Source organism: Urocitellus parryii, chromosome 4, assembly GCF_045843805.1.
Source record: "Urocitellus parryii isolate mUroPar1 chromosome 4, mUroPar1.hap1, whole genome shotgun sequence".
NCBI classification, from domain to species: domain Eukaryota; kingdom Metazoa; phylum Chordata; class Mammalia; order Rodentia; family Sciuridae; genus Urocitellus; species Urocitellus parryii.
This window is the reverse complement of record NC_135534.1, coordinates 100,826,773-100,898,861: the sequence shown is the minus strand read 5'-3', so window position 1 is coordinate 100,898,861 and position 72,089 is coordinate 100,826,773. Positions and strand designations below refer to the sequence as shown.

General features: G+C 42.3%; 2 protein-coding genes across 3 annotated transcripts in view; both read right to left on the bottom strand.

Annotated features, from left to right (window-relative positions):
• Positions 1–11,251, bottom strand: part of Htr3a (5-hydroxytryptamine receptor 3A) — a 13,860-nt gene extending 2,609 nt beyond the window's left edge. For both annotated transcript variants that reach the window (XM_026392559.2, XM_026392560.2), the window contains exons 1-6: positions 11,185–11,251; positions 8,896–9,062; positions 7,731–7,775; positions 5,109–5,218; positions 3,470–3,639; positions 1–139 (exon numbers count right to left, since the gene is read on the bottom strand). The exon at positions 1–139 is cut by the window's left edge and continues 22 nt beyond it. In XM_026392559.2, the coding sequence (XP_026248344.2) occupies positions 1–139; positions 3,470–3,639; positions 5,109–5,218; positions 7,731–7,775; positions 8,896–9,062; positions 11,185–11,251 (698 nt within the window). The remainder of the gene's footprint in view (positions 140–3,469; positions 3,640–5,108; positions 5,219–7,730; positions 7,776–8,895; positions 9,063–11,184) is intronic.
• A 26,436-nt stretch (positions 11,252–37,687) lies between these two features.
• Htr3b (5-hydroxytryptamine receptor 3B) lies at positions 37,688–71,159 on the bottom strand. Its single transcript, XM_026392601.2, has 9 exons — positions 71,114–71,159; positions 66,856–67,016; positions 49,933–49,977; positions 49,509–49,618; positions 48,700–48,869; positions 48,049–48,206; positions 38,830–39,040; positions 38,513–38,695; positions 37,688–37,923 (listed from the first exon to the last, which is right to left on the bottom strand). Exons 1-9 carry the CDS (start codon positions 71,151–71,153, stop codon positions 37,688–37,690), a joined length of 1,314 nt encoding a protein of 437 aa, XP_026248386.2. The 5' UTR covers positions 71,154–71,159.
• Positions 71,160–72,089: the final 930 nt, after the last annotated feature.

The window sequence follows — 72,089 nt, the reverse complement described above, 5'->3', positions numbered from 1 at the left end:
CAGTCACTGCTTTCCATAGTGAACTTCCGGAACTGAGGCAACACCCCCAGCAACTCCCACTCGCCCTGATTCATGAAGATGCTCTTGTCAGACTTCACTTTTTCTGGCAAGCGCCACAGGGAGATGTTGATGTCATTGACTGAGAGAGAAGAAATGAGGCTAGTTATGGAATCTAGTGCTTGGAGCCTGCCAGACCCTTAGAAAGTGGGGCACGGGGCAGGCAGTAATCAGGGAACGCTGATATCAGGTGAGTGGGACCTCATGCCTTGCTCTAACCTCCAGCCTCAGTTTTCTAAGCTGTAAAATGTGCCTTTCTCAGGCCTGCAGTGTGGGCAGAGAAAGCCTTGAGTGAAAACACAGCACAGCACAAAGAGCCATATAAGCCATTCATCAGAAAGCCCAGACAGAATGGCAGTCATCAAGAATAGAAACAACAATAAATGCTGGAGAGGATGTGGGGAAAAGAAACACATTTATACTGTTGTGGGATTATAAATTAGCACCACTATGTAAATCCATATGGATGTTCTTGAAAAGACAAGGCATGGCATAAAGAAAAATAAAATTAAGTCTTTTGTAAGGAAATGAATGGAATTAGAGACCACCCCATTGAGCAAAATAAGTCAAACTCAGAAAGTCAAAGGTCATATGTTTTAAAGGAAAAGAAAGGTGGAGGCAGATCCTATGAAAATCAAAGAGAGATCAGTACAGGAAAGGGACCAGGGGTGGGAAGTGAGGAGAGAGGGGAGAAGTGCTGGGAGTGATATTGGCCAAATTGTATCACTATATTTTGTGCATTAATGGACAAAAAAAAATGTGGTATGTATATACACAATGGAGTTTAATTCAGCCATAAAGAAAAACGAAATTGTCATTTGCAAGAAAATTAATGGAACTTGAAAACATTGTTAAGCGAAATAAGTCAAACTCAAAAGTTTGACTTATTTTTTTCTCTCATATGTAGAAGCTAGAGAGAAGAAAGGAAAAGAAAGGTGGGGTAGATCTTAAGAAAATCAGAGGGAAATCAGTAGACTAGAGCAAAGAAACCAGGGAAGGGAGGTCTGGAGGGAAAGAGGAAATACTGAGGAATGATATTGGCCAAAACAACAATTTAAAAAATGTGGAAAAGAAAAAAGAAAAAGAAAGTTCACATATAGGCCAGGCGTGGTGGTGCATGCCTGTTAACCCAGCAACTCAGGAGGCAGAGGCAGGAGATGGCAAGTTCAAGGCCAGCCTCAGCAATATAGCAAAATAAAATTTTAAAAAAGAACTGGGAGTGTAGTTCAGTGGTAGAGCACTTGCCAAGCGCAAGGCCCTGAGTTCAATCTCTAGCACCACAATACATGCATACATAAAATTATCCATTTATGAAATGAAATATAATACAGATTTATCATCTTTGCCTTCAGAGCAACCTGTCTTTAAAGTTGAACTAGAAAAATGAGAAAACTCCTCACTTCAGGCACAGCAGTTCTACTTCTCTATATCTATACTAAAGAAAAGATATGCATATGTGCATTAGAAAGGACCAGAGTATCCACTGCAGCAAAATACAGAAAAGATCTAAATGTCCATCAATAAGAAAATGCTTAATAAATTATGATAGATCCAAATCATTCTGTGGCAGTTAAAATTCATGAGGATCATCTTGAACTTGCCATCTTGCAATAACATGTAAAAACATCCAGAAGCTATCACTGAGTAAAAAGAATCAAGTACGAGTATATGATAGTATATGCAATATTTCCGTAGATATGTATGTGTGAGTATAAACACATAGAGAAGAACCTGAAAGAATATACTTTATGAAGTTTATACTGATAAAAAATAGTTAACCTCTTAAAATATTTTTTTAGTTGCAGGTGGACACAATACCTTTATTTTATTTATTTGTGTGTGCTGCTGAGGATCGAACCCGGTGCCTCATATATGTGAGGAGAGTTCTCTACCACTGAGCCACAACCCCAGCCCAACAGTTAACTCTTATTGCATGGAATTTGGGGGGAAGAGTTTGAGATGGAGGGTAGAGGGCAAAGGAGATTTTGGCTTTCTCTGTAGTTTTGGGGTTTTTTTTTTTGAAGGATGTTATTTCACTGCCATAATTTAATATAATGAATAAATCGAAATAGAAACGAAGGCTGCCTTTCTGCAGTCAGTTGGATAAGGTTCATTCCCTAGCCCTCTTGGAGTCACCTGACACTCATACATTTAATAATTTGCCAGATGTCTTCCTGTGTGCCAGGCCCTTGTGCTAGAAATCTAAAGGTGGGGCACAAATCATGTCCCTGCCTTCTCTACATTTGTATCTATTTCAGAAGTGGACACCAAATAAGTACTGACAGGGTCATACAGAGGGTGAGAAAAACAGGGTGTTTTACACTTGCAGGACAGTGATGGGCTCCTCTGGGGGTGTGGGGGGGGAGGGTTTCCCAGGTTGCTAATACTTATGTGGTGATCAGAAAGTTGAGCAGAGGGGGCTGGGGATGTGGCTCAAATGTTAGCGCGCTTGCCTAGCATGAGGAGGCACTGGGTTCGATTCTTGGCTCCACATAAAAATAAAATAAAGGTATTGTGTCCACCTAAAACTAAAAATTAAATACTTTAAAAAAAAAAAAGTTGAGCAGAGAGGTTGGCCAGCCTGGGTATGGATTTAGGGCAGGAGGGGGAGCAGTGGGGGAAGTAGCCTAGGAGGGGAAAGAGCATGGGTGAAATGGAAGAACAGGGGCTGTGGGCCCAAAGAGGAAGGCAGCTGGGCTGGAGCAGAGCTCCGAGAGCATGCACCAGATGAAGCTGGAGAGGTGGACTGTGGGCAGGACTAGGTCAAGGATTTGGAATGTGTTCCAGGACTGCTGGGAAGCCATCAGGGTTTTAAGTGACACAATCAGATTTGCATTTTAATAAGAGTTCACTGGCTGCTGTGAGGAGCATGAATTGGAAGGGGACAAGAACAAATGGTGAAATCTGGGCAGGAGATGAGGGTGGCTTGGCTGGGGGTGAAGAGAAGTGAGTGGGTCTGAGAGACCTTAGTGCCAGATCCTATTTGTGATATTTGGAAAAGAACTGTCCCTTAATAAGCATGTGAAGTTGGTTCATGCTGTCTCATGAAATCCTTACTACTACTGGGGGACGGGACGCAGTGAGGCAGATATTGACCCCATTTGGAGGATGAGGAAATAGAGTCTCAATGACATTAAGAAGATTAGCAGTTGAGACTCAGGATGTAGCTCAGTGGTAAAGCTTAGTACGTGTAAGGCACTGGATTCAATCCCCAGGACACACACCAAAAAACTAAAAAAGGAAGGAAGGAAGGAAGGAAGGAAGGAAGGAAGGAAGGAAGGAAGGAAGGAAGGAAGGGAAAAGAAAAGAGATAAGTAAAATGGGTGATAAGGGAGAATGCTTCCTAAGTGCTCCTTGCCCATGTGTCCTTGCTCCCACCTCTGTCCCCACCTCCCAAGGCCCACATACTCACTGGTGTGAAGCCAGCTGGTGAAGGTCAGCGAGCAGTTCTGCACATCAAAGGGGAAATTATAGATGTCGAGGCTGCAGGCGGTCACCACCTGGAGGGGCTTGTAGTTCTGGACCTCACCCTGATGCTGAACATACACGTATGGGATATTTGGAGACTTCCCCACGTCCACACTGGTCAGGGAAGAGAGATCAGTGTGGAGGCTCAAGAGGCAGATCCAGCCCTGGGAGTGTGAAGATCTCTGAGCCCAGGAGGGAAAGAAACTCAGGGAGAGTACAGGCAGCAGGACAATCCAGAGGGTCTTGTCTGGCTGCAGCTTTCCAATGTTCTTATCTATCTTAGGCTTCCTAACCCACCATTGTCAGGTTACTTTCCAAGTAGGAAAGGGCACCTCTCCTTTACTCCTCTGGCAACTTAGCCACAAAAGGCAGGGAAGCGACCCAGGAACCTCAAAGCCTCAGGCTGTAGAGAGGTTGTCCAGTTGCCCCCATGCACACACACACACACACACACACAAGTGCATGCACATGTACACCCAGGCTGGGTAGAGCTTGGCTCCCAGAACCTCTAGGACTGAGATTACAGGCAAGAACGGAAGCTTATGTTCTATTTGACTCTGATTTCTCTTTATTTCCCATTTTTAGAAGTCCTTGAAAATGAATATACTCTCCAGCAGAAAAAGAACTAGAGAAATCATGGATAAGAATTCGGGGAACCCAGAAAAATCCAACAAGATTTCATCTCACTCTTTCGGCTGATACTGGACCCTAAGGCTCTCCCAAGTGACCATAGTAGCAGGAAGTGGGCTGAGCCCAGGGTCTGAGCCTTCAATCTTCTGTGGGGAAGGCTAAGAGATAAGAAGTTAAGAGGAAGCCTATTTCACTATTAAAAATGAAGATTCAACAGGAAGCAGATTTCCCAGAAAGCCTCCAGCCTGAGCTGTGCAGGGCATTGAGTGGTGGGTTCGTGGTCAAGCACCTCCCTTGAGAAAATATCAGTGCCCTGTGGAGCTGGGCAATGCAGTGGGTACTGGGGTGGACCTCCTTGCCACCTTCCCCTTTCTGTCCATCCCTCCCCCACACATTTTCCCTGCTGTGCAATTCAGAAGTTCAGTTGGTGAACCCTAAATGAACCTGCAGAAGGGGGAGAAGTTCTGTTGGCTGAAGCCAAGTGAGATTGTTTGGCTGCTAGAAATAAAGACGGATGGGACCCACTTCAAGCTGAAGGCACAGACGTGGCCTGGGAGGTCTGAGCATGACCCTTAGCTCCAAATCCCCTCTGTGGCCAGGCACGGTGGCAGCCATCAGTGCTCCATTCCTTTCAGAAACATAACTGTCCTCTTTAAAAATGCAGCTGTCCCCATTAGGCTATTATAACTCAGTGTGAATTCATTCACTGGCTTCTTTCCCTGAGATGAGGGCCCTTGGACTAATGAAGTACAGAGTTTCAACATCAGACACAAAAAAAGATAAATTTTTAAAAGAAAAGGATAGAAAGAAAAGAGAACTTGAGCTCTGGCTAACTTTATGTACAGTGGGTGAGTCTGGCTGGAAGATCTCGAAGGCCATGGCAGCCATCTTGTCCCTCAGCCACCTGGCTTCTCCAGCCACCCCACAGCCCGGACTTGGGTGACAGTACTCACAACTCGTTGATGAGAATGTCTGGGACCCAGACGCTGTCGGTGGGGACGGACAACTTGGTGATGTTGTCAAAGTCCTCAGGGTTCCACTGGAGAAACTCATCAGTCCAGAACTAGGGGAGGAGGGACGATGGTCACCAGAGCCCCCTCCATCTCCAGGGAGGGTTGCTGAAAACCAGGCTGACTTCACTCCTCAGGCCCAGACAATAGATGGGCATCGGCTCAGGAAAATCTGGGTGTCAGTGGCACCCAAAGCACTCAGCAGTAATGGAGAGCCCCTCACCCCTGTCCTCACACTCTCCCTACCTGCATAACAACACGGACTGAGGCAACCCCTCCCTGGGAAGGCCTGCAACCATTTCCAATGTTAAAGGACTCCTAACCACCAACTTCAAACTTCAGGATCTTTTTATGTTTGTTTTTTCAACTTCAGGATCTTGAACAAATAACTTCTTGGGTCTTGGTTTACATCCCAGTGGCACGGGAGGCTGAGGCAGGAGGACCTCAAGTTCAAAGTCAGGCTCAGCAACAGCAAGGGACTAAACAACTCAGTGAGATCCTGTCTCTAAATAAATATAAAAAAGGATTAGGGATGTGGCTCAAAGGTTGAGTGCCCCTGAGTTCAATCCCTGGTATAAAAAAAAAAAAAAAAAAAAAAAAAAAAAAGAGGAATGGGAATAAACACATCCACCTCAAAGCAGAGGTAGATATTGTTAGGCTTGTTTGTTTGTTGTTTGGTGAGGGGTACCAGGGATTGAACTCAGGAGCACTAGGACACTGAGCCACATCTCCAGCCCTATTTTGTATTTTATTTAGAGATAGAGTCTCGCTGAGTGCCTCACTTTTTCTGCGGCTGGCTTTGAACTTGGAATCCTCCTACCTCAGCCTCCCAAGCCACTGGGATTACAGGCGTGCACCACCGCGCCCAGCTATTGTTAAGTTTTGGTCAATGTGTGCTCCACTCTTCCTATGCCAGAATGGCCAGTCCAGTCTGATCATAGCACTCTTTTGCCCCATTGCTCTTATGGTAAAGTTAAATCTCAAGGACCATTTGAATTCCACAATCCTTCCACATGGAATTAAACACTGTTGAAACTTCCACATCTCTGCATCCCATATACCTTCTCCCATGCTCCCTGTCTTCTTTGCAAAGGTACCTTGTACTCATTCTTCCAGACTTACCAAGGTATCTATGCCCCCTTCTCTAGGAGCCCTGTTGTGTTAGGTGTATCCCTCTGTGCTCTCACATCCTGGCCATGATGAGCAGCTGTTGTATTGCATGCCAGGGGTCTGTCCACTTGTCTGTGGCAGACTTGGCTTCCACTAGTCTGTGAGCTCATCGTGCACAGGGCCTGAGTCTAGACTGCATTTCCAACTCCAGTCCCTTGGCATTGTTGCTGGTACATAGCAGACTGACCTTCCCTCACTGCAGACTGCAACCAACTGGAGCAGACAAGTGACCCTAGAGGTAAAGAGGTGGGACCGAGGCTGATGTTCCAGGGAAAGGAGGTCCAGGATGCCTAGCCACGTTCAGGGTCCTTCCTTTGAGGAAAAGTGTTCTGTATCAAGGAATCCTTCTATGAGGCAGTAATGGAGCAGTATCTCAGAGATCAACTTTCTAACTTCTTCCTCAACCCTACTCCCTGCCCCATGAGCTGCTGATGCTGCTGGTGGAACATGTCCATGAGAGTGGGCAAGGATTTCACAGAGACCCATGTATACCGGCTGTGTCTGCAGAGCCTCTCTGCTTGACCTCTGAATAGTCCTCATCCTCCTGCCCTTCTCTTCAGCCATTTTAGTTTCGCCTTCTGCTCTGACTTCTTCCCCACATCCCCAGCGTCCACCAGAGCAAGCCCTGCCTATAGGCAGCCACCTCTCCTGTTTCCAGGTCAGAGCTAGGGCTTAGGCAAGACCTCAGAGATATCCACCTACCAGTGCTGGGTCCATGCCCATCAGAAACTGGATAAGAGGGGACCGCCAAGACTGTGAGGGCTAAATGGATAAACTGTTTCAGTCACCCAATTAACTAAATTGAAGGCAGAACTTTCTAGTAATTAGAGCTGCTTGAAAGTGAAGTGGCTGCCTCATGAGTTCCCAGGTGCTGGAGGTCCTTCAACAGGGGTTGGACAAGCACTTGTCTGGGATGCTGTGAAGAACTTCAGAAACCAGAGGGCTTTGAGGGATTTCCTCTCCATTTCATTTTTCGTGTGTGTGGTTGGGGAGGGGTAGTTGGGGTTTGAACCAAGGGGTGCTCAACCACTGAACCATATCCCCTGCCTTTTTTTTAAATTTTGAGACAGGATCCTGTTAAGTTGCTGAAGGCATTGTTAAGTGGCTAATGCTGGCTTTGAACTTGCAATCCTCCTGCCTCAGCCTCCCAAGTCACTGGGATTGGTGTGCACCACAGTGCCCGGCCTCCACTAATCATTAAGCTTCCTTCTACTCCCTGTCCTGAGAGAGGAAGACTAAAAACTCCTGAATCTCATGCTGAGCATGCCTTTGAACCTCTCCCCACACCTTTCCTCACCAAGACCACTGAGATTCCTGACTCCTTCGAACAGAGAAGGCCTTCCTAGAAGTCCTTGTCCTAGCAAGTGGGAGTGGGCAAGGGGCGGCTCTGCTCACCTGCCGGTACCAGATGTAGGTGGTCAGTACCTGGTTCTTCTCATCCTGGGAAAGGAAAGGGAGCTTAGACTGGTGGCCCTGCATGCACCACCCCAAAATAGAGCTGCTTCCTTGTTCTCCTATTCCCCTGGGAAGGAGAGTGAGCAAAAGGGGCCCAAGGACAAGCTGGAGCTGCTTGGCCAGCCAGGACAAGTTGGCGTTTTATTAGGGCACGCTACAAGGAAATATGACTTCCTTTCAACTTCAAAGATGTGTATGTGTATGTGTGTGTGTATGTGTGTGTGTGTATTCACACACACTTATAGTATATATGTCATATATATGCTATATGTTATACAAAGGGTACAAATACACTACATAATAATAGACTACATAATAGGTATAAATATACTTTCTGTTATCTTCTATTATATTACATGTAACATAATAGATGATAATAATAGAAGGTATACAAAGTATATATGCACAAAACCACATGAAGTGAAAAGTCTATCACTCTCCTTCCCTTCGTCTAATCCCAGTTTTCCTTCCTGAAGCACATGGTAAGCAGTTTTCTGTGCTTCTTTCCAGAGATGTTCTGAGGGCCATGATTGCATCCTGCGTCAAGAGGCACAGGGTGACTGTAGTAGACTGTGTAGTCGGGTTCTGCCTCCCCCACCCTAACACAGACACCACATTTCTACAGTTGCCTTCTCGTTTATAACTCTGCACAATGTCTGACCTCTGCTGGGCAGGACATCCCACCCTGCTATAGTAATTGATGAAGAAACTCATTACTTAATTGATTTGTTGATCTATTTGTTGATCTATCTCATACAATAGATCTATTTTCAACATTTAGTGACACCTGCCATGTACCAGGACCTGTGTAAGGCACTAAGGGCATAGAGATGAATAAGAAAGTCTTCACCCCCAGATGGCTGACATAGGGAGGTGATGACCAGGTTACTGCATGGACACCCATAGGCAGGAAGTGACCACTGGCTGTAGATGGCCCAGGCTCATGGTTTGGGCAGCTGTGCAGATTCTGCTGCAGTCCATCCTCAGCTGTGGTGCCAGACCTCAGGTTCTAGGGTTCTATCCTGCCCAGCAGGTGACTTGGCCTCATCTTCAAGGATCCATTTCTGCATTGCAGAGAGGGCTTGAAGTCTGGGGCCACACTCACCACGTTGAGGATGGCGTAGACGATGACATCAATGGAGATGGTGGTGGGCCTCCTCCAGTCCCGCACTGGCCGCACGCCCTTCCTGTAGTTGGCCAGGAGGTGGTCGGACAGCCTCAGCAGGGCAGGCCTGGTGGAGTTCTGGGCCTGGGAGATCCCCCTCTGCCTGGCTGGAAAGGAGAACAGTTCAAAGTGGAAACCAGAGCCCTGAAACGTTCCCTGGTTCTCTTGCTCTGGTTTGTAAGCTCTTGGAAGGAGTGTGTCCCCACCTCATGATATTCCCAGATCTCCACAACAGACTGAAATTCCCATCTTTAGAGCATTTTGTTTGTAGAGATTCTTGCCAAAATCGCAATGGGCAGTCTCCTAGGACAGCCTGAGCACTCATTTATAGGAGGGCAGGGAGCTGGCTTGCTAGGGAAGGTGAGGAGGAGGCTGGAGCAGCTAAACGGAAGTGGGCTGTGGGTGCACGTGCTATGAACAGGCAAGAGGACCACAAGAAAGGGTCTCAGGACCCACTGGTCTGCCTCAGGGTTTCCTCAGCCGAGTTCAGATTGCAGCATGCACACAGCTCACTGCCTCCGTTGTGACCCTGGGCTGCAACTGTCGAAGAAGGAAAGGTGGGCATCCTATGAAAGCTGGCGTCCCCTCTCCCTTCTGCCAAAAGCCACACACATGATCCAAGATGGCCACTCATGATGCCAGGTCCTTTTCCTAACGTGGCCTGGTGGGCAAACTGGATGAGGTTAGGAAGGAGGTGAGGGTGAGGTATGGAGATACCCAGGAGGAACCAAATTGCTCCCAGAGCAGGAGGTGGCAGGGGGGCTGGGAGGATGGGAAAGCCCAGTGCCTCGGACCTGGCCCTATTCCATGGGATTTCATGTGCACCCCAGCTTCCTTCCGGGAAATAGTAGGAACAGTTCCTAAGGAGAGACATGAAATATGGGGTGGGGAGGACACAGCCCAGATCAGGGTTCAGGTGACAAGGAAGAGACGAAACTGCAGGGTCCACAGGGCTTTTTCCAGACCAGGTGCAGCAAAGCTGGCTTCCAATACACAGCATAGCCTCCTCTCATCCTGTCTCTCCCTGCAGGTCTGCAGCATATCCGTCTTGTGGTCCCCTCCTGGTCTCACCCACCTACCCGAAAAGCTTTCAGCCTCCCTCAGAAGGACAGAGAGAGAGGGAAAGCAAGAGACTTGTTATTTTGAGAGACTCCTTTGCAATAGTATCCAATAATACAGTCTTCATTTCAATCTCTGAATGGCAGCCCATTTCACAGACAAGAACACCTGAAGCTCAGAACAGTGAGAACTGTGTCCTGAATGTGAAGGAACTGAGTCACCACTGTGTCTCTTCAGGACACCCGTGTCAGTCCAGATCCCATCTACTGGGACTCTTGTTGTGTGGAGAGCCCCAGACTCATCCCAGGGGCCCTTGGAGAAAGGGGCCACTGCAGGAAGGAGGTTGTGTAACCCAGTCCAGGAAGCCCTGGACCAGTCATCACCTCTGGATTACATTTACTTCATCCTCTGAGCTTCCCCCAATGACAGCTCATGGCAGAAAATCATCTTGCCCACAGCCCTTTATACCTGTCTAGCCCCCGGGTGGCATCCACACACACCATGCCCCAGTGAGGCTGGTCCAACCCACTTCTGTAGGAGGAGAAAATTTCCTGGTCTGCAGCAGAAGGAAACAGTTCCTTTTGTGACTAAAATGCCCTGTTTTCAAGGGAGTTAGAAGGGAATGGAGAGAAGTTTGTTATCACTGGAAGTTAGCCCTGAAAGGGAACTGTAGGATAGAGACCCAGAAAACCCATGCCACAAAATCCAGAGAAGATGAAGGAAGATTTCTAGATTAGCTCTGGTTCCCACTCTGCTGCTGACAAGCTGTGTGACCTTGAGTGAATTACTCCTGCCCTCTGGACCTCACTTTCAACAGGAAAAAGTGAACCAAATAAGCTATAAGTTCCTTTGCAGCTGCCATTTGATGAGTTTAGGGGCAGGGCAAAGAGGAGAGGAGCCTCTCTCCTGGCGCCTGTCTGCATATTTCTGCTAAACAAGCTACTGCTCTGCTCCCCTCTCAGAAGCCCTGCTGTCACCAAGCTCAACTTCCCCAACTCTAGCTTGACCATGATGCCTCAAAATGCTCTCATGCTCACATGTGGTAAGACAGCTGACTTTCCTGCAGCAAGACTGCTCCAGACTCTCCTTCCCTCAACCCTCCAAGGCCTCCCCTACTCCAGGGCCATAGATGGCCAGTCCAGTCTTGCGTGTGTCCCCGGAGCCCCTTACCTTCTCCCTGTGCCAGGAGCGTGGGCAGCAGCCAGGCAAGCAGTGCCTGCAGGATCCACTGCTTCATGGTGAGCTTCCCACTCAAGGCGAGCCCCACAGAGGCCAGCCTGTTCACCTCCTGCCAAACTTGTGTCCCAGCCGGCCTGCTTCGCAGCGGCTGCCTGCACCTTCTCCGGCTGCAGCTAGCCACCAGAGTTGGGGAGATGCCAAGTTTTCCTGCAATCAGTCCTTCAGCTGGATCAGGTTTCTGGGCGGGAGGGAAGGGGGCGGGACCACCAAAGGGGAGCCCGCCCTGGCTGATGTCATGTGGCAGGAGCTCAGGCACCCATTCAGCCAGGTGGCTTGGCCATGTTTCCCTAAGAAGTAACTTGGGGACAGGGACTGACAGAACCCATGGAGAAAGGGTACAGCCTGACAGCTGAGGGGTGCACTGGGCTGCTGTTTCATTTATGTCCCTTGCCAAGTATGCTTCAGTGGCACTGAACTGGGCCCGTGGGGTGGCTCAGACCAGAGCAGGAGAGCCATTCTCTTGATCCCCAGAGGGACATAATTCACTTAGCCAAGCAGGTGACAGGCACCTCTGCAGACAAAGGATCTGGAGTCACCACAGTTCTGCCCTTTTTTTTTCTCATCTAAATATTCATATCTAAATAGTAAAGAGTATGCATTTTTATAGCTTACATATTTATTTTTACACACTTTACTAGAAGTAGTAAATATATGTAGAGAAAAATGTAATAGTAAGACATGCTCATTATAGAAAATTAGGAAGTGCAATTAAAATCATCCACAGGCTTCCCACCCAGAGACAGTCACTGATAATATTTTGGTCTATATTCTTCTAAAATTTCCTTCCATGAAATGTGTACAATTAAGTAAATGTGCAATGTCTATAATTTAGTCTCCCTCCCCCTTTCTCATTTCCTATCATTTCATAGGCATTCTCAATACCTTCCTCTAAATGTGGTTTTCTTGAAAGAAGTATTGCTTTTCTTTCTGTAAGTTAAATATGTGAGAGCTACCCCTCAGATACGCAACTGTGTGTTCTAAAATTTGTCTCAAAAAGAATTGCTGTGAATTTCTATTTGGAGGAGTCCCATACCAATTCACCATATAGGCTAGTTGGACTTTCCACCTCACTTTTGTGGAAAGCAAGATACACTTGTATTAATCACAGCAAGCTTCAACAACAAAACATTTTCTTTTCTTTTTCTTGTTTTTAAGATTTGTTTCTTTTTAGATATACATGACAGTAGAACATATTTTGACATATTATACATACATGGATTATAACTTATTAGGACCCTTCCCTTGTGGTTGTACATGATGTGGAGGTCCATGAGGTATATTCATATATGAACACAGGAAAGTTATGTCAGGGGTTTTTTTTTGTGTGTGTGTGTGTGTGGTGCTGGGGATTGAACCCAGGGCCTTGTGCATGGGAGGCAAGCACTCTACCAACTGAGCTGTATCCCTAGCCCTAGATTTGTTCTACTGTCCTTCTTATTTATATTTTGCCCTTCCCTTTATTCCCCTTTCTCTATTCCAATGAACTCCTGTTCTTCCCTTGCCCCCGCCACAACACACACTTCTTTTGTATTGGCATCTGTGTATCAGAGAAGATTCTGCCTTTGGTTTTGGGGAGTTGGCTTATTTCACTTAGCATGATAGTCTCCAGATCCACCCATTTACCAGCAAAAATCATAAAGTCATTCTTTAAAAGCAAAACATTTTCATTCTTTTTAATTCCATTTCCAGCTGAATATAAGTATAAAATAGGCTGAGGTCACTGTAGGAATGATTTTATATGCACTATGAAGTCTATAGTATAATCGTTTCTTCCTTTTCTTTCCTTCCCTCCTTTCTCTTCCTTCCCGCCTGCCTTTTCTTTAAGATGGGGTCTTAGTAGGTTGAACTTGTGATCCTCCTGCCTCTGCCTTCCGAGCTGCTGGAATTACAGGCATGTACCACTGCACCAGGTTACCTTTCTTGATAGGGTCCCTTCATAGAGCCATTAGCCAGGGTTTGGTTCTAGAAGATTTAATCAAGCTCAGGGGGCTCAGGCTACCCTTCCCTTAAGTCATGCCCTTCAAAGCTGTAAAAATTTTGACGACAGGGCATAGACTAGGAGGAGTGATAAAATCAGGGACCTTAGACTGTAGACAATGTATACAGTCAGGTGTTCCCAGAATGAATGTGTTCAGACTATATTTTGTGGTACTAAGGATGAAACCAGGGGCTTCATCATGCCAGGCCAGCACCCTGCCACTAGGCCACCTCCCCAGTCCAGACTTTGCACTTGACAGAAGGAAAGGCAAGCCAAGGAGAAGCAGGCTGCCTCCAGGCTGCTGAGGGCTTGAGTCCAGCAGAGCACTGTGGATTCCTCCGTGCATCCTTGAGCCCAACAAAGACTCTTAGGCCCCTGCTCACTTCTAATTAGGACCACTGACAGAAAGCTGCTGCTGATTGCTACAGAATTTCTCCTCTTCTTCTTGTGGCATTATGAAATATGTATATAGTATTTTACCATTTGTTGATGGTATTCCTTCACAGGGCCATAATCCAGGGTTTGGTCTGTAGTGGTAGCACACCCCCTTGGGGTTATCATTGTAGTCCCTTTGTCATTAACAGTCCCCCCACATCCTAATCACGACTCCCAAAAGCTCCACTTTGTTCCTTTGTGCATTTCCACGAGGCCCTCCCTACCGTCTGCTCCAAGCTGAGGCCAAACTATATTCTAGGGCCCACTCCTTCCACAGAACTGAGCCATCTGGAGACAGAGAACCAGGAAGAAGTGATAGGAATCAGACTTGTTCTGAAGAGAGTCCCACCATAGCTAGGGGTTGGGGTGGGGGATGAGGAGAAACAGAAGGTAAAACAATATAAAAGAAGTTGGGGTCCTGGGAAAGTAGAAAGGGGAGAAGCAAAAAATATAAGAAGCAAGAAGAAAAGACAGACAGGAGGAAAAAAGAAGAGAGGAGGACAAGACAAGAAGGGAGACAGAGAAACGGGAAGAAAGGGAAACCAAGGAGGAAAGCTGAGGTAGAATTTGACTGAACAGGAGCCCAAAGGGTCAGGATGTGGCTAGCCCCTCCTACCACGCCACTCTGGAGAGTGAGCACCCCACACTGTGGAGTCTGGTGCCTGCCACGTGCGTGTTAGGACCCATCAAGAGGCAGTGCAAGAGCCTGGAGACTGTCCCATGGGCCCCAAGCCTTTATTTCTGCATTAGCTCCTGGAATCCTCCGGGGCAGACCAATTGGGTTAGGAGGAAAGAGGATGGCTTCTATGCAGTGTGTGCATTAGAGAATTAGCTCCTTAGGTAACAGGATTAGAGGGAGCCGAGCAGGCCACAGCCTTGGATGGAGACGTATTGCCTGTGTGGCTCTCTGATGGAGCAGCAATCAAGTTTCCCCTGAAGAAATTTTGTATTAATGGATTTGATGGCACTACAGACTGGGGGAGTTGGAGCCGTGGCCAGTGGCGGGGTGTAAATTGCCTCAGATGAAACTGTGGAGTCACTTTTGCCCCTTTTAAACAAGATAAGAATTAGTGCGAGGCCTTGATGAACTTGCCTTGGCCCGTGGGGACAAGGAACAGCAGAGGCCTGGCTAATTTGATTCCTGAGCTCTGCCTGCAGACGGCCAGGCTCCTCCCCGGGAGTGGAGGCAGACACACAACATGGCAGTGATCCAGCCTGGGTAATGAAAAGCTCCAGGACTGCAGGACCCACAGGCTGGGCCTTCTCCTGTGTCCAGCGCTCCCAGTGCCCCTGGGAGGACCGTGCTAGTGCACACACCTGGAGCTTGCTACCTACCCGTCAGCGGGTACTGTTGCACAGGGTTCTACCTCTCATCCCTGTTCTTGCTCCCATCTTCCAGGTTAAAACACAGAGCCAGAAGAACCTCCCCGACTTGCCTCAATTCCAGGAGCCAGTTACGGGTAGAGCTGAGATCCTCCAGGCCCCTGGCTCCAACCATTACAGCTGTGTTTCCCATCTTCTGCTGTAAATTTTTACTGGTCTGTAAAACTTTTATCACCAAAGAGCCTGACCTTTTAAAACCTATAAACTTAACAAAAACTCTGTGACCCGCAGTAACATCTGGCCCCACTAGAGGCCCACCTGCCCGGGAAAAACTGGAAGAAGCTTCCAGTTTGTCAACACAGGGCTATATAGAAGTCACATCTTCTTCCTCCCTGTCACCTCAAGAAGAGGGATCCCCAAAGCCTTTGGGTGCACATTCAGGCTTGCTCATACTGTGTCTTATGAGACTCACCTCAGACTGTGCTGGGAGTCAGACAGGGACTTTAGACAGGTGTACCCTGTCCTTCATCTACTTGCAGGGACCTGACATATCTAGCACAGAGGTTGGAAAACTTAGGGGCTGTCTATTGTGAGGAGGTTAGAAACCTTCTTGGTGGGAAATGCCTGACAAATGACCTAGTTCCCCTCTCCAAAGAGGCAGCAATGGCCTTTATAAGGAGGAGAGAGGCACAACAGTGTCCTCAAAATACAGGAGGGACTCTTCCTTCCTGATCTTGGTTTCTTTGATGTCCCATCATGTGTGACTCTGACCTTTGTGCCACCAAAGCCCTGGATCCTTGGAATGGCTGGTTCTGCAGTACCCCACCAATGGTTGTTGGCATTCACTGAGCATATACTGTGTCAGGCACTGCATTCAGCTCTTGATCTTATTTATTCTTTGCTCCCTACGAAGAAGATGACATCATTATTCCCATAGTATAGAAGATAAAATCAAAGCAGAGATGTTAAGCCAACCATATAGAGTAAAATAGCTAATAAGAGGAGGATACAGTACTGAGACTCCAAGCTTGGGCTTTGACCAGTCTGATTACACAGAGTGCCAGAGCATTCTCTTGGATGTAGACCAAGGCTGACGGGACCCTGGCTCCTAACCCCTGCCTCCTTCATGCTGACAATGCTTGGGGCACCCATTTCCACCTGGATTGCTCTAGATAAAGGGTAGGCTCATTTGGACTGGCTCTATACCAGCCTGCTAATTAAAGATATTTTATTGAAGGATATCATAAAAATTTATTATAAGTTAATGGACATAAGGTTTAGTATTTTTCCAAGTACAAAGTGAGTTTAGAAATACTGTCCTCTGCCACCTGGTTCTAACAAAACCTGTTTGGGTAAAGATCAGATATGATGCTTCATGGTAAATTTGGTCTAGAGACTTAATGTATATTGAAATTGGTATTTTCTGAAAAATTTTCAAAGACAAGAGACCTCAAAACTCACTTTGGGATTGCAAAACAAAGTTTCTTCTAATATCTAATTTTGATTCACTTGGTATAGTTTGAATAATTTCCTTTCATCCTGTAGAAAGGAGCCCCGTATCACTTCCCCATGGTGTGGAAGTAATGCCAGATTTTGGACAGTGTATTATTCTGTTGGGTCTATGTGCAAGGGCTGGGACTTCATCTTAAAGGATGAGGTTATTTTTTGTCTCCTCTTGCCTGAGAAAGAGGTCTTTTCTAGACCTCACATCAGACAGCGTGTAGATCCCGACATAGTGGCAGTGTGGGGCTTGACCCTAAAATGTCAAGATGGCTGAGAGGTTGTTCCTCAGAGGTGGGTGTTTGGGTTGCTACCTTTCACAGGCTAAAAATAGGAACTGTAAAACCCACCTATGAAATTGTGCTATCCCTCTGGGACTCTACGAGGCTATTTCAGAGCTCTGGGAAGAGCTGGACAGGTCTAGAAGAACCGAGAGCACTGGGTTTCACAGGTCCTGTTTCAGTCCTTAGGTACCCTTTTTGCTTACTGCCCTTGTCTCTTCACTTACTATGTGTTCACATTGAGATGCTTAACCTATGTCCTCCATGCTAAGAGGAAGAGAAGGAAGGGAACTGTGTTCCTGGTTAGGCCAATGTGGTGGTAGTGGCCATGTCAGATCTGAAAGAGGCTCCAGGGGAGGTAGAACCCAAAGAACCACTTGGAGTGCTGGAAACTGCCCTGCCTGCCTGGACAGCCTCTGATTCTAAAATTTGGAGATTTGGAGATTTATTTTCATAAAGGAGGTAATAATCCTTCATGTAAGCCATAAAGGATTCAGGGACATGGGTATGAAAAATTCAGAGCAGGCAACTTCTGTCCTTCCTTGTTACCCTTCTTCTTCTTTCTGACATAGAAGGATCGAGGTCTCACTCTGGTTCTTACAGGTGTCCAAAAAGGGGATGTCCCAGCCTCTGGATGTCCCAGAAGGTACGTCTCCTTCCTGTAAAATGAAGCTTTCCCTCACCCCTTTCCATAAAATCTCCATCAAATTCTAACTTTTTCATCTCCTTGGGGATGGAAGCTTTCTTCTGTGCCCCTCCCCCCAAACACAGCCAATCCTAGGGTGCTCTCCAAGGTAGAAGATCATTCTGGAAAGTGAGTCTAAAATTAGCAAGTAAGTAGGAAAGGCCACGCTTTAATAGGTGATGGGTCATTAGCCCATATGGTCGCCCTGGAGCTGGAGCTAGGGGCAGAAGGTCATTCAGCTTAAATTTCTCTCTAATTCAAGAGAATTAATGAATTCCAGGGAGGAAGGGACCATAAAGGCTACCTTACTCCTGGGGAGTGGCTCTTCATCCATCTGGCCAGCCCAGAACTGGAGCTGGGGGGCAAAAGGTGGTTCAACTTAAATTTCTCTCCTACTTGAATTCTAATTTCTAGAGAGAAAGGGACTGGGGAAGTCATCTTATCCGTCCCCTCACTTCTGGGAAGAATCGAGGCTTAATGTATTGTAATTAGTATTTTCTGAGAATTTTTCAAAGACAGAGACCTCAAAACCCCCTTTGGGATTCCAAAACAAAGTTTCTTCTAAAATCTAACTTTAATTGCACTTGATACGATTTGAATAATTTCCTGTCATCATGTAGAAATGAGTCCCACATCCGATCCGTCCTTCCCACAGTCTCTGAGAGGCAGTAAAAAGCATAGTGGTGGTTTGTGGGCTCCTCCAGAGAGAGAAAAACGGGCCAAAAATAATGTTGATCTTCAAACACCACTGCATGATGTGCATAGATGTGCTTTTGTGAACATTCTTTCTGAATTATAACACTCTGAGGCAGGAGATGTGATTCTCATAGATGAAGAACTACAACTCTGAGATGTTTAGTGACCCAGCCGATGGGTGATCGAGCTTTGTTTCTATCCCTAAATCAAGCCAGGAAGCACTCCTGAAGCTCTGAGTCTGTCTTCTGTCTTTCCCATTTGGGATAAATGCAAAGAAGAAAACTTAATGGTTGTACAGGTCATTGTCTCTGGACATGGGCTATGTGTTTGGGGACAGGGAGGGGAGAGAGACTGACTTTTTCACTTTCCACCTTGTTATGTCCTTAACTTATAAATATAGTCATCTATTCAGAAAATTAAATGAGATTTTTAAGAAGGAACATGGGAAGAATAGAATGCAGCCCAGTCCCCATCATAAACTATCTGTGTACTTTAGGCAAATCAGCAAAATGGTCTTATGCCTCGATTTCATGCCTATCAAATGGGAATAGAGGGATAATTGTCCTGCCTACCAAATTCATCTAGCTATCAAATTCACCAGACTTTTTGAGAGTAATATAGTTCAATAACTATTAATTTGGAATTAGAAAAGCAATACAGCATGACCTGGTTCAAATTTCACAGGTTCTCTCTCCCATTCCCTCTTTCCCATAATAGAAATTATGAAAACCATAATTCACAGATCTCTGGATCCTGTTTTATAAGAGCATTAATCATGACCTAATCAAAGACCTCACCTCCTTAATACAGTCATACTTGGAATTAAGTTCATCAGAATGAGAATGTTGGGGGAATACAAATGATCAGCCTGCAATAATACCTAAAGCATCTAAACTTAGTTATCTCATGTGTGAGTTAGACATAAGCATATTTATCCTCATAGGTTGCAGTAAGGACTAAATGTGTTGTTGTATACAAAACAGAGAGCATAGTGCCTGGAACACAGTTATATTCAACATATAAAAGGGATTGGGAGGATTAATAAATAAATGAAGAATTAAGTTATGAGCACACTAAAAGAATTAAATATGGCAATACAACCCCAAATGATTGTTCCTGAGACCCCTGCCACAGTGGTACAAATGTGGGGCCTGAGAAAAGGTGCAGAGAGAACTGGAAAGTAATGCTTATGTGTGGCCCAAGGGCCCATTATCTTCTTCAAAGTTCACCTTCTCAGTGAGACCTTCTCTGACCCACTACTATATTACACACTTAATACTCTCTATGTTCCTTCTGCACCACACTTGTCACCATCAAATATACTATATATTTTGCTTTTTCCTCCGCTAGAATATAAGCTCCACAAAGTAGGGATTTTAATCCATGTTTTTGGTTGTTGAAGTCTCAGAACTTCGAAGAGGACTCATTTACTTATTAGTTGCTCAATAAATATTCATTGGGTGAATGAATCCATCAATCAATGTCATTAGCAAAAGGGAAAGTGGGAGGAGCCAACCAAATCCACCTGTGCTATGTATGCTCTGGGGCTCTCCCTGCTCTCTGGGTAGGCCTGTCAACAAAGGCAGGGAGGATACTGACAGTCTTGGAACTGGGACTCTTGCTTGTTCCTCTGGGGCTGGAAACACGCTGAGCAGACAGTCATGGCCTCACTGCTCTTTGACTGCTCTGCTGTTCTCTTGGGCGGTGACATGATGGGATTCAGTGACCATTAATGCATTTCTTGGACTGAGGAACACTTGGTCCCCCAAATTGTCTCACTCACTGTCTCATTTACCTCCACATTTATGGAAGAACAGTCTAACCCTCAGCCTAAAGCAAGACCCTCAGAACATCCCAACAGACACCAACCTGCCTTTGTACCAAAGTCCTCCAGAGATAGAGATTTCAGAGAAAACCCTGGGCCTTAAAAGCCATCCAGTCCAGCCTCCACCCAGCACTCAAATCTCAGTGATGTTTCACCAAAGAACCTTTCAGCCTTTGCATGCAGACCTCCAGTGGTGAACAGACCTCTCATGACAGCCCATTTTATTTTGGGAGAACACTTTCTTGACACGATCCCCAAAGTGTTTCTCTGAAACATCTACCCTTCCAGTTCTACCCTTTGAGGCTAACTCCTTTTCTACCTTAAAATCCTTACCCCATCATTTCTTCTCTTCCTGATCCCTAACACCTCAATATTTTCAGCTCAGAGTGTTACAGCTGGAAGGACTCAGAGATCTCTTTGTGTCCATTGCGCTGTATCATATGCCGTGAACCCACTGAGCAGGTGACTGCATGAAAGAAGGCAGTGCCAGCTTCTCCACTGATAAGCTGGAAAAGTTTACCCTGCAAGGATAAGTGACTGGAGCAAGTCACACAGATCCCAACACAGGAAATAGCTCCCTGTTCAGAGGAGTTGTCAGGCCCAGGCCAGATGATGTGGAGCACTTGTTTTGCTTTTCTTCTCTTCTCTTTTGGGGTTTGGCTTAAATAGCTGCAGAGAGGCCTTCAAAGCTCACCTGGCTCCTGCTACCTTCTGTCCTCACCTGCTGTGACTTTCCCCATTACTCTGTCTACTCCCACATCACTGGCCTTCTTTCTGTTCCTCAGACGTACTGGGCATGCTCCACCTTGCAGCCTTTGCTCCAGCTATGAAGACCCCCTTCTCCAGATGTCCACACCTCCAAGGCTGCCTACAGCTCACCTGCTCAATGAGACCCACCCAGAACACACCATTTAGTACCCCGTCACCTTCTCCACCTCACCTGGCACACTCCATCTCCCATCCCTGCTCTACTTTTCCTTTTTGCATAGCCCCATCGCCTCCTAATATTCCACCTGACTAGTTTCTTATGACTTGATTCTTTATCGCCATCTCCACCCGTAGAACATTAGTTCTGTGCAGATGGGGACTTCAGTGTGCTGTGTTCACTGCTGCATCCCAAGTGCTTAGGACAGTGCCAGACACATTAGGGTTCAATAAATATTTGTAGAAAGAATATCTTACTCAGAAAACCCAGCAGGGACCCAGGTGTGACCACCACCCACAGGAAAATAAATGCTAAAGACATATGTATCAAATGGTTTATCATATGACATGTGTGCGGCCCAGGCTACATAGCAAAAGGGGAACATGTATGCCCAAGCTCACTGCAGAAGTCCCAGCTGTGGCCATGGCAGGGAGGAAGTCCCCTACCCCAGGCGCCAGGGGGAGCTCTATAGATGCAGATGGATTCATGGCTGTCTCTCTCTTGTTATTCAACCCATCTCTGAGGTTCCAAGAGGCATCCTGAATAATGGCTCCAAAGATACTCAGGTCCTAGTCCCTGGAACATATGGACATTACCTTTTATGGCAAAAGGTATTTGTATATGTGATTAAGTTAAGGATTTTGAGATGAAGAGATCATCCTAGACTATCAGGATGATCAGAGTCAATCCTAAATGTAATCACAAGTGTTCCTATAACAGGGAGGCAGAAAGAGATTTGACGACGGAAGAGGAGAAGGTCATGTGGTGATACCAGAAACTTGAATGTTAACCCTTGAAGATAGAGGAAGGAGCCACCAACCAAAAAAAGCTATAGTTTTAATACGAGGTATCCCTCGAAAAAGCTCAGGTGTGAGACAATGCAAGAATTTACAGAGATGAGGAATGTGCTAGATGTGAGGCAGCTATTATTCACTGAGTAGACTGTTGGAACAGTTGAATAAATCAGTTTGGAAGTCCAAGAGTAAGGCATGGACTGGAAATACATACTAGGGAGCCACCAGAATATGTACAGAATTAAAACTGAGTATGGATCATAGTAAATAGAGGAATAGTAATAAAAGAGCACCAAGACTGGTTTGCAAGATGCTCAAATATTACATAACTAGGAGATTCAAGAGGTTGAGGATAAAAAAAAAAAAAAACAATTAACAAAGGAGGATAAAAAGATAACAGTGACCTAGAGGGAAACAAAGGATCTATGGGACCTGAATGCCAAATAAAGAAAATTTTTCAAAGAAAAACTTAATAATTGTATCAAATTCTGCACATAGTTTTAGTAAGATGAGAAATGAAAACTAAGCACTGAACTTAGCATCATGGAGGTGTTTGTCTTGACATCAGTGGAATTGTAACAGTGGGGGTGAGAAAAGCTGAATTCTAGCCTTCGTATTTACATTCTCATCATTAATTTTGCTTATATTTATCTTCAGTTTGGGGGGCTTAGGAAGAAAGAGTTCATACCTTCTGTATCTTGCTATTCTTCAGACCTAATTTAATAGTTTCTTATAAATATAAAATCTTCAATAACTTTCTCTTTTGTTCAATGAATGAATAAAAATAGCTATGGAGGGGCTGGGGACGTGGCTCAGAGGTAGAGCACTCGTCTAGCATGCCTGAGGCACTGAGTTCCATCCTCAGCACCACATAAAAATAAAATAAAGATATTGTGTCCACCTATATAACTAAAAAAATAAATATTAAAAAAGAATAGCTATGGGGGCTAGGGCTGTAGCTCAGTTGGTAGAGTGTTTGCCTTGCACGTGTGAGGCATTGGGTTCGATTCTCGGCACTGCATTAAAAGATAAACAAATAAATAAATAAATGTATTGTGTCTGTCTACAACTAAAAAAATTTTTGAAATAGCTATATGCTAAAAAAAAATCTTCTTCCAGAGATGAAATGATTGGGTTATGAAAGCCTTAACCTAATCAGTGGATTAATCCTATAATATGAATTAACTGGGCAGTAACTGTAGGTAGGACATGGCTAAAGAAGGTAGGTCTTCTTTTGGCTTTTGGATTTATATTTTGTCCCTGGTGAGCAGAACTCTCTCTGCTTCCGGGTTGCTGTGTCTAAGCTACTTTTCTTCACCGTAGCCTTATGCCATGATGTTCTGCCCCACCTTGGGCCCAGAACCATGGAGTCAGCTAATCATGGACCAAATCTCTGAAATCAAGAACTAAAATAAACTCTACGCTGTTCTTGTCAATTCTTTGAGTCACGGCAATGCAAAACTGACAAAAACACACTAGAAGCTAAAAAAAAAAAAAAGTAAGGAAATGGAGTGTCCTTCCGAGCCTCCTGAAGAAATTAGTTCTGCCCACATCTTCACTTTAGTGAAACTGACTTGGGACTGTCAATCTCCAGAGCTATTCAATAGAACACATTAGTGTTGTTTTAAGCCACTAAATTTGTGGTAATCTGTCACAGCAGCAATAGAAAAAAATAATATATTTCATTCTTTCTGCAACACCCATTTCACAACCACCAGCACAAATCCCAATTGCGTATTCTTTCATCACACAAAACCTCAGACCCCCAGGACCAAGGTTGGAGCTATAAATAGGACCCCACAATAGCCCAGGTGATTTTCAGCCCTTAAAGCCTTGAGTTCTGCTTCCGGTGTGTTCTAAGCTGAGCTGTCCTCTTCCTCTCCTCCTCTGGAGTTTTCCACTCTTGTAAATAGACCCTGAAGTGTCTTGCTGACCTGAAGTAGCTTCCCTGAGAGGACCCTCTCAGTCTTCCTGATTCCAAGCATTTAATTAGTCCTAAATGAAGAGCCTTCCAAAAGTGCACAGCACTTTGCATATTTGCTGACATAATCACATTTGCACATTGGCTCTTGCCGCTGATTGTTGTCCTGGAAACTTTCCTTCCCCTCTGGCTTCTCTGAAGGTGGTTTCAGGCCCACAGGAGAGATGCAGCACTTTTCAAAGAACGTCCTATTGTTTCACAAGGAATCTTCTGAATTCTCTATCCTGCCTTGTCATTTCACCGAACAAAGGTCGAACAGACCAGCCCAGAGGACTCCTGACCTTCACGCCTGAATACAGATTGCTACAATTCAGTCTTCCTAGGCTTGGGATTTTTTAAATATTATGACACCACAATAGTCCCACAAGGTAGATTTATTATTCCCACCTTCTGGATGAGAAAAACTGAGGCTCAGTATATAGCAGGAATCAGTGAAACACATGACTGGAAACTGCATGGGATAATCACAAGTGCTATCTTCAAAAATGTCAGTTCTCCCCTTTCCGGGGCATTTGTAAGGATTGTGTTTTCTGGCATGACAAGGACAATGAATTGTGAGAAGGCAAGTCTTTCAGTCCAGGAAAGACCACTCCAAGCTCTCTTTTCCTGCTATGGTGACTGGTGATGTTCTAAATGGAGGCTGTTCCATTGGCCTGGACTTCAGATGGGGGACATGGACCAGAGAGGGGTTGACCTGCAGTAACCTGCAGCACACAGCAGGCTGTCATAAGTTACCAGGATTTGGAGGTCACTGTTACAAAGGATAACGTCTCCTATGCTGCCTAACCTCATTCAGTGTTGGCTCCACCTCTTTCCAGAGGTGGCTTTAGATAAGCTAGTCTAACTCTCTTAGGGCTTGGAAGGAAGGAGGCATGGCATCTACTATAGAGTCTTGGGTAGGATTACTGAGATCATAAGGTAAAATTCTTAGTGCTGCACTTGCACATCAGATGGAGCACTAATCTCTAGGGTATATAAAGATCTCAAAAAGCTAAACACCAAAAAAACCCCAAATAACTCAATCAATAAATGGGCCAAGGAACTGAACAGACACTTCTCAGAAGAGGAAACACAATCAATCAACAAATATATGAAAAAATGTTCAACATCTCTAGCAATTAGAGAAATGCAAATTAAAACTACTCTAAGTTTTTATCTCACTCCAGTCAGAATGGCAGCTATTAAGAATACAAACAATAATAAGTGTTGGCAAAGATGTGGGGGAAAAGGCACACTCATACATTGCTGGTGGGACTTGCAATATGGTGCAGCCAATATGGAAAGCAGTATGGAGATTCCTTGGAAAACTGGGAATGGAACCACCTTTTGACCCAGCTATCCCACTCCTGGGTGTATACCCAAAAGACTTAAAAACAGCATACTACAGAGGCTGGGACTGTAGCTCAGTGGTAAAGTGCTTACCTCGAATGTGTGAGGCACTGAGTTTGATCCTCAGCACCACATAAAAATAAATAAAGATACTGTGTGTTCATTTACAACTACGTAAATATTTTAAAAAACAGCATACCACAGTGGCACAGCCACATCAATGTTTATAGCAGCACAATTCACAATAACTAAACTGTGGAACCAACCTAGATGTCCTTCAGTAGACATCTTCAGTAGATGAATGGATGAAGAAAATGTGGTACATATACACAATGGAATATTACTCAGCAATAAAAGACAATAAAATCATGGCATTTGTGGATAAATGGATGGAGTTGGAGAATATAACGCTAAGTGAAGTTAGCCAATCCCAAGAAAACAAATGCCAAATGTTTTCTCTGATATAAGGAGTCTGATTCATAGTGGGGTTGGGAGGGAGAGCATGGGAGGATTAGAGGAACTCTAGATAGGGAAGAGGGGTGGGAGGGGAAGGGAGGGAGATGGGGGTAGAAAAGGTGGTGGAATGAGATGGACAGTATTACCCTAAGTGCATGTATGAAAACACAAATTGTGTGAATACACTTTATATACAACCAGAGATACGAAAATTGTGCTCTATATTTGTAATATGGATTGTAATATTCTGCTGTCATATGTAACAAATTAGAATGAAATTTTTTTAATCTTATTGCTATAATATCACAATAAAAATGCACAGTAAGTGGAATTAGTAGTCACCATTATCATTGTTACTATAGGTATTATAAAGGAAATTCAGTAATTTCCTAGAATTCTCTAGTTAGAAGTGATTGGCAGAGACCAGGAAGGGGAAGGAGATTGAATGTTTGAGCAACGATTATACATCTTACACTACCTACCCAGAATCTTCATTCTAGGTATTAGGTATCATTATCCCTGGTGACCTTGAAAAAGTCAACTTAAAACAAATAAAAGTACATTTATTTGGGGTTAATTAGGATTGCAATCTGGGAAAATAATTTCAAACGATCTTGAAAATATGTTCTGAGGTTTTACAAATTGGCCTCTAGACTCCATTTTAAATACTTCAGTCCAATGCTATCCTATTTTAATTTTTTTTCCCTTGACATCCCTGTTTTAAAGACGAGTAAACTGAGACTCAGGGAAGTTATTTAACTTGTCATTAAATAGTGGAACCAGTATTTGAATTTTGTCTCCCTATCCTTTTCTTTATCTCCCTTGAAGGAGAATTGCCCCAGCCTGTGGGGGTGGGGGACACACATCATCCCCTCTCAAACCTCTTCCTCCTCCTCTCCGCCCTCCAATCGGAAGCACTTCTTTCTCAGGTCAGCTCCTCTTGGCAAGGGTTCCAACATGCCAGCCTTGTTTAGCCTGCTCCATCCACCAGGGCCATGCGCATCCTGGCTGGACCTGCTGCAGAACAGCTTGTCCGCTGCTCTTCCATCTGTTTTCTTGAGCCTGGACAGTGAGCACTTGGGGTCCTCAGAACTATAGCCTAAGGCAGTGTCTGCATCTTCAAACTGGGACAGGAGCCTCTTTCCCAGCAGGGTACAGCCCTGAAGGAAGCACTGCTGGGAATGATAACCCCTTATATTTGTAGCTTCCATCCTGACAGGAGCTCCTGGGATGTCTCCACAGCTCCCTGGGACAAGAAGGGAATCAACCCTGCTCTTTTCAGGTAAAGACACTAAAGCTAGTAGATGTTAAAGCAAATAATCCTGAGATCAAACTTTTCTCTTCTACTCACTCACTGTGTAATGGTAGGCCAGAATCTTTTTTTTTTTTTAATGTTTTTTTTTTAGTTGTAGTTGGACACAATACCTTTATTTTATTTATTTTTAAGTGGTGCTGAGGACCAGTGTCTTGCATGTGCTAGGCGAGTGCTCTACAGCTGAGCCACAACCCCAGCCCACTCCCCTCCCCCCCCCCCCCCCCGCCATAGACAAGGTTCTTGTCTGGGGCTCAGTCTCCATAGTTGTAAATTTTCCCTACTTTGTACGGTTATCATGTATCAATTTAATACAATATGGAAAGTTTTCATACAGTGCATGACATTCAGTAGGTGTCCCGCAAGTAATAGCACTCTATAGTCAAAATAATTATCATCATGTGCATCATTATTTTATTATATTATCTTCTCCCAACCTCATCTGCAAATTACAGCTCTCATTCCTCCCCAACTTTGGGTTCCTGAATCAAACACACACACACACACACACACACACACACACACACACACACTCTGACGCCCAAACCAGCTGATCATGGGACCCGAGGCCTATTGAGAAAGCACAAGGTGACAGGGTGAGTGGCCAAAGGGCAAGGGATGAGGGCAGGCCAAGCACCCAGAAGGACCAGAAGGATCTCTAAGGCTGTAGGGAGACTTAAGGCCTGGAGCCATCTCCTCATCTCCTGTAGTCCTTGAAGTGATGCCCCATAAAATCTAATTGGTGTTTGAAATATCATCATAAGGGAAGTCTGGGAGATGGAGAGAGCTTTCATCCCTCCCAGGGACCAAGGCTGAGACACCGTGGCGGGGAGTATAGGCCACTTGGAAGCCTTGGGGACTAGGGTAGGAAGAGTGTTGGCGCCTCCTTTTAGCAGGGGCACCTCTGGGAGGCAGGGGCAGGAGCTCTGATGGCAGCACAGCCTGCCCTGTTGCCTGGGATTGTTCCCCTTTTGCTTACCCAGTGCTTACATGACAGCCAGGAGCTTCACCCACAGCAACCTGGCTGGCTTTCAGGGAAACTGGAATTGGTGTTTCTTCAGCCAGAATCCTCTGTGCCCTGCTCCGTGCCAGCCTTTCTACCAGATGCTGGACACGTGGGAGGGATGACGATGATGTGGTCCTCAAGTCTCAGGTCTGCCTCCACCTAATGTGCTGATGTTTGAAGCTCTGAGGAGAGGGCCGGCATCCAGAGGCAGTCAGTGATAGGAAGTTCTTGGTGTGAGGAGAGGGACTCATGACTGACAAGCCCAGGTGAGGGTTTCTTAATACACTATGGCCATGACTCTGTGGCCAGGAAGGCCCAGGGGTTTGCCCAGGGCAGCTAGTGGGCTCTGGGGAAAGGGGGTGCCTGATGCCATGTGCTGGCAGTCTCATTTTCTGGGAAAGAGGGTGTTTGCTGTCAGGGGAAGAGGGCCAGTGGAGGGGACTTCTTTACTCTGGTTGGCTCTCTCCTTGGACGGCACACAGAGCCATCTCTGCCATCTGCCCACAGCCTATAATTGAGCCGCCCAGCTGCACTGGGTGCTTGACTGCTCTGATTGTGAGGAGGGGAGATTACCGAGGGGAGTACAGTGATTGGCAGGTGCCTGTGGGCCCAGCTGCCCTGATAGGGGCGGGTTCATGTAATGCTGTGCTGCCCCTGAATCCCCAGCTCCTCTGGCCTCCCAGAGCCCCCACTATCACCCTTTACCTTCATTGTCCCTTAGATCCCCTTCAATGGCAATGTGCAAATGAATATGCAAATTCAATGTGCAACTCAATTCCCCGGAGGTGTGGTTAGTGTTCTATTTGGAATCAGTAGGTCTGGGAGGGCCTTAGCATCTGCATTTCTAGCACATTCCCAGGGGATGCTGATGCTGGGAATCCAGGCACACACTTTGAGTAGCAAACCTTTAGGGTTTACAAAGATTTCTCACATACGTGATCTCCCTGGCTCTCATAAGAGCCCTAGGGTAAGGTGCCAAAGAAGCATTGCTATCATGTTCAATGCCTCTAATGCTAGGCCCATTTAACAAGTCTTATCTCATTCAGTTCTCTTGATGCCGAAGCAAAAAAAGCTCTTTCTAGAAATTCAAAATGGAAATAAACTGAGGTTCTGAGATAGTTGAGTAACTTGCCCAGAATCAAAAATCAAAGATGTAGAGTTGAAAATCAAAGTCACATATCCTAACACTAGCCACTTCCTCTATTCACATGTAGAGCTAGCAAATATGAAACATTTGTAAGAAGTAAAGCTCAAGGGTGAAGCTCTGAAGTCCGAGTGTACCTGAGTGTGGCAGACTGTCTAAGAGAGTGCAATCTGGACTCTGAATGCTTAGATTTGAATCCCAGTTGATAATTTGGACCTGGAATGTCTCCCAAAGGTTCATGTGTTAAAGGCCTGGTCCCTTAAGTTGATGCTATTGGGAGGTGGTGGAAGCTTTAAAAAGTGGGGTCTGTTAGGAGGTCTCTAAGCCATTGGGAATTGTGGGACCCTCACTCTTCATCTCTTGCCTCTTTATCTCTTGCTTCCCACCCATGAGGTGAATAGTTCTGCTCCACCATGCACTCCCACCATGAAGTGCTGTTCCTCCCTACCTCCCAAAGGCCTAAAAGCAATGTGTCCACTTGATCATGGACTGGAACCTCTAACACTGTGAACAAAGTTTTTATTTATTTATAACTTGTATTTATAAATTGGTTTTAATTAGGTATTTGTTATAGTCATGCAAGGCGAACACACTAGTTTTGTCATTTGCAGTGATTTTGGGCAGTTAACCTAGCCTCTCTGGGCCTTAGTCTTTTCAACTGTAAATGGGAATGATAATACTGGGCTTTTTAGGCTGGGCACGTGGCACACACCTATAATCCCAGCGGCTCGGAAGGCAAAGGCAGGAGGATTTCGAGTTCAAAGCCAGCCTCAGTAAGGGTGAGGCACTAAGCAACTCAGTGAGACTCTGTCTCTAAATAAAATACAAAATAGGACTGGGGATGTGGCTCAGTAGTTGAGTGCCCCTGAGTTCAATCCCCAGTACCAAAATAATAATAGTAATACTGGAGTTTTGCATATAATAGTCCTTGTATTAACAATAACCCTAGTATCTACCTATTGATCTAGTATAGATCCTGGAAATACAACAATGAACCAAAAATAACCTCCTTGTTCTCCTGGGACTGACACTTCAGTGACTTCACCCAAAGCACTCAGCACAGTGCTTGGCGCATGACAAAACCCTATGAGCATTAATTCCGATCATCCTCCCCACACTTCTCTTGCCTTTGTCAGACATTGCTAGTTCATTACAGCATTCTTTCTCATCAAGCCTGCCTGCAGCCCAAAAATCTGTCTCAAGACAGCACTCCAGGAAACCTCTGCCAAGCCAGCAGGTTTGCACTCAGAGGAAATCCGTCAGCTCTAAGTAACCATGCTGTAGTGGAATTCAAATGCATGATTCTGACCCCATCCCCGTGTTCTTTCTGTGACACCACTTCTGCTGGATTAAAAGCTCCTTAAGGCTGGAAGCTGTGTCCTATTCAGGTGCTCTTCCGGTCTAGGCCAGGTCCCAGATGCTAAGCAGGTTACTCAGTAGAAGTTACCACGAAGCTGAGCAGCTGAGTGAATGTACGGAGGACTCTTGCCTGGGTATTGTCTTCCTCCCCTTTGCCTGCTTGCTTGCCCCAACTCCAGCATTCTCACTTTTAAAGTCAGTCCTCTGAGTTATGTGGTCGATTTCCACAGTAGTACTCAGAAAATAAGAAGCAAGTGATTGGGTATCTGGGATTCTCAGAGGCAGCTGAATTAACCATGTCTTTTAATTTCTGTGTTCTTGGTTTTTGTTTGTTTTTTGGGGGGAGTACTGGGATGGAACATAGGGATGCTTTATCCTCCACTTCATTCTTTGTGTGTGTGTGTGTGTGTGTGTGTGTGTGCTGGGGATTGAGCCTAGAGCTTCATATCTGCTAGGCAAGTGCTCTACCGCTGAGTTACATCCCAAGCCCTCTCTAGTTCTTTTTCTTTATTTACTTACTTATTTTAACTTGAGACAGGGTCTTGAAAGTTACTATGGCTGGCTTTGAACTTGTGATCCTCTTGCCTCAGCCTCCTGAGTTGCTGGGATTGCAGGTAGGCACACCATACCTGGTTATTTTCTGTTTTCTGATACTTTGATATTTGGGGTCCCACTGACCCTGCAGAGACTGCCCCTCCTAGGACTAGTCAATTCCTAAAAAGAGTAAACAACTCACCTGTGCAAGCATACTTTTCAAATACAAACCAACTGAAATGGAGCCCATACCCTACTCCCAACAACCTCCTTTATTGGAGTCTCATACTCCAGGCTATTACTGCTTGCTCATTCATACAGGGCCAGGTACCACACAACTCGGGGAGCCCCTATATCCCAGGACCCACTGAAATCATGCAAAGCAGCCAATCCTAAACCTGTTTGCCTGGCTTCCCCATTCCTTCTTGCAGAAACCAATCATACCTCTTGCAAAGAGTGCCTCCCTCTGCATCCAGCCCCTGGGTCAATCTCAGCATTTCCTGGCGTGCATGCTGCACCTCCTCACCATGATGTGGTGTGGCTTGTGCCCCCCATGCTTGAGAACTGTGAGTCATAAACTGCCTTTCCTGTCAATCATCTCGTGATCTGTTAGCCTTACAATACCTCAAACTTTCTATTAGTATGCTCCAAAAGCAGGAACAGAACCAAAGATGCCCCCTCCCTGTCCATGAAATCTGAAGTTTTATCTTAGCACACCACTGAGCCCCTTTACGGATACACATACCCAGATACAGTTTGCCATGAATTTCTGCTTGGCACAGGAGGAAAGAGTTGATCAGTTTAGTGCACAGTGCTCAGGAAGGCAGCTTTGGGAAGCAAGAGCACAGTAGTGAGGGTCCTTTGAACAGTGTAGTGACAGAGGTGCCTAGGGTAGTTGAGGTGGGGAAAAGAAATGAGTAAGAGGATACTTAGACAGACTTTAGCTGCTGTACCATGTGACCAAATTCAGTGTTGATGCTCCAAGAGCCAGATGTGGGGAGGAGGCTGCAGGATGATGGGCCTAGAGAAGAGAAGTGCTGGAACCGTATAGAGAGCTGGGAAGCTAAGGTTGGATGGGGAGGTGGGGAGAAAAGAACTGCCAACAGCACCTGGATTCCCTGGATTTCAGCCTGGAGCTCTCCAAAGAGTACAAGGAGGTGACCAGGAGCAGGGTCTGATCAAGGGCTGCCTACCCACTTGCAGCCTGGTACCCAGTAACACCCAGGAGGGCTAATAATCCTGCTAGGCTCATGTGGGCCAGATCTTTGGAGCCAAGCAATATAGTGGCTGGAGGAGAACAAGGAGCTTCCTCCTCCTCAAACCTGAAGTCTGTCACCTGCCGCAAAGCCTGCCTACCACCCAGCAGTGGTTTCTAGCTCCCTGCAGAAAACCTGCCTGCAATTCCTGCTTTATGGCCTCTGCCAAATGAAGCACAAACTTAACTACATCACCTCCCCGACAGGACGAGGGAAGGGGCTGGGGTGACATGCTGGGCTTCTTCAGCCCCCTAATCTAATCACTGGTGTGGGTCATTTCAATTACAGACACCAGAGTGTGGTGGGGGGCGTGGCTGAGCATAAAAGCCCCCTGTGCTGTTGCTCGGCTAATTGTTTAGCTCTTACTGTCTCGGCAGGTAAATAACTCAGGACTGAGCAGTTCCAGCTCCTAAGATGGAGTCTGAGCTGGGAAACAAGACAGGGTAGACCAAGTTGGATAGGGAGGTGACAGAGGTGGAGCCCCAAAGGCACAGATTGGGGTTTCAGGGAGGGAGGACCAGTATTGGCAGAGGAAAACGGCGACCTAGGGTCTCTGCCCTGTGCTAACCAGTCACCACCAGGGATTGGTGGAGGAACTCTCTGCCTTAAAACCAAGTTCTGAAGTTTTCTAGGAGCCTCTGAGCCACAGAATAGAGTAAAATATGAATTCTAACTGTTTGCTGACCTTGCCTGTAGATAGACGTGATTGGATCCCTGAGAAATGAGAGGACCTGGAGAAGCCTTGAGGTTGGGCTGAGAGCAGGGCTAATTCCCTTGGCACCTCGCTGTTGGCTGCCCTCATGGTTCTTTGCTTTCTGGTTCTGACCCACCCAAGCTCAAAGCCAGACCACAAGAGACTTGCTTGGATATTTAAGAGTTGAGAAGCTCAGCTTCCTTCACCCCGATGTCTCCTGCTTCTCTGGGACAAATCTTAGAAGGGAAAGATCATCACCTGGTTATTTTTTGATAAAAAAAAAAGCCTATGAAGGTCCTTGGGGTCATCATGGCAGCACCCGGAAGTTATCTTGAGATATGTTACAACTTGAAGGCTGCCTGGTTATGGGACTGCTTAACCATCTCTGTGTTCTAGATATCAGAACAGGAGCTGTAATTTCTTTGTGAATTCCTAAACTACCTGAGATTCTGGGAGACAGCAGATGGTAGGAGCATTCACATCTGGGAGAATCCCATTTTTGCTCTGTTCCTAGGTTTCTTTCCACTAAAGCAGCTCTAAGTAAGGGCCACTAGTACTTCATGTTCTTCCCCTACTGAAGGCACTATTCCAAGAGGAGGTCTGAAGTGTTACACATCAATAATGTCTTTGTTTTAGGCAGCAGAATGACCTTGGGGCTTAGAGTGAGTTCCTGGCTGTGGTTGGGATTAGGGCCACTAGGTACTAGTGGAGTCCATTTAGTGAGCAGGCTTTGCTGCTGAATGATAGCTTCTTCATGGGTGACATAAAGAACCTGGGCAATGGCAGCTGGACATGGACCAAAGTTGAGACATGTAGGAAGTGGAATTAGAAATCCCTTTGGGACCCTCACTCAAGTCCCTCTGTAAGAAGGCCCTTGATGACATCAGCCCTTAACTTTCAGATCCTTATGATAAAGGGAAGAACCAGAACCCATAAGGGGATTCTGATAGAGGCAGCTGGAAGTCAGATCCCACACCAAAGACTCAGCCTGGAATCCATCTGTTAATAGCGGCAGGTCTTGTGTTTATTTTTTGATCTATAGTTACTTTTCAAAATGCTATTGAATACATTTCTTCATTTTGATCTCATAACTGTGAAATAGGTCAGAGTAAATATTTATTTAAATATTTACATAAATGAAATAGAAGTCTGAGAAGTTAAGTTCAAGGTCCCTTGGGTAGATAGTGTTGGAACTAGGACTAAAGCAGGTCTCTGGACTGAACCTGGTACTTTCTCCAACATGCAATTAGGAAGGAGGGAGACCTCACCGCCGTGTGTTCACTGCAGGGCTTTTCCTCCTGTCTTCCCCTATAACTGGGGGAGGAAGTGGAGAGAACTGGAACCAGTACAGAAGCTGTAGAGTACATGGAGGCAGCAAAGGCCAGTGGAAGTAAGTAGGGAGTGAAGCAGCAAACAGGTGGAGCTTTGCATGGACACTTCCTTCCTGTTCACAAACTTCTTATGTTCCTCATTTCATTAACAGCAGCAGTGGAATTTCATGGACAATTGGCGTTGAGCACTAACTGGGAGGTAATGAGAGAGGGAGGATGCAGGTAAAGGCTGTTTGAATTTAAATTCTTTTTCTTTGGGGGGATGGAGGGGGGCAGATTTTTTTCAAGGCAATTTTAGTACCAGGAAAAGTTTTTAGCAAACAGCTTTAGACTTTTGTGTCCTCTGCTGGCAGCATTAGGACTGATGACTGTCTTGCTGTCCTCTGTGTCCTTCTATCCACAAGCCTCCGGAAGGCTACCCTAAATGAGGGTTAGAGGGAAATCCAGGGACTGGGTGTCTGATCTTGGGAGATTTTGTCGCTCAGACTTAGGAAAACACACCAGATACACGTCCACTGTCAGCAGTGAGCTAGAGTGAATTACATCATAGGACACTCACCATGCAAAATGGTAGGCTCACTCGTATGCAAAGCCCTCTATGGTGTGGACATAGATGAGGGATAAACAGAAAGAGAAAACAGGGCAACTATTCTAGGAGTATGTAGCACGTTTAACAAATCAATCTCTCTCTCTCTCTCTCTCTCTCTCTCTCTCTCTCTCTCTCACACACACACACACACACACACACACACACAGACACACGTATAATAGAGACCACAAAACATTTAAAGGGAGAAGGATACAAGATACTATAACACCAAAGACAGAGATGAGGGGACAGAGTCACAGAGTGCTGGGGTGGGAATGGAGGGGGAATAAGACCATTCTGAGCAGGGCTCTGAGACAGAGTTGACAGACAGATGGATAAAGTAAAAGAAAAATTGGTCAAAAAGAAGGAGAAACTTAGATGAGAAACCCTATCCTGAGGAGGACAGTAATCAGGTGGGCTTGGCTGGACTGAACACTCTGTGAGGAGAAATGATGAGAAGCTAAGAAAGTCAAATACAAGAAGGAGGATGTTTTGTGGAATTCTAATCTTATTCAAACTCAGGTTTGAGGCCACAAGAACTTCATACCTACAGGTTTGGCTACTGGAGAGTCTGACCCAGAAGTTGGTTAGTTACCCAAGTGCCAGGTTAGCACAGGACTCTTCTGTTCTAGAAAGTGCCTGTGGCATAGATGGAAAACTAAGGAGCCATTGGGACTGTGACAGTTAACTTTATGTGTCAACTTGTCTAGGCCATTATACCTAGTATTAGGTCAAATATTATCTTACCTGTTTCGGTGAAGGTATTTTTTTTAGATGTTGATGGACTTTTATTTTTTTCATTTATTTATATGTGATGCTGAGAATCAAACCCCAGTGCCTCACACATGCTAGGCAAGCACCCTACCACTGAGCCACAACCCCAGTCCCTTGTAAAGGTATTTTTAAGATAAGATATTTAATTTATTAAAATAATTTTAGTTATAGTTGGGCACAATGCCTTTATTTTATTTGTTTTATTTTTATGTGGTGATGAGGATTGAACCCAGCGCCTCACATGTGCAGGTGAGCGCTCTATTGCTAAGCCACAACCCCAGCCCCCATGATAAGATATTTAAATCAGTAGATGTTGAGTGAATTGGATCATCCTCCAAAATGTGGATGGGCATCATTCAATCAGTTGAAAGCATTGAGAAAAAAAAAAAAAAAAAGACTGACCTCTCCTAAAGAAGAGAGACCCCCGAGAGTAGACCTCTGGACTCAAACTAGAGCTCCCCTCTGGATCTCCAGGGAACTCTTCTGTTGGCCTACCCTGAAGATTTTGTACTTGCCAAGTCTCCATAATCACATGTGTGTTATAGGCTGATTTGTGTCCCTTTGAAGGTCATATGTAGAAGTCCTAACCCCTAGTACCTCAGAATATGGTTGTATATGGAGATGAGGCCTTGAATGAAGTAATTAAGATTCCATGGAGATGCTGGGCATGGTGACACACACCTGTAATCGCAGCAGCTTGAGAGCCTGAGGCAGGAGGATCATAGTTCAAAGTCAGCCTCAGCAACTTAGTGAGATCCTAAAGCAACTCTGTAAGACCCTGTCTCTACATAAAATATAAAAAAGAGCAGGATATGTGGCTCAGTGGTTAAGCACCACTGGGTTCAATTCCTGGTATCAAAAAAAAAAAGGTGACATGGAGGCAACCGAATGGGCCCTGCTCCGATATGACTGGTGTCCTTACAAAGAAGAGGAAATTTAGCAGGGTGTTGTGTCATACTCTTATCCCAGCTACTCAGGAGGCTGAAGCAAGAAGATCACAAGTTTGAAGCCAGCCTGGGCAATTTAGCAAGACCCTGTCTGAAAACAGAAAATAAAAAGTGGGCTGAGGAAGTAGCTCAGTGGTAGAGCATGTGCTTAGTGTGTACAGGCTCTGGTTCAATCCCAGCACAGGAAAAAAAAAAGATAAAATTTGAACATAGACATATACATGCACAGAGGAAGAACCACATGTAGACACAGGAAAAGGTGACCGTCTACAGAAGAGGTTGCAGAAGAAACCTTCCAGCCTCCAGAATGGTGAGAAAATAAATCTTTGTGCTTTCAAGCTGCTGCCCACTCTGTAATACTTTATTCAGGCAGCCCTAACTGACTAATAGAAGGACTATAGAGTATAAATCCCTTGAATTACCAGGTATGATGGCACTTGCCAGGAATCCCAGCAATTGGGGTCAACCTGAGCAACTTAGTGAGACTCCGTCTCAAAATAAAGAAAAAAGATGGGCTGGGGATGTAGCTCTGTGGTAGAGCACCCCTAGTTTCTACCCCTAGTGCCACTAAATAAATAAATTCCTTGACTCCAGGGAGCATGGGTTAGACATATGTCCCAGCTCATGCCTTACACATGGTGTGTGCTCACTAAATGTTGTGCTAGATGGGCTAGGAAACCTTGGCACTTGGGATCTCCAAGGCACAAGAAGACAGAGGAAGGGATTTAGCTGCAATAGTGGAAACATAAGCTTCAGAAAGATGCAAATATGGTGAGAGTTTTGTGTTCTGGTTGGTTCAGAGTTGACCATAGGAATCCAATCAAGAATGTTCTCTGTGACTGACTTCATATTCTCTGCTGTTCCTAACATAATGTCTAGGACTTAAACAACACTCAATAAAGGTTTTGTTGAATAAATGAAAACAACTAACCAAGTCAGAACTGAGAGATGGAGTGATCTTACATTTTTTAAAAAACTGTTTAAAACACAAATATGTGCATGTATGTGCTTTTCAGATCTCTTTCTGAGAAGGCCAACAGTGGTTACTGGGGAATGAAGGCTTGTTTGGTGGCTTGTTTGTTCTGTTTATACATTTTCATCATAAATATAGTGATGCTGGGTCCTTCAGTAACCCATAGGCTGTGTGTACCTGGACTCAATGAAAAGAGGCAATGGCGGGTGGGAATCATTTAGACCCACTGTTCCTCCCCTTTTGATCTTCTCACAGCTTTCCTTAAGTGCTGTGATAGTGCATTGATTGAGACCAGAGATTCCAATTTTCACAAGCCACTCCACAGTGCCCAGAGAGAGCACAGGGTGACAGCATAGAGCCCCAGCATGACAAGGTAGCTTCGGAAGAGCAGTTGGTCAAAGCGGTACAGGAGCGCCAGCCACTCAACCTCCTGTTGGTCCACCTGATCCTGAGTTTGAAGGTAGTTGTTGATGGATCGAATCTGGAACCAGACTTCCTTCAGGGTTTCTGACTGGATCTGGTGTTCTTGACAGACTGGGGATTCTGCATGATAGAGAAAAATACTTGAGGTGAGCCAAGGGCTACCAAGGCCCACCGGAACTTTCTCTTGAATCTGACAGCTTCATCCTTCAAGGAAAGTTGTGGGCAAAACTAGGAAGAGAGTTGGGTGGGGTTGTGGACTGTCACCCTACTTGCTTGTTGAGGCATGGCTGTGCTGCAGGACAGAGACCATGGCAGAGCTATATTGTGAAAGTAGGGTATGTGTAGTGACCAGATCAACTCAATTGGAACTTTCGGGGCTGGGATGATTCTTTCACTTTCCTTTTTCTTTTTCTTTTAGGGTGGGGGAAGTAAATCCAAATAGAGAGCAAGTTTACATGCTAGAACTTTACTATTCTAGGGTGGATGAGTCACTGTGGGTAATTGAAAAATTAAACAAGCTAAAGCGACTTCCAGCAGAAGGTGGACTTCAGTCCCCAGAGAGGTAATATTAATGTGGTGCAGGGACTATGAAGCAGGTGCTTCAGATTCTCCACAAAGTGCAACAAAAGGCCTGGTGCTTTGCTGATGGGCACTGGTGCTGAGGGTGACCCAGAAAGATGGGAAAGGGATCTCTAGACTTCTCACAAACCTGTTACTCCAGCATCCTGGGTCCTAGGGTCCGTTCTAGACCCGTCGGTGCCAGCATCCCCTTGAAGGCACAAGAGGGGTAATTCCTGGCCACTTCTCCACTCATCATGGAGGAATCTGACCAACAGAATAGACTTTGATAAGCTGAGAACCAAGAAGGCCATGCAGACTGTGAAGAAGACCCCTGGGAGAAGGCAACAGAGCAGAGAAGTTAGTTGTAGTCTCTGAGGGTTTTCCCTCCTCCAGTTTGAAATGCATCACCAGATCTTTGGCAGGAGTAAAATAACACTGGCATCAGGTGACCCTGAGGATGCTTACCAATCAAAGAGGCGCTCCCTGAGCTCCTAGGTACCTCGTTAGACATGTTGACTCTGAAGACTGTATAGCCCACCAGCACACTGGTCTTGAACACAATCCTTGCCCGGCAGTTGGGTGGCAGGTAGAAGCTCCCCAGATCCACAAGCATTAGGAAGATGCTGGGAATCAGCAAATTCACAACATAGGCCAATGGGCATCTGCGAATCACCACCTGGCCAGGAACAAGGAATTTGTTGAATCTAAGCCCATGGACTAACATTTGACCAAATCCATAGCCAGGAATACTCACATAAGTCCCAACATGCAAAGCCTTCATATGCCATGTGAAGTCTGTGTAGTTTATCTTAGAAGTATGTTTGAGGTTATTTTGTGGTTTAGAAATGAAGGAGAAAAATCCTTTAAACTTTTACATAGCCAATATTAATATTATTGATAGTTATAAGAAGAAGAAGTTAGCATTTATTTCCCACCTGCTGTGTGCCATACACTAGACTGTTTCATATGCTTATCATAATCAATCCTCCAAACTTTAAGGGCTAGATATTTTCATCTCCATTTTACAAACTAGGAAAGTAAGGTTCAAAGAAGTCAAATTATTTGTCCAAATTCACATATCTGGTAAGAAACTGTCTTAAAATGAAAACCCTCCTTCTCTTAAGCCACTTATGCAATATTGGGTATTATTTTCAGCCTCTCTTCTTACTTGGAATATGAGCCTCTTAACACCTGAGGATCTATAAATATCTGGGCAAGAATAAAGAGAACAATAAAATGAGGAAATTGCAAGAGGGCTCAACAGACTGTTTGCAAGGTACGGGCAGGGTATAAAGAAACTACAAGGTCTGTGATCCCAGTGACTCAGGAAGCTGAGACAGGAGGATCACAAGTTTGAGGCCAGCCCCAGCAACTTGATGAAACCCTGTCTCAAAATGAGGAATAAAAGGGGCTGGGGAGGGACTGGGGCTGTGGCTCAGTGGTAGAGCACTTGCCTCTCACATGTGAGGCACTGGGTTCAATCCTCAGCACCACATAAAAATAAAATAAAGGTATTATGTTCACCTATAATATATATAAGGGACTGGAGAAGGGCTTGAGTGGTGGCTCACTGATAGAGCACTTGCCTAGCTTGTGTGAGGCACTGGGTTCAATTCTCAGCACCGCATATAAATAAATAAGTAATAAAGGTCCATCAACAACTAAAGAAATATTTTTTTAAAAGGTAGGGGGGACTGGGGAAAAAAAGAAAAAAGAAACCACAAGGAGGAGGTCCATGTAGGGCTTTCTGGGGACTGAGCTGATACAACCCTTATGCCTGAAGGGCCCAAGTGCTGGGGGTAGTGGCCAAACCTGAGGAAAGAGAAAGCTATGCAGGGCAGGAACTATAGTTTTCTCCTAGGAACACAGCAATCTAGCAGTGGTTTCACCAGAGGCAAATGAAGAGGTAAGTACCCCCTCCCTCTCCTCCCCTCCCTCCCTCCCATCTCCTGTCGCTGCTCCTGCCTACCTCCCATTGGCCCAACATGACAAGGGACCCCATCTTAGTCTCCAGAAGCACAGAGAAAGGGGAAGAAGTGGGAAGTGGGGCCCCCTGGAGCGGGGACCAGCTGAAGCTACTCAGCTCGGCCTGTGTTGTGGAAGCCAAGTGGATTTTGTAGTTTGGAATTTGAATCTCACAAAATCACTACTGTTGTTGCCATTTTGCACTGGGATTGTGATGTCTTTAAGAAACATATATTCTTATTGAAAGAGAAACCAAAGAATGGCAAGGTTGCCTCCCTCACTCCACTGTGATCTCTCATCTCATCCCATCTCTGGCTGGTGATAATCCCCCCCAAAGAACAAAATAAGACTTGTCTTAGAATGGGTGTTCAATAAATGTTTGTTGAACAAATGAACATCCTTGGCCCTTTGCTGTTGGACTTGGGCAGAAATAATGCCTAGAATCTCTTTATTTTTTGCATTTGCCAAACAATAGAATGTTTTCTATGCTTTTATTCATATGTATAATTTACTTAATCCTTACTGCCAAGTCCTTGGTAGGTAATACCCTCCATTTTATAAATTATCAAAATTAAAGCTCGATCCTCTTAAGTGATTTAAGTGGCACCTCTGGGATGTGTCCCTACATCTTCTGATGCCAATCTCTTTTCTACCACTGCATAGCTACAACTGTTGATCAGATTGGACCTCTGATCAGAGTGCAGGGCTCTTCTCCCTCATCTCCATCTCCTGCTCTGGAAAAGAATCACAAAGAAGTCTGCAAAAAGTTTTCTACCAAAAAAGGTAGAAAAGGCTAGGGATGGAGCAGAAGATGGCAGGGAACAATGTGGCTGAGGGAGTCCAGATGCTGCCCTGGTGGTGAAAGTGGGGCTCCCCTGCAGCTGGATCCAGAAGCATGTCCCAACTCAGTGGAGCTTGGCAGTCCAGAGCCATTGGCGGATTATAGTCTGGCTGTTCTCTTTCACATTAAACATAATTGGCTGCAAATATCTAAACCAGAGCAACACTCACTGCTTTGCAATAATTTGGTTAAAACACATTTCTACCAAAGTGCAGGCAACAAGAGAAACAACAACAGAATTAATTGTCATCAACCTGAACCTTTCAGCTCCGCTCCTCATGCTGTGACTGAGATGGCAAAGGCAGGGACAGGAGAAAGGGGGTCAAGTGGTGGGAGTCCATGGGGTTTTGTGTTGTAACCTAGCCTGGGCTATTGGTGCTCTGGCCTCATGAGGTAGGGGGTGGCAACCACATCTGCTGTCTCTGGAGGGTAGAGATGTGAATACCCCCTAGAGATGCTGTGGCAGAGATTACATGAAAGGGAAGAAGTCTAACAATATCACTCTAAGGAAAAGCACAAGTAGGCATGTTGGTTTAATGAAAAGAGCCTAGACGTGAAAGCCAAGGGCACAGAGTCCCATAGTGCCTCCATTGTAGCCTAGATAAGCAAGTGTAAGTGACCTTACGTGAGGGAGCCAACCTCTCTATGGCTCAATTCACTCACTCCCTCCCCACAATTTTTTTAAAAGTAGTTTAATTTTGCCTTGCCATACATCTTAGTACAATTGAGATGAGCTATTGTACTCTTTAAATAAAGTTTGTATGTAAAAAGCACAAGCGGCAATGATTCCTCTCTACCCAGAGGCTGCAGCCTCTGGGTAGAGAGGAATCATTGCCGCTTGTGCTTTTTACATACATAAATCTAAGCCAGAACCAAAGATGGGTAGTGTGGCTTCTCAAAGCCCCTGATGTCTGAGAAAGTGCTGTTTTATCAGCCCAAATGATCCCTGAGATGTCAGGGGAGAGGCATGGGAAGAGCTAAGAAGTCTGGTGCATGCAACCTAGGCAAGCACATATGATTCTGAACTTGGTTTAATGCTCTGTAGGTGCCATTTAGAAATTCTTAATAATTTTTTAATAGGGGGTTTGCATTGTCATTTCCCACTGAACCCTACAAATTAGGTAGCTGATCCTGTCAGAGGTCATTCCTCGCTGTACATCAACAGAAGCTTAAAGCAGAAGGGAAAGACCTAGGTACAAGGAGAGACAATTAGCTTTTACTATGACATAACAGAACTTCCTTGTCTTAACTAGCATGAACAGGTTGCCAGGCCCTATCATACAGTCTGGAGTTAGGACAGGTCTCTACCCTTGTCCTCTCCACATGGTTTCAGGAACCAGACTTGGGTGGTTGGGTGTTTTATTAAGTCTGTGATCAAAGAGGAATTTTGCCCAAGAATAGTTCATAACCAGATTCTATACCTGATCAAGATGATGAGCCTTGGGACTTTCTAGTTTATATTTAGATGATATTTTGGATTTAGAGTCAATGCTAGAAAGGGCTAACTTTAGGGTATATTGGGAAGGGCAATTGTATTTTGCATACGAGGCAGATGTCACTATTCTATTGGGTTGAACACGGTCCCCAAGATATCATTCCTGGGGCTGAGATTGTGGCTCAGCAGTAGAGCGCTCGCCTAGCACGGGCAGGACCCGAGTTCCATCCTCAGCACCACATAAAAATAAAGGCATTGTGTTGTTTCCATCTACACCTAAAAAATTTTTTTAAAAATTTAAAAAGATATCATTCCTTCCTGGAGCCCCAGAATGTTTCCTTATTTGGAAACAGGATCAATTGGTTGCAATTAGTTAAGATGATTGTCTTAGTACAGCATTCACCAGTTATACTGTTCAAGGCCCAGGGTTCCATGCCCAACACCCATAAGACAAGATCATACTAGGGTAGGATTGGTGTCCTCAGAAGAAAAGAAAGATGCAAAAAGAAGACCACGTAAAGATGGATGTAGAGGTTCAAAAGATACATCTACAAGCCAAGTAACACCAGTGATTGCTGGCAACCAGCAGATATTAAGTTGATTTTTTTTTTTTTTTGTGGCACTGGGGTTTGAACCCAGGGCCTTGGGTGTGCTAGGCAAACATTCTACCAACTAAGCTATAGTCTCAGCCCCAACAGCAGATATTAGGTGAGGCATAGAACAGATTCTGCCTTGGAGGGCCCAGAAGTTTGGGTCATTCTGGATTTCAGACTTCTACTCTCCAGAACAATAGAATAAATTTCTGTTGTTTAAAACCACTCAGTTTGGGGTACTTTGTTGGGGCAGCACTGTGAGACAAATAAAGGTGACTTTCCCAGTAATATACACTGTGTAGATAGCAAAGAACAGTCTGAGATGTACTGCATTACACTTAGTTGTATGTCAGCATGATGTAGGATTAGGACATGGTTTCTGGAGTCAGACTGCCTGGTTCAATCCAGGCTCCACTAGTCATCCTGAAGCTTCCCGAAAGTTACAACACTTCTCTGCATCTCAATCTATCCATTTGTAAAAGTGCATATACTAAGAGCACCCATCTGATGAATATAAACTCTTTTTTATTCTATTTTTTTGGTACTGGGAATTCAACCCAGGGGGTACTTTACCACTGAGCCACACTCCCAGCCTTTTTTATTTTTTATTTTGAGACAGGATCCAACTAGTTTAGGGCTTTGCTAAGTGGCTGAGGCTGGACTCAGGCTCTCCTGTCTCAGCCTCCTGAGCCAGTGGGATTACAGGTGTGTGCTACCATGCCTGGCACCAACTCTTAAAATGGTGCCTGACATGAAGTGCCTGTCTTCCCGTGCAGATTTTTAGGTTTATGATGGATATAAAGAACCTTTTTATTCACCATGGTGTCTTAAGTGTTTACCATTGAGGCTGGCACATGCTAACAGCTAAAAAGATGTTTGTTGAATTGTATTAGAGTCTTTTAATGATGCTACATTTAGTTACAAAAGGAGTGTGAAGTTAGCCCAAATGGGGGCCAATCTATTAAGGTCAGTTTTTCTGAGGGCTACCTTCATAGTAACCCCTGCCTCTGCCAGTATGTCCCAGGCTCTCTACAAAACTGCCCCTACCTAAAACCCAATCATTTCTAATGGACTAAAGAAGCTGGTGCCTTTAAATTCCACAGAAAGGGAAGAAAAAGCACTTTAGTTTCAGTCCGTGTTCTCCATTAGACACCCTTCAGGTGTTAGCAATATTATGCCACAATTTCATTATCCATTAAAGCCAGGTAATAATAAGTACACAAAGGTATTTGGAGCCTATTGATGTTAATGAAAGAGATCAATCTAATTCAGAATGTGTGTGTGGAGAGCTCCTTGGAGATGGAATAGGCCCCAAGGTTAGCCTCTAATTGCCTCCTTGATGGTAGACCCCACCAGTACTCAATTTTGCATGACCGTCTTTATGACATAGTTGGAATTTTGACGCCCAGACTCACGCTTCATACAGAAGCCCATTTTCCTCCTTTCTGAGACCCCTCCCAACATTCCCAGTTCAGAAAAAAATGGGAAAGTTGCTGCCATTTAAGCAAGTTCCTCGTGCCAGACTGAGAGCTTCTTGGATCTGGACTGTGGATTGGGCTATATTAATAGGAAGTCTATGATTCTCACATTACTTGAGAATTTCTAGGATTTTAAATTCTCTCTCTCTCTCTTTCTCTCTCTCTCTCTCTCTCTCTCTCTCTCTCTCTCTCTCTCTCTCTCTTTCTCTTGTGTGTGCACGTGGTGCTGAGAAGAATCTTCTATCAAGTTTACAGTATGAATTCAATGGACATCTCAACAAAATTACCCTAATCTAGAAAGGAAAATTATGATGGAAAAAGAGGTTAGGGGGTGCTAGGGTTGTGGCTCAGCAGTAAAGCACTTGCCTAGTACATGAGAGGCACTGAGTTCAATCCTCAACACCATATAAAACTAATAAATAAAATAAAGGCATTGTGTTCATCTACAACTAAAAAAAAAAAATTTAACTTTTTTCTCGAATACCCCTAATTCATTTTTGTAGGACTGCTCCAAGGGCACCCCAATTCCTGCCTGAATGAACACTTTGCTCAGTGTGAGACTATCTGTGGTTGGGCTGGTTTAGTTCCCACAGCTGTGCACCTTTTCCATCCAACATGAATTTCTAAATTGTATCCCTACCTACTCCCACTTCTACTCTCATTTCTTTAAAAAAAAAATCGCTGCCTTACAGAAATCAAATGCTTACCCTGCTGTTTCTGGGAACCAGCCCCTCCGTTCGTGTATTGGAAGAAATCTCCCCTCCCAAGGCTGCTGGATCAGGTCCCAGGCTGCACACAGATTCCTTGTAGGGAGAAGTGCCTTGCTCTGGGCCCCCTGTGGAATGAAGCCCGACTCCAAAATATCATCGGTGCCCTCTGATAAACAGTACGTGTCCCAGAGCCAGCAGCTATGATTGTACATTAGTTGGAACTAAAGGGGCATCTGGAGAATGAGATTTAGTATAAATGGCAGCAGTGTATATCAGCCTAGGGTGATAATGTATTTAGAATAGATCATTGTTTTTTCTGCCCACCCCACCTGTCCCTGATCGCCTGCTGAGCAGCCTGGGCTGAGATACCAGGTGATTAGATTAAGAAAGAGATGGCCCTTTGTGTCAGGACCTTGGCAGGCCTAACATTGGCATGGAACTACAGGCCAATGGTTGCTGAAGGACATCCAGGTGCCTTGGATGCTGGATTCATAATGGGATATATGGTACAGAGAAAGATAACTATGAATCCAGGCATGGTACACATGGCAAGAATGGAAGGCATGGAGGCAAGAGAGGTTGAGAGAGACAGAAAACTGATAGATGTGGAGCCTAAGTTAAGTCGTAACCAGAGCTGCAGAATCACTCCTGAGTCTGGCTGATATGATCCGTGACTACTCAGGATTCTTTCCCCACTCTGTTTCTGAGGAGCAGGTGGAAGCCAGTTCTGCTATATACCCACCTTAGCCTCCATGGCAAAGAACCAGGGAAAAGGTTCAAGGGCAGGAAATCAAATGCCTGCCTGCCTCCAGCCTGCCTCTGTGGCCGTGAATGGAGCAAAGGAACTGAACCACAGTTTCGAGATCCAGAGAAGACCTCAGCCACACACGGTGAAGCAAACTTTTACCATCTCTGTTCAGCACATTCGAAATGGTGGTAGTTTGTAGGAAAACTTCAGCTGCTGCTGAGAAAACAAATTAATATTTAAGGTGAAGGATGACACGTAAGTATAAGCAGTCACTTTGTGAAGAGAAGGGGGGGGGGGGACGCCTGCGCCTGTGCATATGTGTACTCGTGCTCAGGTTACCTGCCCCATCTCTTGCCTATTTGTCTCCTCCGTGCAGTGTAGGTAATGGTGTGTGCAGCTTTCTCCGGAGCACTTGGTAGGTGACTATGTTCCACCTTGTACGTGCTACTCCCTCACATTTCCTTTAATGTTCTCCATTATTTGGGCTGCATTAATAATGTTTGCAGGCTGATATCTTTAAAATTAATGAGGTGTTTACTCTTAGCCAAGAAGCTCATTGAAATTAAAAAAAAAAAAGAGGAAGAAGGCTTCTTTTTTCCCCTCCCTTTCTCTCTCTTTCACACACACACACACACACACACACACACACACACACACACACAAAGTGGACAAGCAGACCACAGCACAAGCTTTGCTAAAAAACAAGCAAAATTCTAGGCAAGAACCCAAGCCCCACCCCACTGCTAAGAAGTATAGGAAGGCATGATTGTAATCAGCTGCTAGCCAGTGTTATACATTAGTTAGGTTCAAACTCCAATGGTATCTTAGAGGCCCTGGTTTAACTAGTTTTGCCAGAAAGCTGCAGGAAACACCTTTTAACCAAACAAGGACTACCTGTGCCCTCAATTAGAGCCTATTTTACCACCACCACCCTTAGCAAATCCATCATAACCATAGTTCCTAGTGTAGTCTAAATGTTCCTTTCTATTCCAAAGCTGCATTTCTAGGAGAATTCATCTCATGGCAGTCCTGACTTGCCAGTTAGTCTCTATTTTTCTATTGGATCCATTTCTTGGCATGAAGGCCCCTAGCCCCAAACCACTCCTACTAACCAACTTTGTGCAGAAAAACAGAGCACACTGTAGCATATTAACACTGAATCTGCTGGTTATGTGAACCGGCTGCTGACCATATGTCAGGATGGTTTGCCAGGAAAACCAGAGAAGAGAGAAGGGCTACCACTGGGACACAAAGCAGTAGGTTTCATTGTCTTGTACCCATCACTCCCTAATCCCCCACAGACAGAATAAAGGAGCCAAGAGCAGTCTCAGGGATACATCAGAGGAATGTGGGTCCTTTGGGGCAGTTGTTCCCTCTGATCCAGAAGCCACCAGTGGTTTCTGTGGGTCCTGCAGGTGACCACTGGATAATTCCTTCAGATATTCAAGTTAATAATATGATCATTTTATGCATCTGCATCTGGAATGAATGAATAATTTACTCAGTTAAAAACAGGACAATAAGATTGATGAGACAGTCTTCCCAATTTGTTGTAGTGACAGGGTAGGGGGTTTTGTTGTTGTTTTCAGTAGCAATTAGAAGTGATAATGTTAATATGTGCTGAAAGGTTTGAGGACTCCTGCTGTAGTTGTTGATTCAGGCCTCTGATGCCTGAATATCATTCTTTCTACATTCCCTTATGGAATCTCTACAGCAGGAGCCCAGGATCTCTCCCTGGACCTCTGCCCCCTGTCATAGCAAAATGCAGGTAGATGTTCGGAGCCATCTGAACCAACTGCTCCTGGGTGATAATGAATGAGAATGTGCAGTGGGAGTAAAGATTCCTCAGCCCAGTAGAAAAGGCCAAGGACTGCAGAGAAGTGAGCAACAGGGGCAGGAAGGAGAAGAACCTACGTTAAATTGAATCTGTGCAAAATCTCCAATGTTGCTCTGCAGGATGCTGTATGTTGAGGACACAGAAAGAAGTTCCCACTCACTGTCATTCAAAAATGGTTTTTTGTCATGCTTAATGTCTTCTCTGTTCCTCAGGAAGCCCAGGTCTACATCTTCCACTGAAAAGAACAGAAACAATTGACTTCCCAGGAGACAAAGAGGTGCCAACATCAACCCACTTTTCCACTCCCAATTCAAATCTTTTCTTTTCTCCTGCCACAACATGCAAAGTCTAATTGGTCTTATTTGAATTAGGAGGTAGAAGTGGGGAATAAAATCTTTCTAGTCATTAAAAAAAAAACTATGAATTTAGGGTTTGGAGTCAACTCTCTACAAAATGGTGGAGCTTGTCCTGCAATTTCTATAACATTCTCAGTGGTGGTAGAGTTCTAATGTAATCACAATTTAAAGGCAGCAGTGGACTCTAACACTGTATCTGATCTGACGTATAGCAGGAACCACATAACTATAGGAAGAGATTTAGATTCTTTAAGTAGACAATTATATTATATGCAAGAATGACATAAGACATGAAATTATAGTTTCACCTATGTATTCCAACCCAGCATAGTTGGATTTTCCAACTAATGGACTATTTCTCTCATGGTTTACCTGTGTGCAGAATGCTATTGAAGGTTAAGCTGCAATTCTGGATGTCAAAAGGAAAAGCATATGTCTGTAAACTGCAAGCAGAGACCACCTGGATGGGCTTAAAGTTCTTAATGCTCCCAGATGAGGTCACGTAAACATAGGGAATGTCAGGGGATCTTTCAATGTCCACACTATATAAAACACAAGAGAGAACTTGTTACAGAGAGGGCATTAGTCATTTCAAAACATACATAGAACTGATTAAAGGATGGTAATGACCATGAGACGTAGGACTAGCCTAGCACTACAGAGACAGAATTCCATTTCCTATGAGATGATTTACTGAGGCAAAAATGGGCTTAGCAGTTGTAGTCTCATAAGTTAACTCATTTCCTAGTGTCATGGACCTGGACATGAAAAGTAATCTGAAAGCCAGGTGTAGTGGCGCACACCTATAATCCAGGCTCAGGAGGCTGAGACAGGAGGACTGCGAATTCAAAGAAGCCTTGGCACCTTAGTGAGGCCCTAAGCAACTCAGTGAGACCCTGTCTCTGTATAAAATATAAAAGGGGCTAGGGATGTGGCTCAGTGGCAAATTACCCCTGAGTTCAACCCCTGGTTCCCAAAACAACAATAACAAAAAGTAACCTGAAGTACCAGCAATCAATTATTATCTTAAATGTCAAATCATGGCATTTCAAATTCCCAACAATATGCCTCCCTTCTGCTTAAAAAATAAAAAATAGCAACAAAGACTGAAAGTAAGCAGCCACTGGCATGAATAGTGTAAGCAGTCTAAAACCCCCATAAGTATAACCCTGCACACTTACAACTCATTAATGATGATATCAGGGGCCCAGATGGCACTGAGAGGTAGAGAGATCTCTCTAATCTCATCAAACATGCTGGAGTTCCAGGATAAAAACTCATCATCCCAAACCTGTTAGGAGTAGTCAAAAAGGGAACTTATCAAAGTGGGACAAGATCCACCCCACTAAAGAAATGACGAGAAATTTGAATTAATGATCCAATTTATCAGCCCCTTGGTACTCTCTGTTAGGGAAAAGGACTTAAGAAATCATGGCCATTCAAGAAACCATGGCCATTCATCTTGCAGGGATTCTAATAATTTATGTCTGCTGCAGATCTAAGGAAGTATAAATGCAAAGATAATATCTATTCCTTAGAATAATTACATTTTGAAGCAGATGCAGATCAGGAATCCAGCATGCATAGAAGGAAACAATCATTTACCTCACGGTACCATACACTTGTCTTTAATTTTTGATTCTGTATATCCTGCAAAGCAAAAAAGAAATGCACACCAAACCTTAGGACGTCAATAAGCCAAAGGCACATTCAACAATATGACAATTCAGGTAAATAAAATCCAATCTAACCAAATAATGCTGATTTTAAGAACATTACCTAGAGTCTTCAATACTTGGTAGTCTCTGTTCCTATTTATTATGTACACCTGTCGCTTTGAGCTTACTAAATTATCGATGACAAAATTACACTTTGACTGCACTTGACATCTTGAATGATTTGCTAATCTCTTTTCCACTCTAATTAGTTACTCTTTCATTAATCAAACTAAAAAATGATATAAAGTCTAAGTCAATTCCTAGCTAAAAAGATGAGACCAAGCTTTTATTTGTAATCAAGATATTATTCATAATCTTTCAGTGAGTGTTATCTCAACTGCTGCTGGAAACCATTTCTGTTAACTTACCTTGTGTTTAAATTTCTCTGCTTATAAAAAAACTGAATGGGCTTAATATAAGTGAGGTATGTTTTACATGATATATAATAGGTGTGATTTCCTATATCTGCTGTGATTCGGTGGTTTTTGTTAAAGATCTCCTAAAACAGCAAACAACAAAACAAAACAACAACAGCAACAACTCTCTTACCAATTTGTTTTGTAGTTAATCTAGTAAAGAACATTCCCAAACTAGGATGTTCCTAGGGATTAAAAGAAAAGAAATATCTCACTTCATATACAAATATTAGCTCAAAAGGGATCGTGCCTGGCTATTAAGAGGTAAGACAATGCAACTCTAAGGCGAAACCAGAGTTGAATCTTAATGAGTTTGAAGTGGGCAATGTTTTCTTAGATATAACAACCAAAGCACAGAAATAAAATTAAAAAAAAACAAATGGGGTTTCATCAAAATTAAAAACTTTTGTGCTTTGAAGGACACCATCAGGAAATGAAATGCTAACTCACAGAATGGGAGAAAATATTTACAAGTCATATATCTGTAATGGGCTTGTACACAGATTATATAAAGAATTTCTACAACTCAACAACAAAAAATGAAGAACCCTATTTAACAATTGGCAAGGGACTTAAATAGACATATTTCCAAAGTGGATACGTGGGTTGCCAATAAACACATGAATAGATGCCTAAAATCACTGCTATCAGCCAAATTGTGTGCCCGCAGCCCCATTTAAAAAACACTTTTACTCCAGCAGCTTGAAAGGCTGAGACAGGAGGATTTCAAGTTCAAAACCAGCCTCTGCAAAAGTGAGGCGCTAAACAACTCAGAATGACCCTGTCTCTAAATAAAATACAAAATAGGGTTGAGGATGTGGCTCAGTGGTTTTGAGTGCCCCTGAGTTCAATCCCTGGTACCAAAAAAAAGTTGTTTTTCTCAGGTATTTGTCACTGCAATGGATAACTGACTAACAATAAAGAATACATAAAACAACCATGAGAAAAATCAAAAGAATGACAGGATTATGTCATTGCTTATCAGTTAACCCAACTTTGAATGTAAATGGATTAGATTCCAAGTTAAGGGCTGGGGATGTGGCTCAAGCGGTAGCGCGCTCGCCTGGCATGCGTGCGTCCCGGGTTCGATCCTCAGCACCACATACCAACAAAGATGTTGTGTCCGCCGAGAACTAAAAAAAATAAATAATAAAAACTCTCTCTCTCTCTCTCTCTCCTCTCTCACTCTCTCTTAAAAAAAAAAAAACAAATAGATTCCAAGTTAAAATATCTAGATCAACTAAATAGATTAAGGAAAAAAATTTTAAAAACTGCACCCAACATCATGCTGCCTACAAGAAACTCACTTTACCAGTGAAGACACACATGGACTAAAAGTGAAGAGAAGGAAAAAGCTATACCATGCAGATGGAAACCAAAAGTGAGCAGGTGAGCAGGAGTAGTTATATAGGATAAAATAGATGTTGAAGTCAAAATTTATAAAAAGAGATAAAGAAGGCCATTATATAATGATAGAAGGATCAATTCAACAAAAGGAAAATAAAGACCACATATATATGATATACATACATCCAGTACTAGAGCATCGAATTATATAAATCAAATACTATTAGACCTAAAAGAAGAGATAGACAAATCCAGTAATAGCTGGGGACTTCAACACCCTATCTTTATCAAAGGACAGATCATCAATACAAAAAAATCAACACAGAAATATCAGAATTAAATTATTCTATAAATCAAATGGACCTAACGAAACTTACAAGACATTTCATACATACATATATGATTACATGACCCGTGTAACTTTACATCATGTATAACCAGATGAATGAGAAGTTATAGTCCATTTATGTATGATGTGTCAAAATGCATTCTATTGTCATGTGTAACTAATTAGAACAAAAAAAAAAAAGCTATTTCATCCAGTAGCGACACTATTCATATGCTTCTAAAGAGCACATGGAATGTGTTCTGAGACATATATATATTTAGCTATAAGACAAGTTTCAAAAAATTAATGAAATTAATTAATAGCATGTATCTTATCTGACCACAGTGGAATAAAACTAGAAATCAACTTCAAGAGAAACTAGAAAAATAGTACAAATATAGTGCTGGGGTTGTGGCTTGGTGGTAGAGTGCTTGCCTAGCAAATGGGAGGCACTGGAATCAATCATCAGCACCACATAAAAATAAATAAAATAAAGGTATTGTGTCCATCTACAACTAAAAATATTTTTAAATGGTACAAATACATGGAAATTAAACAACATTCTCTTGTATGACCAATGTATCAATAAAGAAATCAAAAGAGAAATTGAAAAATATCTTGAAATAAGCTGGGGTAGTGGTGCATGCCTATAATCTCAGTAACTCAGGAGGCTGAGACAGGAGGATTGCAAGTTCATGGCCAGCCTCAGTTACTTAGTGAGACCCTCAGCAATTTAATGAGAACTGTCTCAAAATAAAAAATAAAAAGGGATGGGGATAGTTACCTTAGATTGGGTAGAGGAAAGTGAAAGGAGGGGAAGGCAGGGGATGTGGGGATAAGAAAGATAGTAGAATTAAACAGACATTATTACTGTATATATGTATGTGATTGTATGACCAATGTGATTCTACAATATGTATAATCAGAAAAATGAGAAATTATATCCCATCTATGTATGATATGTCAAAGTATATAAGTGCATTCTACTGTCATGTATAACTAATTAAAACAAATAAATTATTTTTAAAAAAGGGCTGGGGATGTGACTCAGGGGAAAAGCATCCCTGAATTCAATTCCTGATACCAAGAGAGTAAAAGTAATAATAATAATAATAATATAATTATTAAGTTGTTCCTAATATCTTGTCTTGTTTTTTTTTTTGTATCTGTGATCATGTTTGAGTTTGTAATATTTTTTTCTTACTGTCATTGACAGATTTTTATGGTACTGTTATGTACTGCTATTCTAACTTCCTAAAATGAGTTGAATATGTTCTCCATTCTGTAGTTAGTGACTCTGAAAATCTGTTCCTTGAATGTTTTATGTTGATCAAAATTTTTATAATAATAAAGACTATACTGTTTAACTTACAGGTGTGGGGTTTATTTTTCAGCAACTTACCAAAGCCCTAAGCAACTCAGTGAGACTCTGTCTAAAATTTTTTAAAAATAAAAAGGGCTAGGGATGTGGCTCAGTGGTTAAGAACTCCTGGTACAAAACAAAACAGCAAACAAGCGAAAAGAAAGACCTCCCATGTTCTTAGATAGGAAGATTTAATTGTCAAAATAGCCATATTACAAAAAGCACTATACAGATTCAATACAATATTCCCATCAAAATCCCAACAACATTCTTCACAGAACTAGGAAAAAGCAGTTATGAAACTTATTTGGAAAAATAAGAGACCCAGAATGGCCAAAGCAATCCTTAGCAAAAAAAGCAAAGCAGGAAGCATCATAATACTAGATATCAAGTTATACTACAGATCTATAGTAACAAAAACAGCATGGTACTGGCACCAAAACAGGCATGAATAGAAGACAGAGACAAAACCACATAAATACAGTTACCTGGTATACTAGATTAAGATGCCAAAAACATACATTGGAAAAAAGATAGACCTTTTAACAAATGGTTCTGGGAAAACTGTAAATCCATATGTAGTGGATTGAAATTTAACCCCTATCTCTCACCCTGCATAAAACTCAACTCACAGTGGATCAAAGACTTAGGAATTAGACCAGAAATCCTGTATATGCTAGAAGAAAATGTAGGCCCAACACTCCAACATTTTGGCTCAGGAACTGACTTCCTTAAGAAGGCTCCTAAAGTGCAAGAAGTAAAATTAAAAATCAATAAATGGGTTGGCATCAAACTAAAAAGCTGCTTCACAGGAAAGGAAACAATCAGAAGCAGGAAGAGAAAGCCTATAAAATGGGAGAAGATTTTTACCACTTGCTCCTCAGATAGGACATGAATATCCAGGTTATTAATTAAGAATATTAAGAACTCAAAAAACTTAACTCAAAAAAATAAAAATAAAACAAATAACCCAATTAATAAATGGGCAAAGAAACTAAGCAAACAGAAGAAGAAGAAGAAGAAGAAGAAGAAGAAGAAGAAGAAGAAGAAGAAGAAGAAGAAGAAGAAGAAGAAGAAGAAGAAGGGGAGAAGAAGAAAGAAATATAAGCCAGGCACAGTGTGGCACACCTGTATTCCCAGCAGTTCTGGAGGTTGAGACAGGAGGATTGTGAGTTCAAAGCCAGCCTCAGCAACAGCAAGACACTAAGCAACTCAGTGAGATCTGCATCTGCTTCAAAATGTAATTATTCTAAGGAATAGATATTATCTTTGCATTTATACTTCCTTAGATCTGCAGCAGACATAAATTATTAGAATCCCTGCAAGATGAATGGCCATGGTTTCTTGAATGGCCATGATTTCTTAAGTCCTTTTCCCTAACAGAGAGTACCAAGGAGCTGATAAATTGGATCATTAATTCAAATTTCTCGTCATTTCTTTAGTGGGGTGGATCGTGTCCCACTTTGATAAGTTCCCTTTTTGACTACTCCTAACAGGTTACAAAATAGGGCTGGGGATGTGGCTCAGTGGTCAAGTGCCCCTGAGTTCAATCCCTGGTACCAAAATAAATGAATAAATACAAATGGTCAACAAATATATGAAAAAATGTTCAACATCTCTAGCAATTAAAGAAATGCAAATTAAAACCACACTGAGATTTCATCTCACTTCAGTTAGAATGGCAATTATCAAGAATACAAGTAACAATAAATATTGGTAAGGATATGGGGGGGTATATTCATACATTGCTGGTGGGATTGCAAATTAGTGCAACCACTCTGGAAAACTGATGGAGGTGTCTCAAAAAAATAATTATTTTATGATCTGGCAATCTCACACTGGGTATGTATCAAAAGTTATTGAAATCAGTATAGTTGAAGAGATATCTGTACTCGCATGTTTATTGTAGCACTATTAACAGTAGCCAAGATATGGAATGGACTTAGATGTCTATTGACAGATCAATGGATAAAGAAATTATGGTACATATCCATATGGAATGCTATCCACCTAAAACAAGAATGAAATGTCATCATTTGCTATTACACAGGTGAGCCTGGAGGACATTAAGGTAAATTAAATAAATCAGCCAAAGAAAAGAAAGAGAAGTGCTATTTGTTCTCATTTATATTTGGAAGCTAAAAAAATTGATATTGAAGTAGAGGTTAGAACTGGGAAGGGTGTGGGGGAGGGAGAGATGGAGAGGATGGTTAAAGGGTGACGAGGGTGGTTAGTGTGTACTGAGGAACATCTGGATAGGAAGAATCATCTAATGTTCTACAGCATAGTAGAAGGACTATGGTTGACAACAATTAATTGAATATTTCAAAATAGCTAGCAAAGAGGATCTGAATATTCCCCTCTCTACACGCACACACAAAATAAATGTCTGAGGTAAAGAAATACCAATTACCCTGATCTGATCATTACACCTGGCAGACACGTATTGAAATATCACACTACATCCCATAAATACATGTAATTACTCTGACTCAAAAATATATGTTTTAAAGAAGAAGAATAGAGAAAGATATCTCTTGGCCATATGAGAATACAGTGAAAAAGTGCCCATCTATAAGCCAGGAAGAGGGCCCTCACCAGGACCAAATCAGTCAGTACCCTGATCTTGGACTTCCAGCCTCCAGAACTGTGACAAATTTCTGCTGTTTAAGTCATTCAGCCTGTAGCATTTATTATGGAAGCCTGGATCGACTAAAATAACACCTAGTAAGGAAATGCAAGTCAAAACCACAATGAGATACCACCTAACAATCATCAGGATGACTACTATTTTAAAAAAAAAAAAAACATAAAATAACAAGTGTTGGCAAGAATGTGGAAAAATTTGAACCCCTGTACATTATTGATGGAAATATAAAATGATACATCTGCTGTGGAAAAACAGTATGGTATTCTTTAAAAAAATAGAATAGAACTATTATATGACCCAGCAATTCCACTTCTGATCATATACCCACAGAAATAAAGCAAATTCAGACAAATGTGTTTGCACACTCCTGTTATACTTTGGATGTGTGGTGTCCCCCAAAAGCTCATGTGCAAGACAACACAAGAAGGTTCAGAGAAGAAATGATTGGGCTTTGAGAGCCTTAACCCAATTGGTGAAGTAATCACCTGACAGGACTGAGTGGTAACTGAAGGCAGGTGGGGTGTGGCTGGAGGAGGTGGGGTAATGGCGGTGCAGCTTTTGGGTATATATTTGTACCTGGTGAGTAAAGTCTCTCTCTCTGCTTCCTGATCATCACATGAGCTGCTTCCCTCTGCCACACTCTTCCACCATGATGTTCAGCCTCACCTGGAGCCCTGAGGAATGGAGCAGGTTGCCTATGGACTGAGACCTCTTAAACTGTGATCCTTTAAGTAAACTTTCCTCCTCTACAATTGTTCTGGTCAGGACTTTCAGTCGCAGCAGCGAAAAGGCTGACAACAATTCCTGTTCACTGCAGCATTAATCACATTAGCCAAGGAGCGGAAAAAGCTAGAGTGTCCATCAATGAATAAATAAACACGATTTATATACATAAATTGGGATATCATTAAACCCTAGGAAGAAAATTCCAAGCTGGGCATGGTGGTACAAGCCTATAATCCCAATAACTCGGGAGGCTGAGACAGGAGGTTCACAAGTTTGAGGCCAGCCTCAGCAACTTAGAGAAACTGTGTCTTAAAATAAAAAATAAAAATGACTGGGAATGTAGCTCACTGCCTGCACCCCAAATAAGAAAAAGTAATGAAATATTGATATAACATGTATGAGCCTGAAGACATTATGATAAGTGAACAGTTATGTATATGAAAGCAAATAACAACTCTTGTTTCCTTTCCTAGAACTAGGTTTACTAAATTAATTGGTTATCAATTCCCCACCAATATTTAAAATATATAGTGTTTGTACACAGGGTCAAGATTGACACTCTGAAGAATTCAGATTGGGTATGGGATATAGAAGATTTTAGTCCATGACAATGGTGTATCTGAAATTGTACAGTTCGTGGACTAGATGGACATGTTTAGGGGCTCTTCACAGAGTGGCAGCATTTGGAAGAAAACCCATAACTTTTCAGATTAAAATTTCCCTGTTTTACAATCTAGAAAGAAAATTGCAGCCAAGTGTAGTAGCATGCACCTATAATCCCAGCTACTCAGGAGGCTGAGGCAGGAGGATCACAAGATTGAGGCCAGCCTGGGCAACTAAGTGAAAACCTACCTCAAAACAAAAAATATAAAGGATTGGAGATGTATCTCAGCAGGAAAGCATCCAGTATTTCACCCCCAGCACAACAAAAATAAAAATAAAAAAGAAGCAAATTGCTGCCCTCTACTGTATATGGCATTTCTAGGTTCCTTGAGAAAGAAAAAGAAATGGTGAGCAGACATGAAGTGACCCTGCTTTGGCGCCTCAGCAAAAGGAGGTTCCAATGAACTTGTTCAACAGATTTTTATGGACATTTAGCAGATAGTTGGGAAAGGCAGGTTTTAAAGTGATATGCAAAGTGAAAAGATTGAGTTCACAAGTATTTCCCTAAGGAACAGCTTGGAGGGGGACCAGAAGAGACTCCCAGCCAAGAGTGGCTCAGCAGGGGTCCTGGTGGTGAAAAAAAAAAAAGTTCTCTGTTGGAAGTTTAAGATTAGGGAACACCCTAATTTTCTTTGCAAATTTTACTAGCCAACAGGTCATGAAACATATCATGTTACTCAAGCACAAAGGCTCATTTTCGGCTTAGTTATCGTCTGTGAGAATTCCCTGCAAATAGGGGGAAAAATGGGTCCAAAATGGAGTTTACATTACTTGGAAATCTAGGAGTTATCTATGCTTAAGAATTAAACCTTTAACCTGGGCATGGTGGTATGTGCCTGTAATCCCAGTAACTCAGGAGGCTGAGACAGGAGGATCTCAAATTCTAGAACAGCCTCAGCAATTTAGTGAGACCCTGCCTCAAAATTACAAAAAGGGCTGAGGATATAGTTCAGTGGTAAAGTGCTCCTGGGTTCAATCCCTAGCACCAAAAAGAAAAAAAAAAAAAGAAACAAAGAAAAAAATATACCTTTACATCTATTAATTGTCCTTACCAGTTCTATTATCACTGGCATACCAAGCTGTGCCTGTCTCTCATTGATTCCGTCAGATGGTTAGGAAGAGGGTAGGGTCTCTGGGTTTTAATGATTCATTTTCACTTACCATTTTATCCAGTTAGTTCTTATAAACTGCCGTATTGATGCCTTTCTCTGCTCACCATTTCTTTGTCATATCATATATAACAATAACATTAAAAAAAATTTTTCCCCCTAAAATCTTATAGGGGCGGCTGAGGGGATTCGTCATTCAGCCCTAAAGAACACAGTGTCAAAAAGTAGTTTGAGGCAAAAACTAAAATCTTTTTTTGTCAAAGGAAACAAGTTTCTCAATGCCAGCTGGTGAACATAATTGGTTCTCTGGTGGCATTATTCACAGCTTTTCCCTCTGTGTATCTCTCTCTCTCTCTCTTTTTTTCTTTAGATACCTTCCATCTTGCTTGTTAAAAGCAAAGGATATTTCAGAGAATTGGAATTCATTAGTCTTCCTAACAGAGGGAGTCTATTTAGATCTAAATTGGTGGTTAGCAAATATACAGATAATTCCCCCACATTCTTATTTATCTCTCCCAGTTCCGGAGACTATAGAAACAGATGCCTCAACGTCTGGCTGGGAGGCTCTAGTCAATGGACTGGAATACAAAGGTATCTGGGATTCGGAATTGACAAAACTCAATAGAAACAAATTGAAACTCTTCACTGTTGAGTAGATTATCTCTATAATCAGATTTCCCTAAGGTACTCATAATACCCAGAAATTCTAAGACTAGACTGTAGTCTTTTATATAAACAAAACAGGAGGCAAAAAGATTATAATGGAAGAGAGGTGCAGAGATGAGAGCGGGCCTGGAAGCTCTTCATTCCAAATACAAGTTGCCAGCAGCTCAGCGGTTGGCAGATGCATCCAACAAGTTCTCTATTTACGTCGGGAGTGTCCTTGTCTGTGCAGAATCTGTGAGCGATTTTATCAAGTCCTTCAAAACTGTCCCTGCCTCTGGAGTTCACTTTAGGCTTAGCTCACCTAAATGAAATTGAGAATTCGGCAATGCCTGTGACAAAAATAATACTGGGATTCAAAGTAAACTAGCCTGTGACAAAAAAAAAAATAATACTAGGGTTGATATTTTATTTTTAAATTCATTTGTTCATGTAACCAGTATTGATCCAGTGTCTTGGGAGTAAAATATCCTGGACTGCATGTTTTGGGAAATATGAATATCAGTAGCCAGGATGGTGGAACATGCCTGAAATCCCAGCAATCTAGGAGAGTGAGGCAGGAGGATTGCAAGTTTGAGGCCATCCTCAGCAAATTAGTGAGACTCTGTCTCAAAATAAAAAAGGCTGAAGATGTGTCTCAGTGGTTAAGCACCCCTAGGTTCAAGCCCTAGTAACCCCCCCCAAAAAAGTCTTCAAGTAGTTTATAATAAATTAGGAAGTATGACATTTTAACAATAACTATGTGCATTCAATACTCAGCATCAAAAATAAAGAAAGAAAAAAACATATTTTAAAAGCTGAGCACTGTAATACATGTCCATAATCCCAGTGACTCAGGAGGCTGAGGCAGGAGGATCATAAATTTGAATTTGCAAGTTCAAGGCCAGCCTCAGGAACTTAATGAGATTCTGTCTCAAAAATATAAAAAGGGGGCTGGGGATGTGGCTCAAGCAGTAGCGTGCTCGCCTGGCAGGCGTGCGGCCCGGGTTCGATCCTCAGCACCACATACCAACAAAGATGTTGTGTCCGCCGAGAACTAAAAAATAAATATTAAAAAAATTCTCTCTCTCTCTCTCTCTCTCTCTCTCTCTCTCTCTCTCTCTCAAAAAAAAATAATAATAATAAAAAATAAATAAAACCGCTGGGGATGTAGTTCAGTGGTACAGTATGCCTGAGTTCAATTCCCAGTACAACAAACCAACAACAACAACAAAAATATTTCAGCCAACTATCTTGGAGAAATTTCTTTTAGGAGCTGAGATTTGGAGGACTATGATATTGCACAGATGAAGAATGAAGAGGAGAATGTTCAGTGGAGGAAATGGAATGAAAGCATACAGGCAAGACACAACAAGGGGTCCAGGTTCCTTGTAATATTGAGTATATGTAGATAAGACAATAGAGAGGAATAAAACTAGAGGGATAGGACACATGAATATTCCAGGGGGTGCTGGGGATGTGGCTCAAGTGGTAGTACGCTTTCCTGGCATGCATGAGGCACTGGGTTCAATCCCCAGCACCACATAAAATAAAATAAAGGCAAAAAAAATACAATATTTAAGGGGGAAAAAAAAGCCCTCTGTTAAAAAAAAAAAAAAGAATATTCCAGGGGCTGGGGATGTAGCTCAGTGGTAGAGCACTTGCCTAGTGTGTACCCTGAATTCAATCCCCAGTCCCCAGCACTGCACAAAAAAAAAGGAAGAAATATGTAAAAATATACTACAATAATATCTAACATATTATAGTAACAAGCATATTCTATAATGGAATAAAAATCTCATTCTTGAAAAAAATAATAAGGTTCTCCTTACCTACCATACAGAATCGGATTTTGCTTTCTTTTATCAAGATAGGAAGAAAGAGAGAACAATTTTTCAATTTGATACACTTCTTCCAAGGAAAAATATTAATATAAAGACTCTACTTCTCTCCTAGATTTATCTCCAAATAAGCTCTAAAGGAAAGCCTAAGCAATTCTATTTTATCTTAATCAACATGAAGCAGAAAGTAGAAGGATAAGGAGCGCCCTTTAGGTCGTCTGCATCACTAGCTCAAGGCTGACTGCCCCTCTGCCCTGGGGTTTCCTGTGACACACTTCATATTGTGTATCTACTCAAAATGTCTTCACCACTGGACAACCTCTGGTGAGCAGAACAGTCATGATAACCCACTGGCAACTAGATGACAAGGAATAATATCTCTTTTAGCCAGGTGAAGAATCAGCCCCAGGAAACTGAATCTCCAAAATTCCAGTGCAGTATTCAATTAAAAAGAGAATAAAGGAATTTTCTATTAAAATTTGTGAGACTAGGCCTTTTAGTGTGGTGGCATTTCCTGGCATTAAATTAAATAATATTTTCTAAGGTCTTTTGGCTTTTACTAGCGAGGGTGGTAAAATATAAATAAGAAAGACACAATTTGTTGTTAGAAGGAAGAATTTGGTGTGTATCTCTTAAATATTCCAGTTTACTAAGAAACAGTTGATTAGGTATTTATCTAAGCTGGAGGAAAATTATACTAAAGCAATCTGCAGCAGTTAAAAGAAAATGTAAACCCTATACTCTGTTTCAAATTTATTTTTCATCAATTGCAATGCCTAATTGTCAGCTGAAGAATCCAGATGCTATTACTCACCATATAACACTAAAATATTAACACAAAAAAACCCATTAAAATAAAGAGGAATCATTAAATTATTTTAACAAAGTACATTAAAATACTAACATGATATTGTGAGGTATATTATGCATGTGAATATAAAATTGAAGATAAAAGTAGCAATGAGAATGCAACAGGTTGATAGATTATTATTATAAGTTTCATATATTTTATGAAAAGTATCATAATGTTAAATCTAAGTACACTGGAATAAAATAATGATAAATATGAAACTCCCAAAGGCAAACTCTTAAAACAACAAAGATGGAAAAAATAATAATATGAAAAGGAAAGCTTAAAAAGCCAATAGGTAAACTAAAATAAAATGTTAAAAACATTTTTTAAATATTTTGTTATTTTTAATATTTGTTAATAATTTTAAATCTACCCAAAATAAGGTGGGATATAAGGAACAGAAGAACAAAAAACACATAGAATAATTACAAAACAAACAGCAAGATGGTGTTGGCAAATGGACTAAACACTTCAATTAAAATGCATAGATTTTTCAGACCAGTTAAATGAAGCAAAAACCAGGAATCCTACTCAGCAATAAAAGGGAATGAACTACTGCTATGCACACCAACATGAAAGAACTAAAGAAACTAGGCTAAATGAAAGATGTCAATCTCAAAGGTAATATATTATATGCTTCTATTTACACAACATTCTTGAAAAAGCAAAAAGATTGAGATGAATTGTTGCTATAGGTTAGAGATTAGTGGGGAGAAGGTGATGTAGCTAGCTACCAAAGAGTAGAGTTGTATAACTTGATTATGGTGGTGGTTACACCAAGTTAGACTGCTGTACTTTGAGGTTGAAGAGCCCTCACAGGTACATGTGTTAACAGGCTCGGTCCCCAGGGCAGCCCTATTGGGAAATGATGGAACCTTTAAAAGGTGGGGCCTAATGGAAGGTCCTTAGGTCACTGGAAGCATGCCCTTAAGGAGGATTATGGGCCCCCCCCCTCCCTCCTCAGTCTCTGCTTCCCACTCATGAAGCAAGTGGTTTTGCTCCATTATATACTCCTGCATGATGTGCTGCCTTGCCACAGGTCCAAAGAAATGGGGCCAAACAATCATGGTATGTAAGCCAAAATAAACCTTTTCTCTTTATAAGTTAATTACCTCAGGTATTGTGAATAGTACTAGAAAGATGTTCAACACATATACTCATGTAATAAATGTACCTAGAACTAAATATAGAAATGTACATAGGTATACATTAACTGGAGAAATCTGAACAATCCTTGTGAATTGTACCAATGTCCGTTTTCTAGTATTGACACTGTATTATGTTTATGGAAGATATTAACATTGGGAGAGCTTAGGTAAAGGGTGCATAGGACCTTCCTGTAGATTTCTTTCTTTCTTTCTTTTTCTTTTCTTTTTTCTTTTCTGTGGTGCTAGGGATTGAACCCAGGGCCTTGTGCATGCGAGGCAAGTACTCTACCAACTGAGCTATATCCCCAGCCCCCTATAGATTTCTTTGCAACCTTTGGTACATTTATATTTATTTCAAAATAAAAACTGAAAAAAAAAAAAACTTCAACTATATCTGTTTATAGGAAACTATTTCAGCTGAGCACAGTGGTGCCCACTTATAATCCCAGCTACTGAGGAAGCTGAGGCAGGAGGATTACAAGTTCCAGGCCATCCTGGGCAACTCAGCAAGACCTTCTCTCAAAAAATAGAAAGGTCTGGGAGTGTAGCTGAGTGGTAGAGCACTTGCTCAGCATGCACAAGGCCCTGGGTTCAATCTCCAGAACAGAAAAAAAAAAAAAAGGAAGGTAGGAAGTTAGAAAGAAAAAATGAAAAAAATTAAGATATTACAAACCTACCAGAATGGGTTAAAATAAAAAAGATTGACAATATTAAGCACTGGTTATGATGTGGAGAAATTGGAACTCTAATATATTATAATCCAAAGGCCAAATTATACAGCCACTTTGGAAAACAATTTGATAATTTCTTTTTCTTTTCTTTGGTTTCAGGGGAGTGCAGGTTACTAGACATTGAACCAAGAGGTACTCTACTACTGAGCTACATCCCCAGCCCTTTTTGTTTTGATATAGGGTCTCACTGTGTTGCTGAGGCTGGCCTTGAATTTGCCATCCTCCTGCCTCAGCCTCCTGAGTACTAGGATTACCATCATGCAACACCATCTCTGGTTTGACAATTTCTTATAAAATTAAGAAATTATTAATTAATTGCCCCCAAATGGAAATATCTTACATGTCCAGAAATTGGGAAATATATAAACAATTATAGCACAACTATACAATAAACTACTACTGAAATATGAAAAAATGTGTTTGAAACTCAAAGGCATTATGCTAAGTGAAAAGAACCACATTCAAAAGATAAAATACTATATGATTCAATTTGTATGACATTCTGGGAACTCAAAACTATAGGGGAAAAAAATAAGACCAGTGGTTGCCAGGGACAGGGATTAGAGAAAAGGAATCAGCTTTAGAAAGATAAAAGTTTATAGGGTGCAACTAAAATAATGTTTAGAGGGAAATTTATAGCTTTAAATGCTTACATTAGAAAATTTAAAAGTCTAAAATTATTTATTCAAGATTTCACTTTAAGAAACTACGTAAAGAGGGACAGATTAAACCCAAAGTGAGTAGAAGAAAATAAATAAAGATAGCTAGGGATATAGCTCAGTTGGTAAAGTGTTTGCCTCCCATGCACAAGGTCCTGGGTTCTAATCCCCAGCACCATAAATAAATAAATAAATAAATAAGCAGATATCAGTGAATTGGAAAACAAATAATGAGAGAATTGCAAAGCCCAAATTGGTTATTTAAAAAAAGAATTGTTTTTAACCTGATAAACTTTAGGCAAGATTGGTCAAGGGAAAATAAGAGAAAAAGCAAGTTACTAATATGAAGCATGAAAAACCATATCACCAGAAATCCTATGGACATTAAAGTAATGAAAAGAGAAAAATATGAGTAACTTTAAGTCAATAAATATGACGAACTGAATGAGACAATTTAATTCCTTTAACAACAACAAAAACACAAATTGCTGGACTGGAAACATATGTCACCAGGTAGTGTTTGCCTGGCATGAGGGGAGCTCTGGGTTCAATCCTCAGCCTCCCTTCCCCTAAATAAGAGGCTACCAAGAAAAAAATTTAAAACTGAGCGTGGGTCCTATAACGGACGTTCTAGAACTGACAAAGTTAATCACTGATGAAAGAAATCAGAACACTATTTGTGTGGGATGGACTAGGAAAGGAATGAGAGGTCTTTCTGAGATGATAGGAATCTTTGCTATCTTAATGGAATATGGATTATATGAGTATGTAATTATCAAAACGATCAATCAGACTCTATACCTAAGATCTGTACATTTCAATACAAGCATGTTATACCTCTCAACTTTTAAAAAGTGGATTAGAGATGTACTCAGTGGTACAGTGCCTACTGAGCATGCACAGGCCCTTGGTTTGATTCCCAGCACCACACAAATGAAGGAAGAAAGGACAGATACAGTTTTTGAAGTAAATTGAAAAACAATATTAAACCACTTTAACCAAGCTTTGTAATGTCTGGGGTTTTTTGCAGGGAGATGGGGCAGGGTGTGGGGGGTACACATACCAGGGGTTAAACTCAGGGGTACAGCTTCTGAGCCACAACTCCAGTCCTGTTTTGTATGTATTTTTTATTTAGAGAAAGAGTCTCACTGAGTTGCCTAGCACCTCACTTTTGCTGAGGCTAGCTTTGAACTCGCAATCCTCCTGCCTCAGCCTCTGGAGCTGCTAGGATTACAGGCTTGCACCAAGGCACCGGGCTTGTAAAGTCTATTTTTTAAGAGGAAATCTAGCCAGGTGCAGTAGCGCATGCCTGTGATCCCAACCACTTAGGAGGCTGAAGCAGAAGGATTGAAAGTTCAAGGACAGTTTCAGCAACTTAATGAGACCCTTTGCCATAATAAAAACTAAAAAGGACTGGGATTTAGCTGAGTGGTAGAGCACTCCTAGGTTCTATCCCCAGGACCTAAATAAATAAATAAAATACAGAAATGTGAATAAATCTGGGCTCTCTTGGTATTGAAAACTTTGTAATTAGGGAAGACAAAGGAAATGAGAGGATCGTCAGGGCCAGTTCTTACTGAGAACTCTGCTAACTGCTTTACATGCATGTTCTCATTTCATTCCCATGACCCATCTCTCAGAAACAGGAAGAAAAGAATGCATTAATAAGCAAGTCCTCCCTACCATCCTTAGCAAACGCTTTACATATAAAAGCCCTCTTATAAACTCATGATACCAAGGCATTCCCCCCATCCACCTTCAAATTTTAGGTAATAAGTAGTGAATCTTTTCTTTTTCTTTTTCTTTTTTCTTTTCTTTCTTTCTTTCTTTCTCTCTCTCTCTTTTTTTTTTTTTTTTTTTTTTTGATCTTTTCTTAAATCTACTATTATCACTAACAAACATGAACCACAGGGCTGGGGATATAGGTCAGTTGGTAGAGTGTTTGCCTCTTATGTACAAGTCCCTGAGTTCGATCCCCAATACCACCAAAAAAAAAAAAAAAAAAAAAAGTACAAATGTGAACTGCAGGAAGATACTTGTCACCATTTTTAGTGTCAGCAATAAATCTGTACTGTGACCTATGACCACAATTCCTAAACTATCTTAATTCTATGAAACTTGTATTTCTAGCCTTTTTGCCTAAATAGGGGTCTAGAAAGCACGATTAACCAAATAAATATTTTACCTCATGCTAACACCTAATATGAATCTAGCAAATTTCCCTAACAGTTGAGTCATACTCTCAAGAATGGGGCCTCATCTAAGCTCCTGCATAAATCACAGATAGTTTTCCAAGAGGGAAACAAAAATTAGAAATGGCAAGATGGTCCTTACCACATCCAATACAGCTTGGACAAATAGGTCCAGGTAGACGGTGGTGGCATCATGCCAGTTGTGAACAGGTCTCACTTCCTTGTGATATTGCTCTAGTAGGTATTGGGTGAGATGATGCAGAGTAGAATTTATGGGATGAGGTGTATCTGTAGCTAGAATTCCTGGGGGGTAAAAAAAAAATAACAATCACCATGAAAATGAAATTAAGAAGCATCTTTAGGAGATTTCACATTGTTCCGAACTTGGCTATTAGTGGAATAGCCCACAGCTAGCTGGTGAGCTCTTTGGCAGAAACTTATTTAATAAGTAAGTGGATTGCCTAAGTGCCCAATAGAGAAATAGAATAAAGATAAATAAATCAAACCCATCTCCAAGAATGCAAACTGTACCCACAATTCCATTTTACAGCAATCATGCATCTTGGAGACAGAATTCTTTCTTTATTCCTGTATCACTGGTCCTATCATAGCAGACACCTATATATATATATATATATATATATATATATATATATATATAGCCAAAATTTAACTACCACCTTGGTTTCTTTCTTTTGATTTTCCATTTATAATAGACAAACCATTGAGACCTAAAAAATCTGTATGAGTTTTTAGATAATGGAATGAGTGAGATTTCAATTCATACTTTTATCCTCAAAAAAATCTCTTCTCCTCACACTATCTGTCTTTAAATAAAATGCACTTGTCAGAAAATGAGATCTTTGTTTTGGGAAAATTCTTTCTGGTTTCAGGAAACAACCATTTCCTCTGGCCCAGGAATCTTGATTTGTAGAGGAGCAGTGATTGGTGGTGAGGCAAGAGAGGCCAGGGGACAGAAAGCAAGAGAAATGAACACCAACAATTGGAAGTGACAAATTTGTGAGGGCTCTCTCTGAATTGCAAAAAGATATTTTGTTCACAAGCTTCACCAGCCCTTAGGGAATTCAAACCTTCGCTAAGTCATTGGACTGAAGCAAATTGCACACCTCCTGACACAGTGCGTGATGAAATCTATCTGCAGTGTCCTGCGTGTGAATTTGCCTGGGCTCTCAGTGGTTTTGATGGTTATTTTGATGAGCTGCTGAAAGTATAAGGGATCCAGCAGGAAACTGTAAATGAGATCGCTTCTCCCTGTGCGACAATCCTGTTTATGCCCATTTCTTTATGAATGATGTCGTGTCACTTGCCGCCACAGGCAGCAATTTCTATGATTTATCAGTGTCAATGTGACCAAAATGCTAACAACGATGCTGGAGGTGCAATCCCAGACTCACTGTGGGCAGTGGAATATTTATTCACTTTCATTACCATCAGAACTGAGAATCTAATGAGCATTTTAACTTCTTAACTATCCACCCAAGAAGATGCCTAAAATGGCATCAGCCATTGAGGCATGCAGGACTAAGGTGGGTGGCTTGCATCAGGCCTCAGTTTTAGGGTTTTTGTGAATGGTTATTGTCAAAAAGTGTGCTGTGAATCTCTCTACCTGAGAACATTTCTCACTGGCATACCCCAGGGGAGGGAAGTCAGGAACATAAAGCAAAGCTGGCCGGATGCTCTTCCTACAAACTTTGCTTTGGGCAGCTTCATTTTTACCTCGCTTGGAAGCTCCCAATTCAAGTCTCAGTTGGGGAAATGCTGAAATGTTCATGATTCAATACAGAAAACTATCAGAAACAGAGTTAAAACATAATTCTGAGAAATGAATGTGTATGTGTTCCCTCTACTCTCTGCTCAAAAAGACTCAAAATTTCCTTCTGCTGTCTTTTCTGGGAAATAATCCATGGGTCCCCTGTGGATAAACATATTTTCAAAAATGTATCAAAATCTTTGGGTAAAAAGAGAAAGTTCTGGAAGCTAGGACTCAGAACAAAAGAGAAACAAGTAATGAAACGAGAAAAATAATAAGCATGGAAGTGTGCTTAAGTAAACCAAAAGGGAAAGAGTTCTTTGTTTAAGATGGGAAGAAATAATAAATTACATTTCTACTATGAATGCAAATGTGCCTGAGGAGAAAGATCAATTACAGGAGAAAGATTAAGGATTTAAGTGACCATTAATTAACAGTAAATGATGCCCCTTGAAAGCTAATGTGACATTCACACAAGCACTAAATGACTCACAGTTCAGTGATGTTTCAACAGACACTGATGGAAGCTATCAACAGACCCAGGAAAAGATTCCTCGATAACACTGAATGCTAATAATCACTTCAAATATTTCATTTGTATGATTTCTAGAAAGTAGAATGTGTTGGGGATTGAGCTGTGAAGCACTTGTAGTAGAGATTTAAAAAGAAGATAAGAATACAATAGAATTATTCCTTTGTTTTCTTTGTTTTAATGAGTTACTCCCTCACATACACTCATGTTAAAATGTCTGGGGTACTTTAAGGGAAAGAGCTATTCTTGACTTAGTATATTTCTTTAGAATATTGAGAGTAATACACACAACTGAAAGTTTACAAGGAAATAGAGTTTCAGGTGTATGGTTCCAGCATCTTCCAAGTACTCACTGAATACTTACTGTATGCCACGCAGTAGGCTAAATCTCATGAATGTTCTCATTTAACATCCCCAATAATCTTGACCTAGGAATTCCACAGTCTGTAGGAGTGCACAATTACTCTAAGTGAGAGACTACAGGCTTGAGGTTCGTACTGCCCAAGGTCAGATAGCTCACAAACGAGGGGGCTGGAATTTAAACACGGCTGGTCTGGATCCAAAGCCCAAACTCTTTCAGCATGACAGTATACAGCCAGTATTATTTTCTGCATAGTATTTTCAGGTAAATAATATCTTATATTTTTTTTTGCACTTTACAATTTCACATCTTATTTATCTTCATGAATATCCAAAATTAAAGTTAATCATGGAAACAGAATGTGTAAGAGATTTGCCCAGATTATATGGTGAGTGAGTAGGAAAGTTGGAGCTAAGTCCCTCTCCTCATGCAGTCCTCCTCCTGCCCTGCACACCCTCAGCATGCAGAGAGCAGCCAGGCAGTGGTGATCAGGTCAGCATTCTGATATTTACTGTCTTGATAATTAACAGTTAAAATCCCAAATGCAGATCCCTTTGCCACAAATATCTTCAATGTAATTTATGGTAAAACACTGGTTTTTAGACATTGTTAAAACACCTTTCTGCTATATGTAGAACAAAAATTAAGCATAAAAACAAAGAGATAGATTAGAAAGAGGTATCAAGAAGAATTTCTTCTGTTTTCTTTATTTTCTATTTTTTCCTTTCTTAATTGTGACAGTTATTTTTGCTAAGAAACCCATTTGGCATCCAGTAAAATTTTTTTAATTAAGATGTGCTTTTATCCTTTAAGTTAAACATCCAGGCTTTTCATACTTTCATGAGAGATTATTTTTCTTCTCTATCTAACAGAAAAATTATTTCCAGCTTTTTTTTTTTAATTTCCAGCTTCATGACCACCAAATTCCTTACTCACCTCTGTAATTGACTCATTTCACTTTCAGTTATGTGTTAAAACTTGAAAATTTGGAATCAGGTGCTAGAAAAACCCTCAAGAAAGTGGGATGCTGGGAAACACCAGCATAAACATAAATTCTTGGGTTTGTGTGCATATACAAAGACTCTATTGTATTCTAACTTAAATAGTTCAATACAGTAGAGTTAATGTCACCAGGAAAGTATAATTTGAGAAATTTAGAAAAGATATATTAGTTTGTAAAGTGCTTTTTCAAAGGAATTGTATACTCAGAACTTGCAAGTTTTAGTACAATCTTTAGAGATAAATTCATCTCTATGTACATTTTATAAGACCAGATGTTTACATACATACTATAATACTGACATGATACACAAGCATCTGTAGCCATGACAAATCCGTGGAACTAAAAGCTTATAATGAACACATGAACATTTTGGATAATAAAAATATATTATTATACATAAAGCTGAAAAAGAATGCCACAAACTCAGTATAAATTGCTGCAGAGAGCTTGATTTCTAGAAAAGGAGAGATTTTTCAAACACTCATAACATTTTGGAGCATACTTTCATCTCTGTGTAAAAAGTCCTATCATGAGACACTATACACATGTGAATGATTGTAGGAACAAAGTTAGAAACAAATCACTGGTCTCCCTGTAGCTTCACAGGACTGACATTTTACGGTGAGTGAATTAAAACAAAAAACTGTAAGACGTTTACAGCACACTGTATCCCTTATCTTTAGCTTCTAATCATTAATACTCAGTGCCCAGTAAAATCATTAATAGGACTCACCTGTGGCAGCCACCAGGATGCAGGGCCACAGAAGAGCCATCACACTTGCCACTGTTCTGGGGCAAGTCCCCAAAAGGTTAAAGAAACTTGACTACTGGATAAAATACTCCTCGATTTTTCGTGACAGAGGTCTCTGTTCTTCTCTGTTTGCCAGTGTGTACTATCCTTCCTGATGCTATTTTATAAACATTCAATTGGACAAAGGCGATATCAGCACCACGCTAAGATTTTGGAATTGATGACACCAGAAATCTTGCAACTTCTCCATTTGGTTCTGCCCCAAGATCAAATGATGGCCAACAATTCCATCTCCGTGACAAGAGATAGCTAAGTGAATAATGTAATATAGGAGGAGCCCCTAAGGAGAGGAAATTCCACACTAATATGATTTCCTTTGCAGCCTCAACCTAAGGCAATGCTCTTGCTGACATTCAGGACACTAATTTCATTAATAATTGAGATCCAAATAGCTGTCCTAAATCAGACTTATGCAGTAACATCTTCAGCATTTGACAGTGGTTATTAGACTCCTGAATTACACAAAGCTAATGGAAACCTGGTATTGTCTAATGAAGAACAACTGCAAACAATACAATGGTAAAAGTGCTTTTTGTTTTCCCAAGCCCCTTTAATTAAAAGAAACATTGATTTTTGATAAATAGGAGTGCTTTTTATATTTTCACTGACCACAATTCAGAGAGAAACAACCTAGAAGAGAATGCTTCTAGGCCTATTGAAAATGAGAACTATTAAGATTTAGCATCATTCAATAAAAAGTTTTTTTTTTAATAGAATACTCATTGACTCTTCATTTTAAGGAAAAGAATGCATAATTCTATATAATAGCTCTATCTTCCATTAGACTTACTTAATGCTATAGAAACAAAAAAAAACAAATTTCATACCATTTCCAACATCTGCCAGTTTTTTATTTTAAGTGGCATTATAGAAGCACAGATTTGAGTTAAATTATTAT

Excerpts from the sequence above, each read along its gene's own strand:
- Htr3b (XM_026392601.2), bottom strand. The coding sequence starts at position 71,153 with ATGGCTCTTCTGTGGCCCTGCATCCTGGTGGCTGCCACAG. Across the intron at positions 49,619-49,932 it reads CAAGTGTATGGTACCGTGAG|GTTTGGGATGATGAGTTTTT; the intron begins GTAAATGATTGT and ends TACTCCTAACAG. Across the intron at positions 48,207-48,699 it reads CAATAGCATTCTGCACACAG|TGGAAGATGTAGACCTGGGC; the intron begins GTAAACCATGAG and ends TGTTCTTTTCAG.